This window comes from Dendrobates tinctorius, unplaced genomic scaffold (assembly GCF_039654945.1).
Source record: "Dendrobates tinctorius isolate UK_male_01 unplaced genomic scaffold, ASM3965494v1 ptg000019l, whole genome shotgun sequence".
Taxonomy (NCBI): domain Eukaryota; kingdom Metazoa; phylum Chordata; class Amphibia; order Anura; family Dendrobatidae; genus Dendrobates; species Dendrobates tinctorius.
Window position 1 is genome coordinate 15917461 of NW_027361687.1, and position 72089 is coordinate 15989549.

The following is a 72089-nucleotide window of genomic DNA, read 5'->3' on the forward strand; positions in this document are numbered from 1 at the left end:
TCAAATGATTATGACATCAACAAAATGATTATGACATCATCTAATGATTATGACATCAAATGATTATGACATCATCAAATGATTATGACATCAACAAAATGATTATGACATCAACAAAATGATTATGACATCATCTAATGATTATGACATCAAATGATTATGACATCAACAAAATGATTATGACATCATCTAATGATTATGACATCATCAAATGATTATGACATCAACAAAATGAGTATGACATCATCCAATGATTATGACATCAAATGATTATGACATCATCAAATGATTATGACATCAACAAAATGATTATTACATCAACAAAATGATTATGACATCATCAAATGATTATGACATCAACAAAATGATTATGTAATCATCCAATGATTATGACATCAAATGATTATGACATCATCAAATGATTATGACATCAACAAAATGATTATGACATCATCTAATGATTATGACATCATCAAATGATTATGACATCAACAAAATGATTATGACATCATCCAATGATTATGACATCAAATGATTATGACATCATCTAATGATTATGACATCAACAAAAAGATTATGCCATCATCAAATGACTATGACATCAACAAAATGATTATGACATCATCTAATGATTATGACATCAAATGATTATGTCATCAACAAAATGATTATGACATCATCTAATGATTATGACATCAAATGATTATGTCATCATCCAATCATTATGACATCAACAAAATGATTATTACATCAACAAAATGATTAAGACATCATCAAATGATTATGACATCAACAAAATGATTATGTCATCATCCAATGATTATGACATCAAATGATTATGACATCATCAAATGATTATGACATCATCCAATGATTATGACATCAAATGATTATGACAACATCAAATGATTATGACATCAACAAAATGATTATGACATCATCCAATGATTATGACATCAAATGATTATGACATCATCTAATGATTATGACATCAACAAAATGATTATGACATCATCAAATGACTATGACATCAACAAAATGATTATGACATCATCTAATGATTATGACATCAAATGATTATGTCATCAACAAAATGATTATGACATCATCTAATGATTATGACTTCAAATGATTATGTCATCATCCAATCATTATGACATCAACAAAATGATTATTACATCAACAAAATGATTAAGACATCATGAAATGATTATGACATCAACAAAATGATTATGTCATCATCCAATGATTATGACATCAAATGATTATGACATCATCAAATGATTATGACATCAACAAAATGATTATGACATCATCTAATGATTATGACATCATCAAATGATTATGACATCAACAAAATGATTATGACATCATCCAATGATTATGACATCAAATGATTATGACATCATCAAATGATTATGACATCAACAAAATGATTATGACATCATCTAATGATTATGACATAATCAAATGATTATGACATCAACAAAATGATTATGACATCATCTAATGATTATGACATCATCAAATGATTATGACATCAACAAAATGATTATGACATCATCCAATGATTATGACATCAAATGATTATGACATCATCAAATCATATGACATCAACAAAATGATTATGACATTATCAAATGATTATGACATCAACAAAATGATTATGACATCATCAAATGATTCTGACATCAACAAAATGATTATGACATCATCTAATGATTATGACATCAACAAAATGATTATGACATCATCTAATGATTATGACATCATCAAATGATTATGACATCAACAAAATGATTATGACATCATCCAATGATTATGACATCAAATGATTATGACATCATCAAATGATTATGACATCAACAAAATGATTATGACATCAACAAAATGATTATGACATCATCTAATGATTATGACATCAAATGATTATGACATCAACAAAATGATTATGACATCATCTAATGATTATGACATCATCAAATGATTATGACATCAACAAAATGAGTATGACATCATCCAATGATTATGACATCAAATGATTATGACATCATCAAATGATTATGACATCAACAAAATGATTATTACATCAACAAAATGATTATGACATCATCAAATGATTATGACATCAACAAAATGATTATGTAATCATCCAATGATTATGACATCAAATGATTATGACATCATCAAATGATTATGACATCAACAAAATGATTATGACATCATCTAATGATTATGACATCATCAAATGATTATGACATCAACAAAATGATTATGACATCATCCAATGATTATGACATCAAATGATTATGACATCATCTAATGATTATGACATCAACAAAAAGATTATGCCATCATCAAATGACTATGACATCAACAAAATGATTATGACATCATCTAATGATTATGACATCAAATGATTATGTCATCAACAAAATGATTATGACATCATCTAATGATTATGACATCAAATGATTATGTCATCATCCAATCATTATGACATCAACAAAATGATTATTACATCAACAAAATGATTAAGACATCATCAAATGATTATGACATCAACAAAATGATTATGTCATCATCCAATGATTATGACATCAAATGATTATGACATCATCAAATGATTATGACATCATCCAATGATTATGACATCAAATGATTATGACAACATCAAATGATTATGACATCAACAAAATGATTATGACATCATCCAATGATTATGACATCAAATGATTATGACATCATCTAATGATTATGACATCAACAAAATGATTATGACATCATCAAATGACTATGACATCAACAAAATGATTATGACATCATCTAATGATTATGACATCAAATGATTATGTCATCAACAAAATGATTATGACATCATCTAATGATTATGACTTCAAATGATTATGTCATCATCCAATCATTATGACATCAACAAAATGATTATTACATCAACAAAATGATTAAGACATCATGAAATGATTATGACATCAACAAAATGATTATGTCATCATCCAATGATTATGACATCAAATGATTATGACATCATCAAATGATTATGACATCAACAAAATGATTATGACATCATCTAATGATTATGACATCATCAAATGATTATGACATCAACAAAATGATTATGACATCATCCAATGATTATGACATCAAATGATTATGACATCATCAAATGATTATGACATCAACAAAATGATTATGACATCATCTAATGATTATGACATAATCAAATGATTATGACATCAACAAAATGATTATGACATCATCTAATGATTATGACATCATCAAATGATTATGACATCAACAAAATGATTATGACATCATCCAATGATTATGACATCAAATGATTATGACATCATCAAATCATATGACATCAACAAAATGATTATGACATTATCAAATGATTATGACATCAACAAAATGATTATGACATCATCAAATGATTCTGACATCAACAAAATGATTATGACATCATCTAATGATTATGACATCAACAAAATGATTATGACATCATCTAATGATTATGACATCATCAAATGATTATGACATCAACAAAATGATTATGACATCATCCAATGATTATGACATCAAATGATTATGACATCATCAAATGATTATGACATCAACAAAATGATTATGACATCATCCAATGATTATGACATCAAATGATTATGACATCATCAAATGATTATGACATCAACAAAATGATTATGACATCATCAAATGATTATGACATCAAATGATTATGACATCATCAAATCATTATGACATCAACAAAATGATTATGACATCAACAACATGATTATGACATCACCAAATGATTATGACATCAAATGATTATGACATCAACAAAATGATTATGACATCATCTAATGATTATGACATCAAACGATTATGACATCATCAAATGATTATGACATCAACAAAATGATTATGACATCAAAAAAATGATTATGACATCATCTAATGATTATGACATCAAATGATTATGACATCAACAAAATGATTATGACATCATCTAATGATTATGACATCATCAAATGATTATGACATCAACAAAATGATTATGACATCATCCAATGATTATGACATCAAATGATTATGACATCAACAAAATGATTATGACATCAACAAAATGATTATGACATCATCTAATGATTATGACATCATCAAATGATTATGACATCAACAAAATGATTATGACATCATCCAATGATTATGACATCAAATGATTATGACATCATCAAATGATTATGACATCATCCAATGATTATGACATCAAATGATTATGACATCATCAAATGATTAAGACATCAACAAAATGATTATGACATCAACAAAATGATTATGACATCATCAAATGATTGTAACATCAACAAAATGATTATGACATCATCTAATGATTATGACATCATCAAATGATTATGACATCAACAAAATGATTATGACATTATCCAATGATTATGAAATCAAATGATTATGACATCATCAAATGATTATGACATCAACAAAATGATTATGACATCATCAAATGATTATGACATCATTAAATGATTATGACATCATCAAATGATTATGACATCATCTAATGATTGTGACATCATCAAATGATTATGACATCAACAAAATGATTATGACATCATCCATTGATTATGACATCAAATGACTATGACATCATCAAATGATTATGACATCAAAAAAATGATTATTACATCAACAAAATGATTATGACATCATCAAATGATAATGACATCAACAAAATGATTATGTCATCATCCAATGATTATGACATCAAATGATTATGACATCATCAAATGATTATGACATCATCTAATGATTATGACATCATCAAATGATTATGACATCAACAAAATGATTATGACATCATCCAATGATTATGACATCAAATGATTATGACATCAACAAAATGATTATGACATCAACAAAATGATTATGACATCATCTAATGATTATGACATCATCAAATGATTATGACATCAACAAAATGATTATGACATCATCCAATGATTATGACATCAAATGATTATGACATCATCAAATGATTATGACATCATCCAATGATTATGACATCAAATGATTATGACATCATCAAATGATTAAGACATCAACAAAATGATTATGACATCAACAAAATGATTATGACATCATCAAATGATTGTAACATCAACAAAATGATTATGACATCATCTAATGATTATGACATCATCAAATGATTATGACATCAACAAAATGATTATGACATCATCAAATGATTATGACATCATTAAATGATTATGACATCATCAAATGATTATGACATCATCTAATGATTGTGACATCAAATGATTATGACATCATCAAATGATTATGACATCATCTAATGATTATGACATCATCAAATGATTATGACATCAACAAAATGATTATGACATCATCCAATGATTATGACATCAAATGATTATGACATCATCAAATGATTATGACATCAACAAAATGATTATGACATCATCAAATGACTATGACATCAACAAAATGATTATGACATCAACTATTGATTAAGACATCAAATGATTATGACATCAACAAAACGATTATGACATCATCTAATGATTATGACATCAAACGATTATGACATCTTCAAATGATTATGACATCAACAAAATGATTATGACATCATCAAATGATTATGACATCAACAAAATGATTATGACATCATCTAATGATTATGACATCATCCAATGATTATGACATCAAATGATTATGACATCATCAAATGATTATGACATCAACAAAATGATTATGACATCATCAAATGATTATGACATCAACAAAATGATTATGACATCATCCAATGATTATGACATCAAATGATTATGACATCATCAAATCATATGACATCAACAAAATGATTATGACATCAACAAAATGATTATGACATCATCAAATGATTATGACATCAACAAAATGATTATGACATCATCAAATGATTCTGACATCAACAAAATGATTATGACATCATCTAATGATTATGACATCAACAAAATGATTATGACATCATCTAATGATTATGACATCATCAAATGATTATGACATCAACAAAATGATTATGACATCATCCAATGATTATGACATCAAATGATTATGACATCATCAAATGATTATGACATCAACAAAATGATTATGACATCATCCAATGATTATGACATCAAATGATTATGACATCATCAAATGATTATGACATCAACAAAATGATTATGACATCATCAAATGATTATGACATCAAATGATTATGACATCAACAAAATGATTATGACATCATCTAATGATTATGACATCAAACGATTATGACATCATCAAATGATTATGACATCAACAAAATGATTATGACATCAAAAAAATGATTATGACATCATCTAATGATTATGACATCAAATGATTATGACATCAACAAAATGATTATGACATCATCTAATGATTATGACATCATCAAATGATTATGACATCAACAAAATGATTATGACATCATCCAATGATTATGACATCAAATGATTATGACATCAACAAAATGATTATGACATCAACAAAATGATTATGATATCATCTAATGATTATGACATCATCAAATGATTATGACATCAACAAAATGATTATGACATCATCCAATGATTATGACATCAAATGATTATGACATCATCAAATGATTATGACATCAACAAAATGATTATGACATCATCCAATGATTATGACATCAAATGATTATGACATCATCAAATGATTATGACATCAACAAAATGATTATGACATCAACAAAATGATTATGACATCATCAAATGATTGTAACATCAACAAAATGATTATGACATCATCTAATGATTATGACATCATCAAATGATTATGACATCAACAAAATGATTATGACAATATCCAATGATTATGAAATCAAATGATTATGACATCATCAAATGATTATGACATCAACAAAATGATTATGACATCATCAAATGATTATGACATCATCAAATGATTATGACATCAAAAAATGATTATGACATCATCTAATGATTGTGACATCATCAAATGATTATGACATCAACAAAATGATTATGACATCATCCATTGATTATGACATCAAATGACTATGACATCATCAAATGATTATGACATCAACAAAATGATTATTACATCAACAAAATGATTATGACATCATCAAATGATAATGACATCAACAAAATGATTATGTCATCATCCAATGATTATGACATCAAATGATTATGACATCATCAAATGATTATGACATCAACAAAATGATTATGACATCATCTAATGATTATGACATCATCAAATGATTATGATATCAACAAAATGATTATGACATTATCCAATGATTATGACATCAAATGATTATGACATCATCAAATGATTATGACATCAACAAAATGATTATGACATCATCAAATGATTCTGACATCAACAAAATGATTATGACATCATCTAATGATTATGACATCAGCAAATGATTATGACATCAACAAAATGATTATGACATCATCTAATGATTATGACATCATTAAATGATTATGACATCAACAAAATGATTATGACATCATCCAATGATTATGACATCAAATGATTATGACATCATCAAATGATTATGACATCAACAAAATGATTATGACATCATCAAATGATTATGACATCAACAAAATGATTATGACATCATCCAATGATTATGACATCAAATGATTATGACATCATCAAATGATTATGACATCAACAAAATGATTATGACATCATCAAATGATTGTAACATCAACAAAATGATTATGACATCATCTAATGATTATGACATCATCAAATGATTATGACATCAACAAAATGATTATGACAATATCCAATGATTATGAAATCAAATGATTATGACATCATCAAATGATTATGACATCAACAAAATGATTATGACGTCATCAAATGATTATGACATCATCAAATGATTATGACATCAAAAAAATGATTATGACATCATCTAATGATTGTGACATCATCAAATGATTATGACATCAACAAAATGATTATGACATCATCCATTGATTATGATATCAAATGACTATGACATCATCAAATGATTATGACATCAACAAAATGATTATTACATCAACAAAATGATTATGACATCATCAAATGATAATGACATCAACAAAATGATTATGTCATCATCCAATGATTATGACATCAAATGATTATGACATCATCAAATGATTATGACATCAACAAAATGATTATGACATCATCTAATGATTATGACATCATCAAATGATTATGATATCAACAAAATGATTATGACATTATCCAATGATTATGACATCAAATGATTATGACATCATCAAATGATTATGACATCAACAAAATGATTATGACATCATCAAATGATTCTGACATCAACAAAATGATTATGACATCATCTAATGATTATGACATCAGCAAATGATTATGACATCAACAAAATGATTATGACATCATCTAATGATTATGACATCATTAAATGATTATGACATCAACAAAATGATTATGACATCATCCAATGATTATGACATCAAATGATTATGACATCATCAAATGATTATGACATCAACAAAATGATTATGACATCATCAAATGATTATGACATCAACAAAATGATTATGACATCATCCAATGATTATGACATCAAATGATTATGACATCATCAAATGATTATGACATCAACAAAATGATTATGACATCATCCAATGATTATGACATCAAATGATTATGACGTCATCAAATCATTATGACATCAACAAAATGATTATGACATCATCTAATGATTATGACATCATCAAATCATTATGACATCAACAAAATGATTATTACATCAACAAAATGATTATGACATAATCAAATGATTATGACATCAAATGATTATGACATCATCAAATGATTATGACATCAACAAAATGACTATGACATCAACAAAATGATTATGACATAATCTAATGATTATGACATCAAATGATTATGACATCATCAAAATGATTATGACATCATCTAAAGATTATGACATCATCAAATGATTATGATATCAACAAAATGATTATGACATTATCCAATGATTATGACATCAAATGATTATGACATCATCAAATGATTATGACATCAACAAAATGATTATGACATCATCAAATGATTCTGACATCAACAAAATGATTATGACATCATCTAATGATTATGACATCAGCAAATGATTATGACATCAACAAAATGATTATGACATCATCTAATGATTATGACATCATTAAATGATTATGACATCAACAAAATGATTATGACATCATCCAATGATTATGACATCAAATGATTATGACATCATCAAATGATTATGACATCAACAAAATGATTATGACATCATCAAATGATTATGACATCAACAAAATGATTATGACATCATCCAATGATTATGACATCAAATGATTATGACATCATCAAATGATTATGACATCAACAAAATGATTATGACATCATCCAATGATTATGACATCAAATGATTATGACGTCATCAAATCATTATGACATCAACAAAATGATTATGACATCATCTAATGATTATGACATCATCAAATCATTATGACATCAACAAAATGATTATTACATCAACAAAATGATTATGACATAATCAAATGATTATGACATCAAATGATTATGACATCATCAAATGATTATGACATCAACAAAATGACTATGACATCAACAAAATGATTATGACATAATCTAATGATTACGACATCAAATGATTATGACATCATCAAAATGATTATGACATCATCTAATGATTATGACATCATCAAATCATTATGACATCAACAAAATGATTATTACATCAACAAAATGATTATGACATCATCAAATGATTATGACATCAACAAAATGATTATGTCATCATCCAATGATTATGACATCAAATGATTATGACATCATCAAATGATTATGACATCAAGAAAATGATTATGACATCATCTAATGATTATGACATCATCAAATGATTATGACATCAACAAAATGATTATGACATCATCCAATGATTATGACACCAAATGATTATGACATTATCAAATGATTATGACATCAACAAAATGATTATGACATCATCAAATGACTATGACATCAACAAAATGATTATGACATCATCTAATGATTATGACATCAAATGATTATGACATCAACAAAATGATTATGACATCATCTAATGATTATGACAACAAACGATTATGACATCTTCAAATGATTATGACATCAACAAAATGATTATGACATCATCAAATGATTATGACATCAACAAAATGATTATGACATCATCTAATGATTATGACATCATCAAATGATTATGACATCAACAAAATGATTATGACATCATCAAATGATTATGGCATCAAGAAAATGATTATGACATTATCTAATGATTATGACATCAAACGATTATGACATCATCCAATGATTATGGCATCATCAAATCATTATGACATCATCAAATCATTATGACATCAACAAAATGATTATGACATCAACAAAATGATTATGACATCATCAAATGATTATGACATCAACAAAATGATTATGACATCATCTAATGATTATGACATCATCAAATGATTATGACATCAACAAAATGATTATGACATTATCCAATGATTATGACATAAAATGATTATGACATCATCAAATGATTATGACATCAACAAAATGATTATGACATCATCTAATGATTATGACATCATCAAATGATTATGACATCAACAAAATGATTATGACATCAACAAAATGATTATGACATCAACAAAATGATTATGACATCATCTAATGATTATGACATCAACAAAATGATTATGACATCATCTAATGATTATGACATCATCAAATGATTATGACATCAACAAAATGATTATGACATCATCAAATGATTATGGCATCAAGAAAATGATTATGACATTATCTAATGATTATGACATCAAACGATTATGACATCATCCAATGATTATGGCATCATCAAATCATTATGACATCATCAAATCATTATGACATCAACAAAATGATTATGACATCAACAAAATGATTATGACATCATCTAATGATTATGACATCAACAAAATGATTATGACATCAACAAAATGATTATGACATCAACAAAATGATTATGACATCATCTAATGATTATGACATCATCAAATGATTATGACATCAACAAAATGATTATGACATCATCCAATGATTATGACATCAAATGATTATGACATCATCAAATGATTATGACATCAACAAAATGATTATGACATCATCCAATGATTATGACATCAAATGATTATGACATCATCAAATGATTATGACATCAACAAAATGATTATGACATCAACAAAATGATTATGACATCATCAAATGATTATGACATCAACAAAATGATTATGACATCATCTAATGATGATGACATCATCAAATGATTATGATATCAACAAAATGATTATGACATTATCCAATGATTATGACATCAAATGATTATGACATCATCAAATGATTATGACATCAACAAAATGATTATGACATCATCAAATGATTCTGACATCAACAAAATGATTATGACATCATCTAATGATTATGACATCAGCAAATGATTATGACATCAACAAAATGATTATGACATCATCTAATGATTATGACATCATCAAATGATTATGACATCAACAAAATGATTATGACATCATCCAATGATTATGACATCAAATGATTATGACATCATCAAATGATTATGACATCAACAAAATGATTATGACATCATCCAATGATTATGACATCAAATGATTATGACATCATCAAATCATTATGACATCAAATGATTATGACATCATCAAATGATTATGACATCAACAAAATGACTATGACATCAACAAAATGATTATGACATAATCTAATGATTATGACATCAAATGATTATGACATCAACAAAATGATTATGACATCATCCAATGATTATGACATCAAATGATTATGACATCATCAAATGATTATGACATCAACAAAATGATTATGACATCATCTAATGATTATGACATCATCAAATGATTATGACATCAACAAAATGATTATGACATCATCCAATGATTATGACATCCAATGATTATGACATCATCAAATGATTATGACATCAACAAAATGATTATGACATCATCCAATGATTATGACATCAAATGATTATGACATCATCAAATCATTATGACATCAAATGATTATGACATCATCAAATGATTATGACATCAACAAAATGACTATGACATCAACAAAATGATTATGACATAATCTAATGATTATGACATCAAATGATTATGACATCAACAAAATGATTATGACATCATCCAATGATTATGACATCAAATGATTATGACATCATCAAATGATTATGACATGAACAAAATGATTATGACATCATCTAATGATTATGACATCATCAAATGATTATGACATCAACAAAATGATTATGACATCATCCAATGATTATGACATCAAATGATTATGACATCATCAAATGATTATGACATCAACAAAATGATTATGACATCATCCAATGATTATGACATCAAATGATTATGACATCATCAAATGATTATGACATCAACAAAATGATTATGACATCATCAAATGATTATGACATCAACAAAATGATTATGACATCATCCAATGATTATGACATCAAATGATTATGACATCATCAAATGATTATGACATCAACAAAATGATTATGACATCATCCAATGATTATGACATCAAATGATTATGACATCATCAAATCATTATGACATCAACAAAATGATTATGACATCATCTAATGATTATGACATCATCAAATCATTATGACATCAACAAAATGATTATTACATCAACAAAATGATTATGACATAATCAAATGATTATGATATCAAATGATTATGACATCATCAAATGATTATGACATCAACAAAATGACTATGACATCAACAAAATGATTATGACATAATCTAATGATTATGACATCAAATGATTATGACATCATCAAAATGATTATGACATCATCTAATGATTATGACATCATCAAATCATTATGACATCAACAAAATGATTATTACATCAACAAAATGATTATGACATCATCAAATGATTATGACATCAACAAAATGATTATGTCATCATCCAATGATTATGACATCAAATGATTATGACATCATCAAATGATTATGACATCAACAAAATGATTATGACATCATCTAATGATTATGACATCATCAAATGATTATGACATCAACAAAATGATTATGACATCATCCAATGATTATGACATCCAATGATTATGACATCATCAAATGATTATGACATCAACAAAATGATTATGACATCATCCAATGATTATGACATCAAATGATTATGACATCATCAAATCATTATGACATCAAATGATTATGACATCATCAAATGATTATGACATCAACAAAATGACTATGACATCAACAAAATGATTATGACATAATCTAATGATTATGACATCAAATGATTATGACATCAACAAAATGATTATGACATCATCCAATGATTATGACATCAAATGATTATGACATCATCAAATGATTATGACATGAACAAAATGATTATGACATCATCTAATGATTATGACATCATCAAATGATTATGACATCAACAAAATGATTATGACATCATCCAATGATTATGACATCAAATGATTATGACATCATCAAATGATTATGACATCAACAAAATGATTATGACATCATCCAATGATTATGACATCAAATGATTATGACATCATCAAATGATTATGACATCAACAAAATGATTATGACATCATCAAATGATTATGACATCAACAAAATGATTATGACATCATCCAATGATTATGACATCAAATGATTATGACATCATCAAATGATTATGACATCAACAAAATGATTATGACATCATCCAATGATTATGACATCAAATGATTATGACATCATCAAATCATTATGACATCAACAAAATGATTATGACATCATCTAATGATTATGACATCATCAAATCATTATGACATCAACAAAATGATTATTACATCAACAAAATGATTATGACATAATCAAATGATTATGATATCAAATGATTATGACATCATCAAATGATTATGACATCAACAAAATGACTATGACATCAACAAAATGATTATGACATAATCTAATGATTATGACATCAAATGATTATGACATCATCAAAATGATTATGACATCATCTAATGATTATGACATCATCAAATCATTATGACATCAACAAAATGATTATTACATCAACAAAATGATTATGACATCATCAAATGATTATGACATCAACAAAATGATTATGTCATCATCCAATGATTATGACATCAAATGATTATGACATCATCAAATGATTATGACATCATCTAATGATTATGACATCATCAAATGATTATGACATCATCAAAATGATTATGACATCATCCAATGATTATGACATCAAATGATTATGACATTATCAAATGATTATGACATCAACAAAATGATTATGACATCATCAAATGACTATGACATCAACAAAATGATTATGACATCATCTAATGATTATGACATCAAATGATTATGACATCAACAAAATGATTATGACATCATCTACTGATTATGACAACAAACGATTATGACATCTTCAAATGATTATGACATCAACAAAATGATTATGACATCATCAAATGATTATGACATCAACAAAATGATTATGACATCATCTAATGATTATGACATCATCAAATGATTATGACATCAACAAAATGATTATGACATCATCAAATGATTATGGCATCAACAAAATGATTATGACATCATCTAATGATTATGACTTCAAACGATTATGACATCATCCAATGATTATGACATCATCAAATCATTATGACATCAACAAAATGATTATTACATCAACAAAATGATTATGACATCATCAAATGATTATGACATCAACAAAATGATTATGTCATCATCCAATGATTATGACATCAAATGATTATGACATCATCAAATGATTATGACATCAAGAAAATGATTATGACATCATCTAATGATTATGACTTCATCAAATGATTATGACATCAACAAAATGATTATGACATCATCCAATGATTATGACATCAAATGATTATGACATCATCAAATGATTATGACATCAACAAAATGATTATGACATCATCCAATGATTATGACATCAAATGATTATGACATCATCAAATGATTATGACATCAACAAAATGATTATGACATCATCAAATGATTATGACATCAAATGATTATGACATCATCAAATCATTATGACATCAACAAAATGATTATGATATCATCTAATGATTATGACATCAGCAAATGATTATGACATCAACAAAATGATTATGACATCATCTAATGATTATGACATCATCAAATGATTATGACATCAACAAAATGATTATGACATCATCCAATGATTATGACATCAAATGATTATGACATCATCAAATGATTATGACATCAAGAAAATGATTATGACATCATCTAATGATTATGACATCATCAAATGATTATGACATCAACAAAATGATTATGACATCATCCAATGATTATGACATCAAATGATTATGACATTATCAAATGATTATGACATCAACAAAATGATTATGACATCATCAAATGACTATGACATCAACAAAATGATTATGACATCATCTAATGATTATGACATCAAATGATTATGACTAGAGTTGAGCGATACCAGCCGATACTTGAAAATATCGGATCGGAATGGATCGGCCGATCTTAAAAAAAAGTATCGGTATCGCCGATTCCGATACCGGGAACCAATGCAAGTCAATGGGGCCAAAATATCGGTATTAAAAAAAACCCTTTCTTTCCTTGTAGGTTAATTCTACATGAAGAAAAACAACTAAGAATAATGTAGAATGTATTGTGGGAGGTGGAGGAGACATTAAAGCCATAGAGGTTTAGCCCAATCAAATGGAATAGCAGGAATTAAACTTTTTTTTTTAAAGATGTTAGGAGTTACAAAGATATTGACTATGTTAGCCTCATTTATATTTTGCCAGACATGTATGTCTTCTTCTTCTACTTCCTTTTTTTACATTCTTCTTCTTCTTCTTCTACTTCCTTTTTTTACATTCTTCTTCTTCTTCTTCTACTTCCTTTTTTTACATTCTTCTTCTTATTCCTTTTTTTACATTCTTCTTCTTCTTCTACTTCCTTTTTTTACATTCTTCTTCTTCTTCTTCTTCTTCTTCTTCTTCTTCCTTTTCTTACATTCTTCATATTCTTCTTATTCAACAATTATTATTCTACATATTCAGCTTCTTCATCTTCTTCCTATTCTTCTTCATCATATTCTTGTTTGTGTCAGGCATTCCTGTAGTTGTTATCTAGAAAAGTTAGAAGTTTACACCTTCCGTTCTGCCTGTCACAAAAGATTTACAACAGGATTTGTCCGCGTTCAGTTTGGCCTGCAGAAGCAGGCCTTTTCCAGGGGCACCACGAGGAGGAACGGACTCACCCCCATACACTGCTTAGTCTTCTTCTGCTTATAAATAAGATAATATCATTTGCTCAGAGTATTAGTCTTATGCTTAATGTTCTTCTGCTTTGTTTTTTTTATGCTTCTTTGTCTTCTCTCTCTTGTTGTTCTGCATCTTGGTGGTTGTCTTCCTGTTCTTTGTCCTCTTGAACCAGCTGACGGTACTGGCACCCGGAGGGGCAGCAGAAGGAACAAGAGCCAATGGCACTACCGAGGACCAGCTGACGGTGCTGGAACCCGGTTACTAAGCAGGAGGTACCTGTGCTACAAAGCACTACCAAGGACCAGCAGACGTTGCCGGAACTCGGATACCGAGATGGAGGCACCTAGGCCAAACGCTCTGACGAGAACCAGCTGACGGTGCTGGAACCCGGAGGGGTAGCATAAGCTGCAAGAGCAAATGGAAATAGCGAGGACCAGCTGACAGTGCTGGCACCCGGAGGGGCAGCAGAAGGAATAAGAGCCAATGGCACAACCGAGGACCAGCTGACGGTGCTGGAACCCGGTTACTAAGCAGGAGGTACCTGTGCTACAAAGCACTACCAAGGACCAGCAGACGTTGCCGGAACTCGGATACCGAGATGGAGGCACCTAGGCCAAAGGCTCTGACGAGAACCAGCTGACGGTGCTGGAACCCGGAGGGGTAGCATAAGCTGCAAGAGCAAATGGAAATAGCGAGGACCAGCTGACAGTGCTGGCACCCGGAGGGGCAGCAGAAGGAATAAGAGCCAATGGCACAACCGAGGACCAGCTGACGGTGCTGGAACCCGGTTACTAAGCAGGAGGTACCTGTGCTACAAAGCACTACCAAGGACCAGCAGACGTTGCTGGAACTCGGATACCGAGATGGAGGCACCTAGGCCAAAGGCTCTGATGAGAACCAGCTGACGGTGCTGGAACCCGGAGGGGTATCAGAAGTTACCCCTGAAAAGCAAAGTTGGCATGCCGCAAGCTGGCCGCAGTTACCGAATCACACAGTCCTACAGGGGGTGCTTGTCCTACTGGCACTATGGAACAAACCTTTCTTACCAGAACCCGCAGTCCACATAGGAAGCACCTAAACTGCTGGCACCCTAGCCTCGGCTAACCCAACCGCAACACGACATGGCAACTTGGGGTGGCAAACTGACATTGACACTTCCCGGAAACAGCAGGCAGGGCTGGAACCAAGCTGGGCAGGAGGGAGTAGCCGTGCCAAAGTCAGTTATGAGCAGCAACTGGCGATGTTGGAGCCCAGGACAAGCACTTAGCAGGCTGAGGCCTGATGTGCTGTCAATTGGGAGGCAGCAGGACAGATTGCCATCAAAACAGCAGGGGAACAGCTGACGTTACTGAACCCCACAAACACAGGAGCTAGTGTTTTACTCTGTGAAGACGGCACTTCCGAGCAACAACTGGCTGTGTTGAAGCCCAGGGACAAGCACGGAGCAGGCTTAGGCTGCATTGAAGAAATATTAAGATCGGTTGTAGACTACTAATTTGAACCAAGCTCCACTTAGGCCTGTGGATTCACTGATTTTCGTATTTCCCCTGTCCTCCAACCCCGCCAGTTACAGCTCCGAAGTGGCGTCTGCACAATCCACACTTGTTCCTGTGTTACAGGTGTTCAGTCCGGTCAGTTAATCCCCTGATGTGTGTCCGGCAATGTCGCCTGCTCTGTCCACATTCCGATAATGGGAATGTGGACAGAGCAGGCGACATTGCCGGACACACATCAGGGGATTAACTGATCGGACTGAACACCTGTAACACAGGAACAAGTGTGGATTGTGCAGACGCCACTTCGGAGCTGTAACTGGCAGGGTTGGAGGACAGGGGAAATACGAGAGACAGTGGAGCCACAGGCCTAATTGGAGCACGGTTAAAAATCAGTAGTGGTACGACTGTGTAGGCAGCAGGAGACTTTGCCATCCACACAGCAGGGGATCAGCTGACATTACTGAACCCCACTGAGACACGGGAGCAAGTATCTCTTTCCGTGTGGACGGCACTTCCGAACTACAACTGGCTGTGTTGAAGCCCAGGAAATAGGAGGGTGTAGGCAGAGGCCTACTGTATTTTGAATGAGTTTACAGCAGGAGAGACTGCCATCCACACAGCAGGGGATCAGCTGACGTTACTGAACCCCACTGAGACACGGGAGCAAGTATCTCTTTCCGTGTGGACAGCACTTCCGAACTACAACTGGCTGTGTTGAAGCCCAGGAAATAGGAGGGTGTAGGCAGAGGCCTACTGAATTTTGAATGAGGTGACAGCAGGAGAGACTGCCATCCACACAGCAGGGGATCAGCTGACGTTACTGAACCCCACTGAGACACGGGAGCAAGTATCTCTTTCCGTGTGGACGGCACTTCCGAACTACAACTGGCTGTGTTGAAGCCCAGGAAATAGGAGGGTGTAGGCAGAGGCCTACTGAATTTTGAATGAGGTGACAGCAGGAGAGACTGCCATCCACACAGCAGGGGATCAGCTGACGTTACTGAACCCCACTGAGACACGGGAGCAAGTGTCTCTTTCCGTGTGGACGGCACTTCCGAACTACAACTGGCTGTGTTGAAGCCCAGGAAATAGGAGGGTGTAGGCAGAGGCCTACTGTATTTTGAATGAGTTTACAGCAGGAGAGACTGCCATCCACACAGCAGGGGATCAGCTGACGTTACTGAACCCCACTGAGACACGGGAGCAAGTATCTCTTTCCGTGTGGACGGCACTTCCGAACTACAACTGGCTGTGTTGAAGCCCAGGAAATAGGAGGGTGTAGGCAGAGGCCTACTGTATTTTGAATGAGTTTACAGCAGGAGAGACTGCCATCCACACAGCAGGGGATCAGCTGACGTTACTGAACCCCACTGAGACACGGGAGCAAGTGTCTCTTTCCGTGTGGACGGCACTTCCGAACTACAACTGGCTGTGTTGAAGCCCAGGAAATAGGAGGGTGTAGGCAGAGGCCTACTGTCTTTGTAATGTGGAGACAGCAGGAGAGACTGCCATCTCCACAGCAGGGGAACAGCTGGCAGTGCTGAACCCCACTAACACTTGAACGAACGTGTTTGGTTCTGTGGAGACGACACTTCTGAACACCAACTGACGCTGTTGGAGCCCAGGATTAGGCGAGGAGCAGGCTGGGGCCTACTGGATTTTGGCAGGTGAAGGCAGCAGGAGACTTGCCATCTCCACAGCAGGGGAACAGCTGGCAGTGCTGAACCCCACTAACACTTGAACGAACGTGTTTGGTTCTGTGGAGACGACACTTCTGAACACCAACTGACGCTGTTGGAGCCCAGGATTAGGCGAGGAGCAGGCTGGGGCCTACTGGATTTTGGCAGGTGAATGCAGCAGGAGACTTGCCATCTCCACAGCAGGGGAACAGCTGGCAGTGCTGAACCCCACTAACACTTGAACGAATGTGTTTGGTTCTGTGGAGACGACACTTCTGAACACCAACTGACGCTGTTGGAGCCCAGGATTAGGCGAGGAGCAGGCTGGGGCCTACTGGATTTTGGCAGGTGAAGGCAGCAGGAGACTTGCCATCTCCACAGCAGGGGAACAGCTGGCAGTGCTGAACCCCACTAACACTTGAACGAACGTGTTTGGTTCTGTGGAGACGACACTTCTGAACACCAACTGACGCTGTTGGAGCCCAGGATTAGGCGAGGAGCAGGCTGGGGCCTACTGGATTTTGGCAGGTGAATGCAGCAGGAGACTTGCCATCTCCACAGCAGGGGAACAGCTGGCAGTGCTGAACCCCACTAACACTTGAACGAATGTGTTTGGTTCTGTGGAGACGACACTTCTGAACACCAACTGACGCTGTTGGAGCCCAGGATTAGGCGAGGAGCAGGCTGGGGCCTACTGGATTTTGGCAGGTGAAGGCAGCAGGAGACTTGCCATCTCCACAGCAGGGGAACAGCTGGCAGTGCTGAACCCCACTAACACTTGAACGAATGTGTTTGTTTCTGTGGAGACGACACTTCTGAACACCAACTGACGCTGTTGGAGCCCAGGATTAGGCGAGGAGCAGGCTGGGGCCTACTGGATTTTGGCAGGTGAATGCAGCAGGAGACTTGCCATCTCCACAGCAGGGGAACAGCTGGCAGTGCTGAACCCCACTAACACTTGAACGAACGTGTTTGGCTCTGTGGAGACGACACTTCTGAACACCAACTGACGCTGTTGGAGCCCAGGATTAGGCGAGGAGCAGGCTGGGGCCTACTGGATTTTGGCAGGTGAAGGCAGCAGGAGACTTGCCATCTCCACAGCAGGGGAACAGCTGGCAGTGCTGAACCCCACTAACACTTGAACGAATGTGTTTGTTTCTGTGGAGACGACACTTCTGAACACCAACTGACGCTGTTGGAGCCCAGGATTAGGCGAGGAGCAGGCTGGGGCCTACTGGATTTTGGCAGGTGAATGCAGCAGGAGACTTGCCATCTCCACAGCAGGGGAACAGCTGGCAGTGCTGAACCCCACTAACACTTGAACGAACGTGTTTGGCTCTGTGGAGACGACACTTCTGAACACCAACTGACGCTGTTGGAGCCCAGGATTAGGCGAGGAGCAGGCTGGGGCCTACTGGATTTTGGCAGGTGAAGGCAGCAGGAGACTTGCCATCTCCACAGCAGGGGAACAGCTGGCAGTGCTGAACCCCACTAACACTTTAACGAATGTGTTTGGTTCTGTGGAGACGACACTTCTGAACACCAACTGACGCTGTTGGAGCCCAGGATTAGGCGAGGAGCAGGCTGGGGCCTACTGGATTTTGGCAGGTGAAGGCAGCAGGAGACTTGCCATCTCCACAGCAGGGGAACAGCTGGCAGTGCTGAACCCCACTAACACTTGAACGAATGTGTTTGTTTCTGTGGAGACGACACTTCTGAACACCAACTGACGCTGTTGGAGCCCAGGATTAGGCGAGGAGCAGGCTGGGGCCTACTGGATTTTGGCAGGTGAATGCAGCAGGAGACTTGCCATCTCCACAGCAGGGGAACAGCTGGCAGTGCTGAACCCCACTAACACTTGAACGAATGTGTTTGGCTCTGTGGAGACGACACTTCTGAACACCAACTGACGCTGTTGGTGCCCAGGATTACGCATGCCGCATGCAGAGGCCAATGGGCAGCGGTTTTTATGGAGGTTGTGGACTACTACTGATTCTAACCATGCTCCACTTAGGCCTCTGGCTCCACTGTCTCTACTATTTACCCTGGCCTCCAACCCCGCCAGCTACATCTCTGAAGTGGCGTCAGCACAATCTACACTTGTTCCTGTGTTACTGGTGCTCAGTCCCATCAGTTGATCCCCTGATGTTTGTCCGGCAAGTTCGCCAGCTCTGTCCTCATTCCCACTACTGGTTATGGGAATGTGGACAGAGCAGGAGACCTTGCCGGACACACATCAGGGGATAAACTGATGGGACTGAGCCACAGGAACACAGGAACAAGTGTAGATTGTGCTGACGCCACTTCAGAGATGTAGATGGCGGGGTTGGAGGTCAGGGGAAATAGTAGAGACAGTGGAGCCAGAGACCTAAGTTGGGCACGGTTAAAAATCAGTAGTGGTTTGAATGTTGATGGAGCTGGTGACTCTGCCATCCACACAGCAGGGGATCAGCTGGCATTACTGAACCCCAGTAACACAGGAGCTAGTGTGTTTCTCTGTGCAGACGACACATCTGAGCGACAACTGGCTGTGTTGAAGCACAGGGATTATAGTTCAGGTGGTAGAAAAATGAACACACCAGCAGACCTGGATACAGTTGCCAACCACTAATTTAGTCTGTAAGAGGAATGGCAAAGTCTTTGGAGATCCAGGCCTTGTTCATTTTCAGAAAAGTCAGCCGGTCAACATTATCGGAAGATAGTCGCGTGCGACGGTCTGTTAGTACACCACCTGCGGCACTAAAGACACGTTCCGATAATACACTGGCAGCAGGGCAAGCCAGCACCTCCAATGCATACTGGCTAAGCTCTGGCCATGTATCCAGCTTAGAGACCCAAAACTTGAAGGGGGAAGAGCCATCTGGGAGTACAGCGACAGGGCAAGACATGTAGTCTGACACCATCTGACGGAAGCGTTGCCTCCTGCTGACTCGAGGCGTCGCTGATGGTGTAGACAATTGTGGTGGACACACAAAACTTTGCCACATTTGGGCCATAGTGGTCTTGCCTTGTGCTGCGGCACTGCCTCTGCTCCCTCTTTGTGCAGAGTTTCCTCCACTGCCTCGACGCACAGAGCTGCTTTGTAAAGCACTTGCAACAATGCTGTCGGGTGGAATGGAAAACATTATGGACTGCACCAGTGACTCTTCGTACTCCCGCATTTTACGCTCCCGGTTCAACGTTGGTATGAGCCTTTGTACGCTGTCCCGGTAGCGAGGATCTAGGAGGGTGTACACCCAATAATCAGCCGAGACGAGAATGTGGGCGATGCGGCGGTCGTTTCTCAGGCACTGCAGCATGAAATCAACCATGTGCTGCAGACTCCCAACTGCCAAAGAACCGCTGTCCCCTGTTTGAGGCGTGACCTCGACCTGCTCTGCATCACCCCACCCTCGCTGTACATACTGAGTAGAGGTTTGTGTACCTCCCTCCTCTGGAGAGATGTCTTCCTCCTCCATCGACTCCTCCTCATCCTCCTCACAAAGTGTCCCCTGCCTAGGCCTTTGTGAGGAAACACGTAGCGCAGACAGTCCAGAAGCAGATGGCATTTGGGACTCCTCATCCTCCACCTCTTCTGAAACCTCATCCCTTAGTGCTTGCAGTGTTTGTTGAAGCAGGCAGATAAGGGGGACAGTCATGCTGACTAGTGCATCATCTGCACTCGCCATCCGCGTGGATTCATCGAAGGCACGCAAAACGAGGCAGATGTCCTTCATAGAGGCCCACTCAATGGTGCTGAAGTGTGAACGGCGCACAGTGCGACTTGTTTGCGCCTGATGCAGCTGGTACTCCATGACTGCTGCCTGCTGCTCACACAACCGCTCCAACATATGTAACGTTGAATTCCACCGGGTGGGTAGGTCACATATGATGCGATGTTCTGGAAGGCCAAATCGTCGCTGCAGAGCAGCGAGGCGCGATCTTGCCGTGCTGGAACGTCGCAAGTGAGCGCACTCTATGCGGACCTTGTGCAACAGTGCATCAAGATCCGGATAGTCCCTCAGAAAGCTCTGCACGACCAAGTTAAGAACATGTGCCAGACATGGGATGTGTGTGAGGTTGCCTAGGCCAAGAGCTGCCACCAGATTTCGGCCATTGTCACACACTACCAAGCCCGGCTGGAGATTCGCTGGCCCAAACCACACATCGCTCTCCAGCTTGATAGCATTCCAGAGCTCCTGCGCTGTGTGGCTTCGATTCCCCAAAGAAATTAATTTGAGTACAGCCTGTTGACGTTTGGCCACGGCTGTGCTCATATCGGTCGTAACAGGCTCCTGCTCTGCTGTTTCTGAGGAACTTGAGTAGGAGGAGGAGTCTATGTGTACAGACTGGAGTCCTGCAATCCGTGGCGTTGGAAGAACACGTACAGCGCCACTCTCCAGATCCGTACCCGGCTCCACAACATTGACCCAGTGGGCAGTGAGGGAAAGGTATCGTCCCTGTCCATGGTTACTGGTCCACGCATCGGTGGTCAGGTGGACCTTGCTACTAACGGCGTTTAGTAGCGCATGTTTTATTTTGCCCTCAACATGTTTCTGCAGGGCAGGGACGGCTCGCCTGCTGAAATAAAAGCGGCTGGGCACGTTGTATTGGGGGACTGCCAATGCCATTAAGTCCCGGAAGGTGTCAGTGTCCACCAGCCTGAATGACAGCATTTCAACTGCCAGAAGTTTGGCAATGCCAGCATTCAGAGACTGTGCTCGGGGATGGTTTGCCGAGTAAGGGCGCCTTTTATCCCATGCCTGTGCTACCGATGGCTGTGATGGATGGGAACGTGCTGTTATGGGTGGAATCTGACAGGGTCTCCGGACAACAGTGGCAGAGGTTCTTCCTTGGCGATCCTGTGAGGAAGCCGAACCAGCAGTGTGTGAGCTGGAGGAAGAGGGCCCAACACGAACTGAAGAGGTGGTAGGTGGTGCTGTACGTTGGCCTACGTCTTGAGGGTGTCTATGCAACTCCAACTCGTGCTTGGTGCGCACATGTTTCCACATATTTGTGGTATTGAGGTTGCTGACATTTCTCCCTCTTTTGACTCTCTGATGACACAGCTTGCATTTGACAAAGCAAATGTCATCTGCAACTGTGTCAAAAAAGGACCACGCACTGCAACTCTTGTGAGCGCCCGGTTTGCCTTTGGAAGGAGGAATGCTCCTAACGGGTGCCGAAGTGGAGGGTACAGGCAACCAAGTCTTCCCCCTCCCTCTGCCTCCTGTTTTGGCCGGTAGGGGAATCTCTTCCTCCGAGCTGCTCCCACCACCTTCCTGTTGCTCACGCCATGATGGGTCAAGGACCTCATCATCTTCCCTCCCCTCTTCAAACAGCTGCTTCTCCGGGGTTGTCTCGCCAGCACCGTACGCACCAGAAAGTGGCAACTGAGTCTCGTCATCATCTGATGCGTACTGAGGTGTGCTGACCATAGGCACTGGCCCACTCGCCTCTTCAGATTCAGAGGGACAAAGAAGTTGCGCATCACTGCATACTCCCTCTTCTTCACATTCAGGAATGCTGCTTGGCTGGCCCCCTCTTTCCAAGCCAACAGATTCCGAGAACAGAAGTAGAGATTGTGATGGCTCCTGTCCATGTCTCTCTGACTGCCTGGGCACTTTGGCAGGTGGTGAAGAGACAGATGGTTGCTCTTCGGTGCTCTGACCCTGAGAGGATGCGGAAGTAATTGAAGTCGATGCGTTAGCTGCCATCCATCCGACAACGGCTTCAATTTGTTCCTCCCGCAGCAGTGGGGTACGTTGAGGTCCTACAAAGCTGCGCATAAAGGACTGTTGCCTGCTAAAACTGGGGGATGCTGATCCACTGGTGCCCGCAGCAGGCCCAGAATCCCCACGTCCTCTACCTGTAGAATCCCCACGTCCTCTCCCTGCAGAATCCCCACGTCCTCTCCCTGCTGAAACTCCACGCCCACGCCCACGCCCCCGCGCCTTACTCCCTGCCTTCTTCATCTTGCAAGACTGCTTAAGATAGGCAAAAAAGGACAAAGGGGGGCCTTAGTGTGCTTATTCCTGAACAGCTGGTTACAGGTACAAGAAACACTAATTTTATGAAGTGTGTGTGTGTGGACTAGACTTTAATAGGAGCTGATGTGGCCTACACAAGTTCAAAATGTAGTGTTTGGTGAACTTTTTATGTGGTTTCTTTGTTTGAAACAAACTCAAAGTATGAGAACAAAGAATTGAAACTGATAGTATCACCAACTTTTTGGAGCTATTACAATGCAGGCAGGTAACCTACAATGCAAAAGATGAGGCTCCAAAAAAATTGGGTAATACTAATCTGGCTGCGCCGGCAGGGCACAAGCCAGAAAAAAAGGCTCCTCTATCTACTCCTATATAGTGTTTGCAACCAACCAATGTTGATGGATACGGATGGATGCACACTAATAGGAGAAGAAAAAATGAGCTGCACTCAGAGACAAATATGTGTGAGGCAGTGACGCACGTTGAGCGTCCTACAACCAGACGTAGCTGCAGGACACTCTACTCAGCGTGAGCTGCACTCACACACAGTCAGAGACCTCTCAGACAGCCGTCAACAGTGCAGCTAAGTGGGCACTGGCACTGACAGGCTGCAGAAAGGCTCCGCTGTGTACTCCTATATAGTGTTTGCAACCACCGTAGATGGAGATGGATGGATGCACACTAATAGAAGAAAAAATGAGCTGCACTCAAATAAAAATATGTGTGAGGCAGTGACGCACGCTGAGCGTCCTACAGCCAGACGTAGCTGCAGGACACACTACTCAGCGTGAGCTGCACTCACACACAGTCAGAGACCTCTCAGACAGCCGTGAACAGTGCAGCAAAGTGGACACTAGCACTGAAAGGCTGCAGAAAGGCTCCGCTGTCTACTACTAGTGTTTGCAACCAACGTATATGGATACGGATGGAAGCACACTAGATTGAAATTATTTAAAAAATGCAGCTCAAAAAATAAAAGATGTATGAGGCAGCAGTGATCACACTGGGTGGCCTACAGCCTGACGTGGCTGCAGGACCCACTCCACAGCGTGAGCTGCACTCACACAGCCCTTGCAGACAGCTGTGAAAACAGCGCTGCTAGGGAAAAGCAAGCTACAGTGGTGGTTTATGTAGCCTGGATAAAGCACAATATTGTTTTTAGAATCGCTATTTCTAACTGTCCCTCACAGTCTTCTACAGCAGCCTGTCCCTAACTGAATTCACAGCAGAGTGACCAGAAATGGCGGCTGCGGTGGCTTTTATAGTGCATCATGACATCATTTCGGCAGCCAATCACAGCCATGCCAATAGTTAACATGCCTACATGCCTAACAGGATGTGCCCACACTTCGGAGGATTCCCATTGGCTTAATCAAAGCAAGCAGGCTCATAGCATGATGGGAACTTCCTATTCCGATTCCGATCCCGGAATCCGATATGAAAAAAGTATCGGAATTAAGTATCGGAATTCCGATACCGCTGATATCGGCCGATACCCGATACTTGCGGTATCGGAATGCTCAACACTAATTATGACATCAACAAAATGATTATGACATCATCTAATGATTATGACAACAAACGATTATGACATCTTCAAATGATTATGACATCAACAAAATGATTATGACATCATCAAATGATTATGACATCAACAAAATGATTATGACATCATCTAATGATTATGACATCATCAAATGATTATGACATCAACAAAATGATTATGACATCATCAAATGATTATGGCATCAAGAAAATGATTATGACATTATCTAATGATTATGACATCAAACGATTATGACATCATCCAATGATTATGGCATCATCAAATCATTATGACATCATCAAATCATTATGACATCAACAAAATGATTATGACATCAACAAAATGATTATGACATCATCAAATGATTATGACATCAACAAAATGATTATGACATCATCTAATGATTATGACATCATCAAATGATTATGACATCAACAAAATGATTATGACATTATCCAATGATTATGACATAAAATGATTATGACATCATCAAATGATTATGACATCAACAAAATGATTATGACATCATCTAATGATTATGACATCATCAAATGATTATGACATCAACAAAATGATTATGACATCAACAAAATGATTATGACATCAACAAAATGATTATGACATCATCTAATGATTATGACATCATCAAATGATTATGACATCAACAAAATGATTATGACATCATCCAATGATTATGACATCAAATGATTATGACATCATCAAATGATTATGACATCAACAAAATGATTATGACATCATCCAATGATTATGACATCAAATGATTATGACATCATCAAATGATTATGACATCAACAAAATGATTATGACATCAACAAAATGATTATGACATCATCAAATGATTATGACATCAACAAAATGATTATGACATCATCTAATGATGATGACATCATCAAATGATTATGATATCAACAAAATGATTATGACATTATCCAATGATTATGACATCAAATGATTATGACATCATCAAATGATTATGACATCAACAAAATGATTATGACATCATCCAATGATTATGACATCAAATGATTATGACATCATCAAATGATTATGACATCAACAAAATGATTATGACATCATCTAATGATTATGACATCATCAAATGATTATGACATCAACAAAATGATTATGACATCATCCAATGATTATGACATCCAATGATTATGACATCATCAAATGATTATGACATCAACAAAATGATTATGACATCATCCAATGATTATGACATCAAATGATTATGACATCATCAAATCATTATGACATCAAATGATTATGACATCATCAAATGATTATGACATCAACAAAATGACTATGACATCAACAAAATGATTATGACATAATCTAATGATTATGACATCAAATGATTATGACATCAACAAAATGATTATGCCATCATCCAATGATTATGACATCAAATGATTATGACATCATCAAATGATTATGACATCAACAAAATGATTATGACATCATCTAATGATTATGACATCATCAAATGATTATGACATCAACAAAATGATTATGACATCATCCAATGATTATGACATCAAATGATTATGACATCATCAAATGATTATGACATCAACAAAATGATTATGACATCATCCAATGATTATGACATCAAATGATTATGACATCATCAAATGATTATGACATCAACAAAATGATTATGACATCATCAAATGATTATGACATCAACAAAATGATTATGACATCATCCAATGATTATGACATCAAATGATTATGACATCATCAAATGATTATGACATCAACAAAATGATTATGACATCATCCAATGATTATGACATCAAATGATTATGACATCATCAAATCATTATGACATCAACAAAATGATTATGACATCATCTAATGATTATGACATCATCAAATCATTATGACATCAACAAAATGATTATTACATCAACAAAATGATTATGACATAATCAAATGATTATGATATCAAATGATTATGACATCATCAAATGATTATGACATCATCAAATGATTATGACATCAACAAAATGATTATGACATAATCTAATGATTATGACATCAAATGATTATGACATCATCAAAATGATTATGACATCATCTAATGATTATGACATCATCAAATCATTATGACATCAACAAAATGATTATTACATCAACAAAATGATTATGACATCATCAAATGATTATGACATCAACAAAATGATTATGTCATCATCCAATGATTATGACATCAAATGATTATGACATCATCAAATGATTATGACATCAAGAAAATGATTATGACATCATCTAATGATTATGACATCATCAAATGATTATGACATCATCAAAATGATTATGACATCATCCAATGATTATGACATCAAATGATTATGACATTATCAAATGATTATGACATCAACAAAATGATTATGACATCATCAAATGACTATGACATCAACAAAATGATTATGACATCATCTAATGATTATGACATCAAATGATTATGACATCAACAAAATGATTATGACATCATCTACTGATTATGACAACAAACGATTATGACATCTTCAAATGATTATGACATCAACAAAATGATTATGACATCATCAAATGATTATGACATCAACAAAATGATTATGACATCATCTAATGATTATGACATCATCAAATGATTATGACATCAACAAAATGATTATGACATCATCAAATGATTATGGCATCAACAAAATGATTATGACATCATCTAATGATTATGACTTCAAACGATTATGACATCATCCAATGATTATGGCATCATCAAATCATTATGACATCATCAAATCATTATGACATCAACAAAATGATTATGACATCAACAAAATGATTATGACATCATCAAATGATTATGACATCAACAAAATGATTATGACATCATCTAATGATTATGACATCATCAAATGATTATGACATCAACAAAATGATTATGACATTATCCAATGATTATGACATAAAATGATTATGACATCATCAAATGATTATGACATCAACAAAATGATTATGACATCATCTAATGATTATGACATCATCAAATGATTATGACATCAACAAAATGATTATGACATCATCCAATGATTATGACATCAAATGATTATGACATCATCAAATGATTATGACATCAACAAAATGATTATGACATCATCCAATGATTATGACATCAAATGATTATGACATCATCAAATGATTATGACATCAACAAAATGATTATGACATCAACAAAATGATTATGACATCATCAAATGATTATGACATCAACAAAATGATTATGACATCATCTAATGATGATGACATCATCAAATGATTATGATATCAACAAAATGATTATGACATTATCCAATGATTATGACATCAAATGATTATGACATAATCAAATGATTATGACATCAACAAAATGATTATTACATCATCAAATGATTCTGACATCAACAAAATGATTATGACATCATCTAATGATTAAGACATCAGCAAATGATTATGACATCAACAAAATGATTATGACATCATTTAATGATTATGACATCATCAAATGATTATGACATCAACAAAATGATTATGACATCATCCAATGATTATGACATCAAATGATTATGACATCATCAAATGATTATGACATCAACAAAATGATTATGACATCATCTAATGATTATGACATCGTCAAATGATTATGACATCAACAAAATGATTATGACATCATCCAATGATTATGACATCAAATGATTATGACATCATCAAATGATTATGACATCAACAAAATGATTATGACATCATCCAATGATTATGACATCATCAAACCATTATGACATCAAATGATTATGACATCATCAAATGATTATGACATCAACAAAATGACTATGACATCAACAAAATGATTATGACATAATCTAATGATTATGACATCAAATGATTATGACATCAACAAAATGATTATGACATCATCTAATGATTATGACATCATCAAATGATTATGACATCAACAAAATGATTATGACATCAACAAAATGATTATGACATCAACAAAATGATTATGACATCATCTAATGATTATGACATCACCAAATGATTATGACATCAACAAAATGATTATGACATCATCCAATGATTATGACATCAAATGATTATGACATCATCAAATGATTATGACATCAACAAAATGATTATGACATCATCCAATGATTATGACATCAAATGATTATGACATCATCAAATGATTATGACATCAACAAAATGATTATGACATCAACAAAATGATTATGACATCATCAAATGATTATGACATCAACAAAATGATTATGACATCATCTAATGATGATGACATCATCAAATGATTATGATATCAACAAAATGATTATGACATTATCCAATGATTATGACATCAAATGATTATGACATCATCAAATGATTATGACATCAACAAAATGATTATGACATCATCAAATGATTCTGACATCAACAAAATGATTATGACATCATCTAATGATTATGACATCAGCAAATGATTATGACATCAACAAAATGATTATGACATCATCTAATGATTATGACATCATCAAATGATTATGACATCAACAAAATGATTATGACATCATCCAATGATTATGACATCAAATGATTATGACATCATCAAATGATTATGACATCAACAAAATGATTATGACATCATCCAATGATTATGACATCAAATGATTATGACATCATCAAATGATTATGACATCAACAAAATGATTATGACATCATCAAATGATTATGACATCAACAAAATGATTATGACATCATCCAATGATTATGACATCAAATGATTATGACATCATCAAATGATTATGACATCAACAAAATGATTATGACATCATCCAATGATTATGACATCAAATGATTATGACATCATCAAATCATTATGACATCAACAAAATGATTATGACATCATCTAATGATTATGACATCATCAAATCATTATGACATCAACAAAATGATTATTACATCAACAAAATGATTATGACATAATCAAATGATTATGATATCAAATGATTATGACATCATCAAATGATTATGACATCAACAAAATGACTATGACATCAACAAAATGATTATGACATAATCTAATGATTATGACATCAAATGATTATGACATCATCAAAATGATTATGACATCATCTAATGATTATGACATCATCAAATCATTATGACATCAACAAAATGATTATTACATCAACAAAATGATTATGACATCATCAAATGATTATGACATCAACAAAATGATTATGTCATCATCCAATGATTATGACATCAAATGATTATGACATCATCAAATGATTATGACATCAAGAAAATGATTATGACATCATCTAATGATTATGACATCATCAAATGATTATGACATCATCAAAATGATTATGACATCATCCAATGATTATGACATCAAATGATTATGACATTATCAAATGATTATGACATCAACAAAATGATTATGACATCATCAAATGACAATGACATCAACAAAATGATTATGACATCATCTAATGATTATGACATCAAATGATTATGACATCAACAAAATGATTATGACATCATCTACTGATTATGACAACAAACGATTATGACATCTTCAAATGATTATGACATCAACAAAATGATTATGACGTCATCTAATGATTATGACATCATCAAATGATTATGACATCAACAAAATGATTATGACATCATCAAATGATTATGGCATCAACAAAATGATTATGACATCATCTAATGATTATGACTTCAAACGATTATGACATCATCCAATGATTATGGCATCATCAAATCATTATGACATCATCAAATCATTATGACATCAACAAAATGATTATGACATCAACAAAATGATTATGACATCATCAAATGATTATGACATCAACAAAATGATTATGACATCATCCAATGATTATGACATCAAATGATTATGACATCATCAAATGATTATGACATCAACAAAATGATTATGACATCATCCAATGATTATGACATCAAATGATTATGACATCATCAAATGATTATGACATCAACAAAATGATTATGACATCATCAAATGATTATGACATCAACAAAATGATTATGACATCATCCAATGATTATGACTTCAAATGATTATGACATCATCAAATGATTATGACATCAACAAAATGATTATGACATCATCCAATGATTATGACATCAAATGATTATGACATCATCAAATCATTATGACATCAACAAAATGATTATGACATCATCTAATGATTATGACATCATCAAATCATTATGACATCAACAAAATGATTATTACATCAACAAAATGATTATGACATAATCAAATGATTATGATATCAAATGATTATGACATCATCAAATGATTATGACATCAACAAAATGACTATGACATCAACAAAATGATTATGACATAATCTAATGATTATGACATCAAATGATTATGACATCATCAAAATGATTATGACATCATCTAATGATTATGACATCATCAAATCATTATGACATCAACAAAATGATTATTACATCAACAAAATGATTATGACATCATCAAATGATTATGACATCAACAAAATGATTATGTCATCATCCAATGATTATGACATCAAATGATTATGACATCATCAAATGATTATGACATCAAGAAAATGATTATGACATCATCTAATGATTATGACATCATCAAATGATTATGACATCATCAAAATGATTATGACATCATCCAATGATTATGACATCAAATGATTATGACATTATCAAATGATTATGACATCAACAAAATGATTATGACATCATCAAATGACAATGACATCAACAAAATGATTATGACATCATCTAATGATTATGACATCAAATGATTATGACATCAACAAAATGATTATGACATCATCTACTGATTATGACAACAAACGATTATGACATCTTCAAATGATTATGACATCAACAAAATGATTATGACGTCATCTAATGATTATGACATCATCAAATGATTATGACATCAACAAAATGATTATGACATCATCAAATGATTATGGCATCAACAAAATGATTATGACATCATCTAATGATTATGACTTCAAACGATTATGACATCATCCAATGATTATGGCATCATCAAATCATTATGACATCATCAAATCATTATGACATCAACAAAATGATTATGACATCAACAAAATGATTATGACATCATCAAATGATTATGACATCAACAAAATGATTATGACATCATCTAATGATTATGACATCATCAAATGATTATGACATCAACAAAATGATTATGACATTATCCAATGATTATGACATAAAATGATTATGACATCATCAAATGATTATGACATCATCAAATGATTATGACATCAACAAAATGATTATGACATCATCCAATGATTATGACATCAAATGATTATGACATCATCAAATGATTATGACATCAACAAAATGATTATGACATCATCCAATGATTATGACATCAAATGATTATGACATCATCAAATGATTATGACATCAACAAAATGATTATGACATCAACAAAATGATTATGACATCATCAAATGATTATGACATCAACAAAATGATTATGACATCATCTAATGATGATGACATCATCAAATGATTATGATATCAACAAAATGATTATGACATTATCCAATGATTATGACATCAAATGATTATGACATCATCAAATGATTATGACATCAACAAAATGATTATTACATCATCAAATGATTCTGACATCAACAAAATGATTATGACATCATCTAATGATTAAGACATCAGCAAATGATTATGACATCAACAAAATGATTATGACATCATTTAATGATTATGACATCATCAAATGATTATGACATCAACAAAATGATTATGACATCATCCAATGATTATGACATCAAATGATTATGACATCATCAAATGATTATGACATCAACAAAATGATTATGACATCATCTAATGATTATGACATCGTCAAATGATTATGACATCAACAAAATGATTATGACATCATCCAATGATTATGACATCAAATGATTATGACATCATCAAATGATTATGACATCAACAAAATGATTATGACATCATCCAATGATTATGACATCATCAAACCATTATGACATCAAATGATTATGACATCATCAAATGATTATGACATCAACAAAATGACTATGACATCAACAAAATGATTATGACATAATCTAATGATTATGACATCAAATGATTATGACATCAACAAAATGATTATGACATCATCTAATGATTATGACATCATCAAATGATTATGACATCAACAAAATGATTATGACATCAACAAAATGATTATGACATCAACAAAATGATTATGACATCATCTAATGATTATGACATCATCAAATGATTATGACATCAACAAAATGATTATGACATCATCCAATGATTATGACATCAAATGATTATGACATCATCAAATGATTATGACATCAACAAAATGATTATGACATCATCCAATGATTATGACATCAAATGATTATGACATCATCAAATGATTATGACATCAACAAAATGATTATGACATCAACAAAATGATTATGACATCATCAAATGATTATGACATCAACAAAATGATTATGACATCATCTAATGATGATGACATCATCAAATGATTATGATATCAACAAAATGATTATGACATTATCCAATGATTATGACATCAAATGATTATGACATCATCAAATGATTATGACATCAACAAAATGATTATGACATCATCAAATGATTCTGACATCAACAAAATGATTATGACATCATCTAATGATTATGACATCAGCAAATGATTATGACATCAACAAAATGATTATGACATCATCTAATGATTATGACATCATCAAATGATTATGACATCAACAAAATGATTATGACATCATCCAATGATTATGACATCAAATGATTATGACATCATCAAATGATTATGACATCAACAAAATGATTATGACATCAACAAAATGATTATGACATCATCAAATGATTATGACATCAACAAAATGATTATGACATCATCTAATGATGATGACATCATCAAATGATTATGATATCAACAAAATGATTATGACATTATCCAATGATTATGACATCAAATGATTATGACATCATCAAATGATTATGACATCAACAAAATGATTATTACATCATCAAATGATTCTGACATCAACAAAATGATTATGACATCATCTAATGATTAAGACATCAGCAAATGATTATGACATCAACAAAATGATTATGACATCATTTAATGATTATGACATCATCAAATGATTATGACATCAACAAAATGATTATGACATCATCCAATGATTATGACATCAAATGATTATGACATCATCAAATGATTATGACATCAACAAAATGATTATGACATCATCTAATGATTATGACATCGTCAAATGATTATGACATCAACAAAATGATTATGACATCATCCAATGATTATGACATCAAATGATTATGACATCATCAAATGATTATGACATCAACAAAATGATTATGACATCATCCAATGATTATGACATCATCAAACCATTATGACATCAAATGATTATGACATCATCAAATGATTATGACATCAACAAAATGACTATGACATCAACAAAATGATTATGACATAATCTAATGATTATGACATCAAATGATTATGACATCAACAAAATGATTATGACATCATCTAATGATTATGACATCATCAAATGATTATGACATCAACAAAATGATTATGACATCAACAAAATGATTATGACATCAACAAAATGATTATGACATCATCTAATGATTATGACATCATCAAATGATTATGACATCAACAAAATGATTATGACATCATCCAATGATTATGACATCAAATGATTATGACATCATCAAATGATTATGACATCAACAAAATGATTATGACATCATCCAATGATTATGACATCAAATGATTATGACATCATCAAATGATTATGACATCAACAAAATGATTATGACATCAACAAAATGATTATGACATCATCAAATGATTATGACATCAACAAAATGATTATGACATCATCTAATGATGATGACATCATCAAATGATTATGATATCAACAAAATGATTATGACATTATCCAATGATTATGACATCAAATGATTATGACATCATCAAATGATTATGACATCAACAAAATGATTATGACATCATCAAATGATTCTGACATCAACAAAATGATTATGACATCATCTAATGATTATGACATCAGCAAATGATTATGACATCAACAAAATGATTATGACATCATCTAATGATTATGACATCATCAAATGATTATGACATCAACAAAATGATTATGACATCATCCAATGATTATGAGATCAAATGATTATGACATCATCAAATGATTATGACATCAACAAAATGATTATGACATCATCCAATGATTATGACATCAAATGATTATGACATCATCAAATCATTATGACATCAAATGATTATGACATCATCAAATGATTATGACATCAACAAAATGACTATGACATCAACAAAATGATTATGACATAATCTAATGATTATGACATCAAATGATTATGACATCAACAAAATGATTATGACATCATCCAATGATTATGACATCAAATGATTATGACATCATCAAATGATTATGACATCAACAAAATGATTATGACGTCATCTAATGATTATGACATCATCAAATGATTATGACATCAACAAAATGATTATGACATCATCAAATGATTATGGCATCAACAAAATGATTATGACATCATCTAATGATTATGACTTCAAACGATTATGACATCATCCAATGATTATGGCATCATCAAATCATTATGACATCATCAAATCATTATGACATCAACAAAATGATTATGACATCAACAAAATGATTATGACATCATCAAATGATTATGACATCAACAAAATGATTATGACATCATCTAATGATTATGACATCATCAAATGATTATGACATCAACAAAATGATTATGACATTATCCAATGATTATGACATAAAATGATTATGACATCATCAAATGATTATGACATCATCAAATGATTATGACATCAACAAAATGATTATGACATCATCCAATGATTATGACATCAAATGATTATGACATCATCAAATGATTATGACATCAACAAAATGATTATGACATCATCCAATGATTATGACATCAAATGATTATGACATCATCAAATGATTATGACATCAACAAAATGATTATGACATCAACAAAATGATTATGACATCATCAAATGATTATGACATCAACAAAATGATTATGACATCATCTAATGATGATGACATCATCAAATGATTATGATATCAACAAAATGATTATGACATTATCCAATGATTATGACATCAAATGATTATGACATCATCAAATGATTATGACATCAACAAAATGATTATTACATCATCAAATGATTCTGACATCAACAAAATGATTATGACATCATCTAATGATTAAGACATCAGCAAATGATTATGACATCAACAAAATGATTATGACATCATTTAATGATTATGACATCATCAAATGATTATGACATCAACAAAATGATTATGACATCATCCAATGATTATGACATCAAATGATTATGACATCATCAAATGATTATGACATCAACAAAATGATTATGACATCATCTAATGATTATGACATCGTCAAATGATTATGACATCAACAAAATGATTATGACATCATCCAATGATTATGACATCAAATGATTATGACATCATCAAATGATTATGACATCAACAAAATGATTATGACATCATCCAATGATTATGACATCATCAAACCATTATGACATCAAATGATTATGACATCATCAAATGATTATGACATCAACAAAATGACTATGACATCAACAAAATGATTATGACATAATCTAATGATTATGACATCAAATGATTATGACATCAACAAAATGATTATGACATCATCTAATGATTATGACATCATCAAATGATTATGACATCAACAAAATGATTATGACATCAACAAAATGATTATGACATCAACAAAATGATTATGACATCATCTAATGATTATGACATCATCAAATGATTATGACATCAACAAAATGATTATGACATCATCCAATGATTATGACATCAAATGATTATGACATCATCAAATGATTATGACATCAACAAAATGATTATGACATCATCCAATGATTATGACATCAAATGATTATGACATCATCAAATGATTATGACATCAACAAAATGATTATGACATCAACAAAATGATTATGACATCATCAAATGATTATGACATCAACAAAATGATTATGACATCATCTAATGATGATGACATCATCAAATGATTATGATATCAACAAAATGATTATGACATTATCCAATGATTATGACATCAAATGATTATGACATCATCAAATGATTATGACATCAACAAAATGATTATGACATCATCAAATGATTCTGACATCAACAAAATGATTATGACATCATCTAATGATTATGACATCAGCAAATGATTATGACATCAACAAAATGATTATGACATCATCTAATGATTATGACATCATCAAATGATTATGACATCAACAAAATGATTATGACATCATCCAATGATTATGAGATCAAATGATTATGACATCATCAAATGATTATGACATCAACAAAATGATTATGACATCATCCAATGATTATGACATCAAATGATTATGACATCATCAAATCATTATGACATCAAATGATTATGACATCATCAAATGATTATGACATCAACAAAATGACTATGACATCAACAAAATGATTATGACATAATCTAATGATTATGACATCAAATGATTATGACATCAACAAAATGATTATGACATCATCCAATGATTATGACATCAAATGATTATGACATCATCAAATGATTATGACATCAACAAAATGATTATGACATCATCTAATGATTATGACATCATCAAATGATTATGACATCAACAAAATGATTATGACATCATCCAATGATTATGACATCCAATGATTATGACATCATCAAATGATTATGACATCAACAAAATGATTATGACATCATCCAATGATTATGACATCAAATGATTATGACATCATCAAATCATTATGACATCAAATGATTATGACATCATCAAATGATTATGACATCAACAAAATGACTATGACATCAACAAAATGATTATGACATAATCTAATGATTATGACATCAAATGATTATGACATCAACAAAATGAATATGACATCATCCAATGATTATGACATCAAATGATTATGACATCATCAAATGATTATGACATCAACAAAATGATTATGACATCATCTAATGATTATGACATCATCAAATGATTATGACATCAACAAAATGATTATGACATCATCCAATGATTATGACATCAAATGATTATGACATCATCAAATGATTATGACATCAACAAAATGATTATGACATCATCCAATGATTATGACATCAAATGATTATGACATCATCAAATGATTATGACATCAACAAAATGATTATGACATCATCAAATGATTATGACATCAACAAAATGATTATGACATCATCCAATGATTATGACATCAAATGATTATGACATCATCAAATGATTATGACATCAACAAAATGATTATGACATCATCCAATGATTATGACATCAAATGATTATGACATCATCAAATCATTATGACATCAACAAAATGATTATGACATCATCTAATGATTATGACATCATCAAATCATTATGACATCAACAAAATGATTATTACATCAACAAAATGATTATGACATAATCAAATGATTATGATATCAAATGATTATGACATCATCAAATGATTATGACATCAACAAAATGACTATGACATCAACAAAATGATTATGACATAATCTAATGATTATGACATCAAATGATTATGACATCATCAAAATGATTATGACATCATCTAATGATTATGACATCATCAAATCATTATGACATCAACAAAATGATTATTACATCAACAAAATGATTATGACATCATCAAATGATTATGACATCAACAAAATGATTATGTCATCATCCAATGATTATGACATCAAATGATTATGACATCATCAAATGATTATGACATCATCTAATGATTATGACATCATCAAATGATTATGACATCATCAAAATGATTATGACATCATCCAATGATTATGACATCAAATGATTATGACATTATCAAATGATTATGACATCAACAAAATGATTATGACATCATCAAATGACTATGACATCAACAAAATGATTATGACATCATCTAATGATTATGACATCAAATGATTATGACATCAACAAAATGATTATGACATCATCTACTGATTATGACAACAAACGATTATGACATCTTCAAATGATTATGACATCAACAAAATGATTATGACATCATCAAATGATTATGACATCAACAAAATGATTATGACATCATATAATGATTATGACATCATCAAATGATTATGACATCAACAAAATGATTATGACATCATCAAATGATTATGGCATCAACAAAATGATTATGACATCATCTAATGATTATGACTTCAAACGATTATGACATCATCCAATGATTATGACATCATCAAATCATTATGACATCAACAAAATGATTATTACATCAACAAAATGATTATGACATCATCAAATGATTATGACATCAACAAAATGATTATGTCATCATCCAATGATTATGACATCAAATGATTATGACATCATCAAATGATTATGACATCAAGAAAATGATTATGACATCATCTAATGATTATGACTTCATCAAATGATTATGACATCAACAAAATGATTATGACATCATCCAATGATTATGACATCAAATGATTATGACATCATCAAATGATTATGACATCAACAAAATGATTATGACATCATCCAATGATTATGACATCAAATGATTATGACATCATCAAATGATTATGACATCAACAAAATGATTATGACATCATCAAATGATTATGACATCAAATGATTATGACATCATCAAATCATTATGACATCAACAAAATGATTATGATATCATCTAATGATTATGACATCAGCAAATGATTATGACATCAACAAAATGATTATGACATCATCTAATGATTATGACATCATCAAATGATTATGACATCAACAAAATGATTATGACATCATCCAATAATTATGACATCAAATGATTATGACATCATCAAATGATTATGACATCAAGAAAATGATTATGACATCATCTAATGATTATGACATCATCAAATGATTATGACATCAACAAAATGATTATGACATCATCCAATGATTATGACATCAAATGATTATGACATTATCAAATGATTATGACATCAACAAAATGATTATGACATCATCAAATGACTATGACATCAACAAAATGATTATGACATCATCTAATGATTATGACATCAAATGATTATGACATCAACAAAATGATTATGACATCATCTAATGATTATGACAACAAACGATTATGACATCTTCAAATGATTATGACATCAACAAAATGATTATGACATCATCAAATGATTATGACATCAACAAAATGATTATGACATCATCTAATGATTATGACATCATCAAATGATTATGACATCAACAAAATGATTATGACATCATCAAATGATTATGGCATCAAGAAAATGATTATGACATTATCTAATGATTATGACATCAAACGATTATGACATCATCCAATGATTATGGCATCATCAAATCATTATGACATCATCAAATCATTATGACATCAACAAAATGATTATGACATCAACAAAATGATTATGACATCATCAAATGATTATGACATCAACAAAATGATTATGACATCATCTAATGATTATGACATCATCAAATGATTATGACATCAACAAAATGATTATGACATTATCCAATGATTATGACATCATCAAATGATTATGACATCAACAAAATGATTATGACATCAACAAAATGATTATGACATCATCTAATGATTATGACATCATCAAATGATTATGACATCAACAAAATGATTATGACATCATCCAATGATTATGACATCAAATGATTATGACATCATCAAATGATTATGACATCAACAAAATGATTATGACATCATCCAATGATTATGACATCAAATGATTATGACATCATCAAATGATTATGACATCAACAAAATGATTATGACATCAACAAAATGATTATGACATCATCAAATGATTATGACATCAACAAAATGATTATGACATCATCTAATGATGATGACATCATCAAATGATTATGATATCAACAAAATGATTATGACATTATCCAATGATTATGACATCAAATGATTATGACATCATCAAATGATTATGACATCAACAAAATGATTATGACATCATCAAATGATTCTGACATCAACAAAATGATTATGACATCATCTAATGATTATGACATCAGCAAATGATTATGACATCAACAAAATGATTATGACATCATCTAATGATTATGACATCATCAAATGATTATGACATCAACAAAATGATTATGACATCATCCAATGATTATGACATCAAATGATTATGACATCATCAAATGATTATGACATCAACAAAATGATTATGACATCATCCAATGATTATGACATCAAATGATTATGACATCATCAAATCATTATGACATCAAATGATTATGACATCATCAAATGATTATGACATCAACAAAATGACTATGACATCAACAAAATGATTATGACATAATCTAATGATTATGACATCAAATGATTATGACATCAACAAAATGATTATGACATCATCCAATGATTATGACATCAAATGATTATGACATCATCAAATGATTATGACATCAACAAAATGATTATGACATCATCTAATGATTATGACATCATCAAATGATTATGACATCAACAAAATGATTATGACATCATCCAATGATTATGACATCCAATGATTATGACATCATCAAATGATTATGACATCAACAAAATGATTATGACATCATCCAATGATTATGACATCAAATGATTATGACATCATCAAATCATTATGACATCAAATGATTATGACATCATCAAATGATTATGACATCAACAAAATGACTATGACATCAACAAAATGATTATGACATAATCTAATGATTATGACATCAAATGATTATGACATCAACAAAATGATTATGACATCATCCAATGATTATGACATCAAATGTTTATGACATCATCAAATGATTATGACATCAACAAAATGATTATGACATCATCTAATGATTATGACATCATCAAATGATTATGACATCAACAAAATGATTATGACATCATCCAATGATTATGACATCAAATGATTATGACATCATCAAATGATTATGACATCAACAAAATGATTATGACATCATCCAATGATTATGACATCAAATGATTATGACATCATCAAATGATTATGACATCAACAAAATGACTATGACATCATCAAATGATTATGACATAATCTAATGATTATGACATCAAATGATTATGACATCATCAAAATGATTATGACATCATCTAATGATTATGACATCATCAAATCATTATGACATCATCAAATGATTATGACATCAACAAAATGATTATGACATCAACAAAATGATTATGACATCATCTAATGATTATGACATCATCCAATGATTATGACATCAAATGATTATGACATCATCAAATGATTATGACATCAAGAAAATGATTATGACATCATCTAATGATTATGACATCATCAAATGATTATGACATCATCAAAATGATTATGACATCATCCAATGATTATGACATCAAATGATTATGACATTATCAAATGATTATGACATCAACAAAATGATTATGACATCATCAAATGACTATGACATCAACAAAATGATTATGACATCATCTAATGATTATGACATCAAATGATTATGACATCAACAAAATGATTATGACATCATCTACTGATTATGACAACAAACGATTATGACATCTTCAAATGATTATGACATCAACAAAATGATTATGACATCATCAAATGATTATGACATCAACAAAATGATTATGACATCATCTAATGATTATGACATCATCAAATGATTATGACATCAACAAAATGATTATGACATCATCAAATGATTATGGCATCAACAAAATGATTATGACATCATCTAATGATTATGACTTCAAACGATTATGACATCATCCAATGATTATGGCATCATCAAATCATTATGACATCATCAAATCATTATGACATCAACAAAATGATTATGACATCAACAAAATGATTATGACATCATCAAATGATTATGACATCAACAAAATGATTATGACATCATCTAATGATTATGACATCATCAAATGATTATGACATCAACAAAATGATTATGACATTATCCAATGATTATGACATAAAATGATTATGACATCATCAAATGATTATGACATCAACAAAATGATTATGACATCATCTAATGATTATGACATCATCAAATGATTATGACATCAACAAAATGATTATGACATCAACAAAATGATTATGACATCAACAAAATGATTATGACATCATCTAATGATTATGACATAATCAAATGATTATGACATCAACAAAATGATTATGACATCATCCAATGATTATGACATCAAATGATTATGACATCATCAAATGATTATGACATCAACAAAATGATTATGACATCATCCAATGATTATGACATCAAATGATTGTGACATCAACAAAATGATTATGACATCAACATGATTATGACATCACCAAATGATTATGACATCAAATGATTATGACATCATCAAATGATTATGACATCATCAAATGATTATGACATCAACAAAATGATTATGACATCAACAAAATGATTATGACATCATCAAATGATTATGACATCAACAAAATGATTATGACATCATCTAATGATGATGACATCATCAAATGATTATGATATCAACAAAATGATTATGACATTATCCAATGATTATGACATCAAATGATTATGACATCATCAAATGATTATGACATCAACAAAATGATTATGACATCATCCAATGATTATGACATCAAATGATTATGACATCATCAAATCATTATGACATCAACAAAATGATTATGACATCATCTATTGATTATGACATCATCAAATCATTATGACATCAACAAAATGATTATTACATCAACAAAATGATTATGACATAATCAAATGATTATGATATCAAATGATTATGACATCATCAAATGATTATGACATCAACAAAATGACTATGACATCAACAAAATGATTATGACATAATCTAATGATTATGACATCAAATGATTATGACATCATCAAAATGATTATGACATCATCTAATGATTATGACATCATCAAATCATTATGACATCAACAAAATGATTATTACATCAACAAAATGATTATGACATCATCAAATGATTATGACATCAACAAAATGATTATGTCATCATCCAATGATTATGACATCAAATGATTATGACATCATCAAATGATTATGACATCATCTAATGATTATGACATCATCAAATGATTATGACATCATCAAAATGATTATGACATCATCCAATGATTATGACATCAAATGATTATGACATTATCAAATGATTATGACATCAACAAAATGATTATGACATCATCAAATGACTATGACATCAACAAAATGATTATGACATCATCTAATGATTATGACATCAAATGATTATGACATCAACAAAATGATTATGACATCATCTACTGATTATGACAACAAACGATTATGACATCTTCAAATGATTATGACATCAACAAAATGATTATGACATCATCAAATGATTATGACATCAACAAAATGATTATGACATCATATAATGATTATGACATCATCAAATGATTATGACATCAACAAAATGATTATGACATCATCAAATGATTATGGCATCAACAAAATGATTATGACATCATCTAATGATTATGACTTCAAACGATTATGACATCATCCAATGATTATGACATCATCAAATCATTATGACATCAACAAAATGATTATTACATCAACAAAATGATTATGACATCATCAAATGATTATGACATCAACAAAATGATTATGTCATCATCCAATGATTATGACATCAAATGATTATGACATCATCAAATGATTATGACATCAAGAAAATGATTATGACATCATCTAATGATTATGACTTCATCAAATGATTATGACATCAACAAAATGATTATGACATCATCCAATGATTATGACATCAAATGATTATGACATCATCAAATGATTATGACATCAACAAAATGATTATGACATCATCCAATGATTATGACATCAAATGAATATGACATCATCAAATGATTATGACATCAACAAAATGATTATGACATCATCAAATGATTATGACATCAAATGATTATGACATCATCAAATCATTATGACATCAACAAAATGATTATGATATCATCTAATGATTATGACATCAGCAAATGATTATGACATCAACAAAATGATTATGACATCATCTAATGATTATGACATCATCAAATGATTATGACATCAACAAAATGATTATGACATCATCCAATAATTATGACATCAAATGATTATGACATCATCAAATGATTATGACATCAAGAAAATGATTATGACATCATCTAATGATTATGACATCATCAAATGATTATGACATCAACAAAATGATTATGACATCATCCAATGATTATGACATCAAATGATTATGACATTATCAAATGATTATGACATCAACAAAATGATTATGACATCATCAAATGACTATGACATCAACAAAATGATTATGACATCATCAAATGATTATGACATCAAATGATTATGACATCAACAAAATGATTATGACATCATCTAATGATTATGACAACAAACGATTATGACATCTTCAAATGATTATGACATCAACAAAATGATTATGACATCATCAAATGATTATGACATCAACAAAATGATTATGACATCATCTAATGATTATGACATCATCAAATGATTATGACATCAACAAAATGATTATGACATCATCAAATGATTATGGCATCAAGAAAATGATTATGACATTATCTAATGATTATGACATCAAACGATTATGACATCATCCAATGATTATGGCATCATCAAATCATTATGACATCATCAAATCATTATGACATCAACAAAATGATTATGACATCAACAAAATGATTATGACATCATCAAATGATTATGACATCAACAAAATGATTATGACATCATCTAATGATTATGACATCATCAAATGATTATGACATCAACAAAATGATTATGACATTATCCAATGATTATGACATCATCAAATGATTATGACATCAACAAAATGATTATGACATCAACAAAATGATTATGACATCATCTAATGATTATGACATCATCAAATGATTATGACATCAACAAAATGATTATGACATCATCCAATGATTATGACATCAAATGATTATGACATCATCAAATGATTATGACATCAACAAAATGATTATGACATCATCCAATGATTATGACATCAAATGATTATGACATCATCAAATGATTATGACATCAACAAAATGATTATGACATCAACAAAATGATTATGACATCATCAAATGATTATGACATCAACAAAATGATTATGACATCATCTAATGATGATGACATCATCAAATGATTATGATATCAACAAAATGATTATGACATTATCCAATGATTATGACATCAAATGATTATGACATCATCAAATGATTATGACATCAACAAAATGATTATGACATCATCAAATGATTCTGACATCAACAAAATGATTATGACATCATCTAATGATTATGACATCAGCAAATGATTATGACATCAACAAAATGATTATGACATCATCTAATGATTATGACATCATCAAATGATTATGACATCAACAAAATGATTATGACATCATCCAGTGATTATGACATCAAATGATTATGACATCATCAAATGATTATGACATCAACAAAATGATTATGACATCATCCAATGATTATGACATCAAATGATTATGACATCATCAAATCATTATGACATCAAATGATTATGACATCATCAAATGATTATGACATCAACAAAATGACTATGACATCAACAAAATGATTATGACATAATCTAATGATTATGACATCAAATGATTATGACATCAACAAAATGATTATGACATCATCCAATGATTATGACATCAAATGATTATGACATCATCAAATGATTATGACATCAACAAAATGATTATGACATCATCTAATGATTATGACATCATCAAATGATTATGACATCAACAAAATGATTATGGCATCATCCAATGATTATGACATCCAATGATTATGACATCATCAAATGATTATGACATCAACAAAATGATTATGACATCATCCAATGATTATGACATCAAATGATTATGACATCATCAAATCATTATGACATCAAATGATTATGACATCATCAAATGATTATGACATCAACAAAATGACTATGACATCAACAAAATGATTATGACATAATCTAATGATTATGACATCAAATGATTATGACATCAACAAAATGATTATGACATCATCCAATGATTATGACATCAAATGATTATGACATCATCAAATGATTATGACATCAACAAAATGATTATGACATCATCTAATGATTATGACATCATCAAATGATTATGACATCAACAAAATGATTATGACATCATCCAATGATTATGACATCAAATGATTATGACATCATCAAATGATTATGACATCAACAAAATGATTATGACATCATCCAATGATTATGACATCAAATGATTATGACATCATCAAATGATTATGACATCAACAAAATGACTATGACATCATCAAATGATTATGACATAATCTAATGATTATGACATCAAATGATTATGACATCATCAAAATGATTATGACATCATCTAATGATTATGACATCATCAAATCATTATGACATCATCAAATGATTATGACATCAACAAAATGATTATGACATCAACAAAATGATTATGACATCATCTAATGATTATGACATCATCCAATGATTATGACATCAAATGATTATGACATCATCTAATGATTATGACATCATCAAATGATTATGACATCATCAAAATGATTATGACATCATCCAATGATTATGACATCAAATGATTATGACATTATCAAATGATTATGACATCAACAAAATGATTATGACATCATCAAATGACTATGACATCAACAAAATGATTATGACATCATCTAATGATTATGACATCAAATGATTATGACATCAACAAAATGATTATGACATCATCTACTGATTATGACAACAAACGATTATGACATCTTCAAATGATTATGACATCAACAAAATGATTATGACATCATCAAATGATTATGACATCAACAAAATGATTATGACATCATCTAATGATTATGACATCATCAAATGATTATGACATCAACAAAATGATTATGACATCATCAAATGATTATGGCATCAACAAAATGATTATGACATCATCTAATGATTATGACTTCAAACGATTATGACATCATCCAATGATTATGGCATCATCAAATCATTATGACATCATCAAATCATTATGACATCAACAAAATGATTATGACATCAACAAAATGATTATGACATCATCAAATGATTATGACATCAACAAAATGATTATGACATCATCTAATGATTATGACATCATCAAATGATAATGACATCAACAAAATGATTATGACATTATCCAATGATTATGACATAAAATGATTATGACATCATCAAATGATTATGACATCAACAAAATGATTATGACATCATCTAATGATTATGACATCATCAAATGATTATGACATCAACAAAATGATTATGACATCAACAAAATGATTATGACATCAACAAAATGATTATGACATCATCTAATGATTATGACATAATCAAATGATTATGACATCAACAAAATGATTATGACATCATCCAATGATTATGACATCAAATGATTATGACATCATCAAATGATTATGACATCAACAAAATGATTATGACATCATCCAATGATTATGACATCAAATGATTATGACATCAACAAAATGATTATGACATCAACATGATTATGACATCACCAAATGATTATGACATCAAATGATTATGACATCATCAAATGATTATGACATCATCAAATGATTATGACATCAACAAAATGATTATGACATCAACAAAATGATTATGACATCATCAAATGATTATGACATCAACAAAATGATTATGACATCATCTAATGATGATGACATCATCAAATGATTATGATATCAACAAAATGATTATGACATTATCCAATGATTATGACATCAAATGATTATGACATCATCAAATGATTATGACATCAACAAAATGATTATTACATCATCAAATGATTCTGACATCAACAAAATGATTATGACATCATCTAATGATTAAGACATCAGCAAATGATTATGACATCAACAAAATGATTATGACATCATTTAATGATTATGACATCATCAAATGATTATGACATCAACAAAATGATTATGACATCATCCAATGATTATGACATCAAATGATTATGACATCATCAAATGATTATGACATCAACAAAATGATTATGACATCATCTAATGATTATGACATCGTCAAATGATTATGACATCAACAAAATGATTATGACATCATCCAATGATTATGACATCAAATGATTATGACATCATCAAATGATTATGACATCAACAAAATGATTATGACATCATCCAATGATTATGACATCATCAAACCATTATGACATCAAATGATTATGACATCATCAAATGATTATGACATCAACAAAATGACTATGACATCAACAAAATGATTATGACATAATCTAATGATTATGACATCAAATGATTATGACATCAACAAAATGATTATGACATCATCCAATGATTATGACATCAAATGATTATGACATCATCAAATGATTATGACATCAACAAAATGATTATGACATCATCTAATGATTATGACATCATCAAATGATTATGACATCAACAAAATGATTATGACATTATCCAATGATTATGACATCATCAAATGATTATGACATCAACAAAATGATTATGACATCAACAAAATGATTATGACATCATCTAATGATTATGACATCATCAAATGATTATGACATCAACAAAATGATTATGACATCATCCAATGATTATGACATCAAATGATTATGACATCATCAAATGATTATGACATCAACAAAATGATTATGACATCATCCAATGATTATGACATCAAATGATTATGACATCATCAAATGATTATGACATCAACAAAATGATTATGACATCAACAAAATGATTATGACATCATCAAATGATTATGACATCAACAAAATGATTATGACATCATCTAATGATGATGACATCATCAAATGATTATGATATCAACAAAATGATTATGACATTATCCAATGATTATGACATCAAATGATTATGACATCATCAAATGATTATGACATCAACAAAATGATTATGACATCATCAAATGATTCTGACATCAACAAAATGATTATGACATCATCTAATGATTATGACATCAGCAAATGATTATGACATCAACAAAATGATTATGACATCATCTAATGATTATGACATCATCAAATGATTATGACATCAACAAAATGATTATGACATCATCCAATGATTATGACATCAAATGATTATGACATCATCAAATGATTATGACATCAACAAAATGATTATGACATCATCCAATGATTATGACATCAAATGATTATGACATCATCAAATCATTATGACATCAAATGATTATGACATCATCAAATGATTATGACATCAACAAAATGACTATGACATCAACAAAATGATTATGACATAATCTAATGATTATGACATCAAATGATTATGACATCAACAAAATGATTATGACATCATCCAATGATTATGACATCAAATGATTATGACATCATCAAATGATTATGACATCAACAAAATGATTATGACATCATCTAATGATTATGACATCATCAAATGATTATGACATCAACAAAATGATTATGACATCATCCAATGATTATGACATCCAATGATTATGACATCATCAAATGATTATGACATCAACAAAATGATTATGACATCATCCAATGATTATGACATCAAATGATTATGACATCATCAAATCATTATGACATCAAATGATTATGACATCATCAAATGATTATGACATCAACAAAATGACTATGACATCAACAAAATGATTATGACATAATCTAATGATTATGACATCAAATGATTATGACATCAACAAAATGATTATGACATCATCCAATGATTATGACATCAAATGATTATGACATCATCAAATGATTATGACATCAACAAAATGATTATGACATCATCTAATGATTATGACATCATCAAATGATTATGACATCAACAAAATGATTATGACATCATCCAATGATTATGACATCAAATGATTATGACATCATCAAATGATTATGACATCAACAAAATGATTATGACATCATCCAATGATTATGACATCAAATGATTATGACATCATCAAATGATTATGACATCAACAAAATGACTATGACATCATCAAATGATTATGACATAATCTAATGATTATGACATCAAATGATTATGACATCATCAAAATGATTATGACATCATCTAATGATTATGACATCATCAAATCATTATGACATCATCAAATGATTATGACATCAACAAAATGATTATGACATCAACAAAATGATTATGACATCATCTAATGATTATGACATCATCCAATGATTATGACATCAAATGATTATGACATCATCAAATGATTATGACATCAAGAAAATGATTATGACATCATCTAATGATTATGACATCATCAAATGATTATGACATCATCAAAATGATTATGACATCATCCAATGATTATGACATCAAATGATTATGACATTATCAAATGATTATGACATCAACAAAATGATTATGACATCATCAAATGACTATGACATCAACAAAATGATTATGACATCATCTAATGATTATGACATCAAATGATTATGACATCAACAAAATGATTATGACATCATCTACTGATTATGACAACAAACGATTATGACATCTTCAAATGATTATGACATCAACAAAATGATTATGACATCATCAAATGATTATGACATCAACAAAATGATTATGACATCATCTAATGATTATGACATCATCAAATGATTATGACATCAACAAAATGATTATGACATCATCAAATGATTATGGCTTCAACAAAATGATTATGACATCATCTAATGATTATGACTTCAAACGATTATGACATCATCCAATGATTATGGCATCATCAAATCATTATGACATCATCAAATCATTATGACATCAACAAAATGATTATGACATCAACAAAATGATTATGACATCATCAAATGATTATGACATCAACAAAATGATTATGACATCATCTAATGATTATGACATCATCAAATGATTATGACATCAACAAAATGATTATGACATTATCCAATGATTATGACATAAAATGATTATGACATCATCAAATGATTATGACATCAACAAAATGATTATGACATCATCTAATGATTATGACATCATCAAATGATTATGACATCAACAAAATGATTATGACATCAACAAAATGATTATGACATCAACAAAATGATTATGACATCATCTAATGATTATGACATAATCAAATGATTATGACATCAACAAAATGATTATGACATCATCCAATGATTATGACATCAAATGATTATGACATCATCAAATGATTATGACATCAACAAAATGATTATGACATCATCCAATGATTATGACATCAAATGATTATGACATCAACAAAATGATTATGACATCAACATGATTATGACATCACCAAATGATTATGACATCAAATGATTATGACATCATCAAATGATTATGACATCATCAAATGATTATGACATCAACAAAATGATTATGACATCAACAAAATGATTATGACATCATCAAATGATTATGACATCAACAAAATGATTATGACATCATCTAATGATGATGACATCATCAAATGATTATGATATCAACAAAATGATTATGACATTATCCAATGATTATGACATCAAATGATTATGACATCATCAAATGATTATGACATCAACAAAATGATTATTACATCATCAAATGATTCTGACATCAACAAAATGATTATGACATCATCTAATGATTAAGACATCAGCAAATGATTATGACATCAACAAAATGATTATGACATCATTTAATGATTATGACATCATCAAATGATTATGACATCAACAAAATGATTATGACATCATCCAATGATTATGACATCAAATGATTATGACATCATCAAATGATTATGACATCAACAAAATGATTATGACATCATCTAATGATTATGACATCGTCAAATGATTATGACATCAACAAAATGATTATGACATCATCCAATGATTATGACATCAAATGATTATGACATCATCAAATGATTATGACATCAACAAAATGATTATGACATCATCCAATGATTATGACATCATCAAACCATTATGACATCAAATGATTATGACATCATCAAATGATTATGACATCAACAAAATGACTATGACATCAACAAAATGATTATGACATAATCTAATGATTATGACATCAAATGATTATGACATCAACAAAATGATTATGACATCATCCAATGATTATGACATCAAATGATTATGACATCATCAAATGATTATGACATCAACAAAATGATTATGACATCATCTAATGATTATGACATCATCAAATGATTATGACATCAACAAAATGATTATGACATCATCCAATGATTATGACATCAAATGATTATGACATCATCAAATGATTATGACATCAACAAAATGATTATTACATCAACAAAATGATTATGACATAATCAAATGATTATGACATCAAATGATTATGACATCATCAAATGATTATGACATCAACAAAATGACTATGACATCAACAAAATGATTATGACATGATCTAATGATTATGACATCAAATGATTATGACATCATCAAAATGATTATGACATCATCTAATGATTATGACATCATCAAATCATTATGACATCAACAAAATGATTATTACATCAACAAAATGATTATGACATCATCAAATGATTATGACATCAACAAAATGATTATGTCATCATCCAATGATTATGACATCAAATGATTATGACATCATCAAATGATTATGACATCAAGAAAATGATTATGACATCATCTAATGATTATGACTTCATCAAATGATTATGACATCAACAAAATGATTATGACATCATCCAATGATTATGACATCAAATGATTATGACATCATCAAATGATTATGACATCAACAAAATGATTATGACATCATCCAATGATTATGACATCAAATGATTATGACATCATCAAATGATTATGACATCAACAAAATGATTATGACATCATCAAATGATTATGACATCAAATGATTATGACATCATCAAATCATTATGACATCAACAAAATGATTATGATATCATCTAATGATTATGACATCAGCAAATGATTATGACATCAACAAAATGATTATGACATCATCTAATGATTATGACATCATCAAATGATTATGACATCAACAAAATGATTATGACATCATCCAATGATTATGACATCAAATGATTATGACATCATCAAATGATTATGACATCAAGAAAATGATTATGACATCATCTAATGATTATGACATCATCAAATGATTATGACATCAACAAAATGATTATGACATCATCCAATGATTATGACATCAAATGATTATGACATTATCAAATGATTATGACATCAACAAAATGATTATGACATCATCAAATGACTATGACATCAACAAAATGATTATGACATCATCTAATGATTATGACATCAAATGATTATGACATCAACAAAATGATTATGACATCATCTAATGATTATGACAACAAACGATTATGACATCTTCAAATGATTATGACATCAACAAAATGATTATGACATCATCAAATGATTATGACATCAACAAAATGATTATGACATCATCTAATGATTATGACATCATCAAATGATTATGACATCAACAAAATGATTATGACATCATCAAATGATTATGGCATCAAGAAAATGATTATGACATTATCTAATGATTATGACATCAAACGATTATGACATCATCCAATGATTATGGCATCATCAAATCATTATGACATCATCAAATCATTATGACATAAACAAAATGATTATGACATCAACAAAATGATTATGACATCATCAAATGATTATGACATCAACAAAATGATTATGACATCATCTAATGATTATGACATCATCAAATGATTATGACATCAACAAAATGATTATGACATTATCCAATGATTATGACATAAAATGATTATGACATCATCAAATGATTATGACATCAACAAAATGATTATGACATCATCTAATGATTATGACATCATCAAATGATTATGACATCAACAAAATGATTATGACATCAACAAAATGATTATGACATCAACAAAATGATTATGACATCATCTAATGATTATGACATCATCAAATGTTTATGACATCAACAAAATGATTATGACATCATCCAATGATTATGACATCAAATGATTATGACATCATCAAATGATTATGACATCAACAAAATGATTATGACATCATCCACTGATTATGACATCAAATGATTATGACATCATCAAATGATTATGACATCAACAAAATGATTATGACATCAACAAAATGATTATGACATCATCAAATGATTATGACATCAACAAAATGATTATGACATCATCTAATGATGATGACATCATCAAATGATTATGATATCAACAAAATGATTATGACATTATCCAATGATTATGACATCAAATGATTATGACATCATCAAATTATTATGACATCAACAAAATGATTATGACATCATCAAATGATTCTGACATCAACAAAATGATTATGACATCATCTAATGATTATGACATCAGCAAATGATTATGACATCAACAAAATGATTATGACATCATCTAATGATTATGACATCATCAAATGATTATGACATCAACAAAATGATTATGACATCATCAAATGATTATGACATCAAATGATTATGACATCATCAAATGATTATGACATCAACAAAATGATTATGACATCATCTAATGATTATGACATCATCAAATGATTATGACATCAACAAAATGATTATGACATCATCCAATGATTATGACATCAAATGATTATGACATCATCAAATGATTATGACATCAACAAAATGATTATGACATCATCCAATGATTATGACATCAAATGATTATGACATCATCAAATCATTATGACATCAAATGATTATGACATCATCAAATGATTATGACATCAACAAAATGACTATGACATCAACAAAATGATTATGACATAATCTAATGATTATGACATCAAATGATTATGACATCAACAAAATTATTATGACATCATCCAATGATTATGACATCAAATGATTATGACATCATCAAATGATTATGACATCAACAAAATGATTATGACATCATCTAATGATTATGACATCATCAAATGATTATGACATCAACAAAATGATTATGACATCATCCAATGATTATGACATCAAATGATTATGACATCATCAAATGATTATGACATCAACAAAATGATTATGACATCATCAAATGATTATGACATCAACAAAATGATTATGACATCATCCAATGATTATGACATCAAATGATTATGACATCATCAAATGATTATGACATCAACAAAATGATTATGACATCATCCAATGATTATGACATCAAATGATTATGACATCATCAAATCATTATGACATCAACAAAATGATTATGACATCATCTAATGATTATGACATCATCAAATCATTATGACATCAACAAAATGATTATTACATCAACAAAATGATTATGACATAATCAAATGATTATGATATCAAATGATTATGACATCATCAAATGATTATGACATCAACAAAATGATTATGACATAATCTAATGATTATGACATCAAATGATTATGACATCATCAAAATGATTATGACATCATCTAATGATTATGACATCATCAAATCATTATGACATCAACAAAATGATTATTACATCAACAAAATGATTATGACATCATCAAATGATTATGACATCAACAAAATGATTATGTCATCATCCAATGATTATGACATCAAATGATTATGACATCATCAAATGATTATGACATCAAGAAAATGATTATGACATCATCTAATGATTATGACATCATCAAATGATTATGACATCATCCAATGATTATGACATCAAATGATTATGACATTATCAAATGATTATGACATCAACAAAATGATTATGACATCATCAAATGACTATGACATCAACAAAATGATTATGACATCATCTAATGATTATGACATCAAATGATTATGACATCAACAAAATGATTATGACATCATCTAATGATTATGACAACAAACGATTATGACATCTTCAAATGATTATGACATCAACAAAATGATTATGACATCATCAAATGATTATGACATCAACAAAATGATTATGACATCATCTAATGATTATGACATCATCAAATAATTATGACATCAAAAAAATGATTATGACATCATCAAATGATTATGGCATCAACAAAATGATTATGACATCATCTAATGATTATGACATCAAACGATTATGACATCATCCAATGATTATGGCATCATCAAATCATTATGACATCATCAAATCATTATGACATCAACAAAATGATTATGACATCAACAAAATGATTATGACATCATCAAATGATTATGACATCAACAAAATGATTATGACATCATCTAATGATTATGACATCATCAAATGATTATGACATCAACAAAATAATTATTACATTATCCAATGATTATGACATAAAATGATTATGACATCATCAAATGATTATGACATCAACAAAATGATTATGACATCATCTAATGATTATGACATCATCAAATGATTATGACATCAACAAAATGATTATGACATCAACAAAATGATTATGACATCAACAAAATGATTATGACATCATCTAATGATTATGACATCATCAAATGATTATGACATCAACAAAATGATTATGACATCATCCAATGATTATGACATCAAATGATTATGACATCATCAAATGATTATGACATCAACAAAATGATTATGACATCATCCAATGATTATGACATCAAATGATTATGACATCATCAAATGATTATGACATCAACAAAATGATTATGACATCAACAAAATGATTATGACATCATCAAATGATTATGACATCAACAAAATGATTATGACATCATCTAATGATGATGACATCATCAAATGATTATGATATCAACAAAATGATTATGACATTATCCAATGATTATGACATCAAATGATCATGACATCATCAAATGATTATGACATCAACAAAATGATTATGACATCATCAAATGATTCTGACATCAACAAAATGATTATGACATCATCTAATGATTATGACATCAGCAAATGATTATGACATCAACAAAATGATTATGACATCATCTAATGATTATGACATCATCAAATGATTATGACATCAACAAAATGATTATGACATCATCCAATGATTATGACATCAAATGATTATGACATCATCAAATGATTATGACATCAACAAAATGATTATGACATCATCTAATGATTATGACATCGTCAAATGATTATGACATCAACAAAATGATTATGACATCATCCAATGATTATGACATCAAATGATTATGACATCATCAAATGATTATGACATCAACAAAATGATTATGACATCATCCAATGATTATGACATCATCAAACCATTATGACATCAAATGATTATGACATCAAGAAAATGATTATGACATCATCTAATGATTATGACATCAACAAAATGATTATGACATCATCAAATGATTATGGCATCAAGAAAATGATTATGACATTATCTAATGATTATGACATCAAACGATTATGACATCATCCAATGATTATGGCATCATCAAATCATTATGACATCATCAAATCATTATGACATCAACAAAATGATTATGACATCATCAAATGATTATGACATCAACAAAATGATTATGACATCATCTAATGATTATGACATCATCAAATGATTATGACATCAACAAAATGATTATGACATTATCCAATGATTATGACATAAAATGATTATGACATCATCAAATGATTATGACATCAACAAAATGATTATGACATCATCTAATGATTATGACATCATCAAATGATTATGACATCAACAAAATGATTATGACATCATCCAATGATTATGACATCAAATGATTATGACATCATCAAATGATTATGACATCAACAAAATGATTATGACATCAGCCAATGATTATGACATCAAATGATTATGACATCATCAAATGATTATGACATCAACAAAATGATTATGACATCAACAAAATGATTATGACATCATCAAATGATTATGACATCAACAAAATGATTATGACATCATCTAATGATGATGACATCATCAAATGATTATGATATCAACAAAATGATTATGACATTATCCAATGATTATGACATCAAATGATTATGACATCATCAAATGATTATGACATCAACAAAATGATTATGACATCATCAAATGATTCTGACATCAACAAAATGATTATGACATCATCTAATGATTATGACATCAGCAAATGATTATGACATCAACAAAATGATTATGACATCATCTAATGATTATGACATCATCAAATGATTATGACATCAACAAAATGATTATGACATCATCCAATGATTATGACATCAAATGATTATGACATCATCAAATGATTATGACATCAAGAAAATGATTATGACATCATCTAATGATTATGACATCATCAAATGATTATGACATCAACAAAATGATTATGACATCATCCAATGATTATGACATCAAATGATTATGACATTATCAAATGATTATGACATCAACAAAATGATTATGACATCATCAAATGACTATGACATCAACAAAATGATTATGACATCATCTAATGATTATGACATCAAATGATTATGACATCAACAAAATGATTATGACATCATCTAATGATTATGACAACAAACGATTATGACATCTTCAAATGATTATGACATCAACAAAATGATTATGACATCATCAAATGATTATGACATCAACAAAATGATTATGACATCATCTAATGATTATGACATCATCAAATGATTATGACATCAACAAAATGATTATGACATCATCAAATGATTATGGCATCAAGAAAATGATTATGACATTATCTAATGATTATGACATCAAACGATTATGACATCATCCAATGATTATGGCATCATCAAATCATTATGACATCATCAAATCATTATGACATAAACAAAATGATTATGACATCAACAAAATGATTATGACATCATCAAATGATTATGACATCAACAAAATGATTATGACATCATCTAATGATTATGACATCATCAAATGATTATGACATCAACAAAATGATTATGACATTATCCAATGATTATGACATAAAATGATTATGACATCATCAAATGATTATGACATCAACAAAATGATTATGACATCATCTAATGATTATGACATCATCAAATGATTATGACATCAACAAAATGATTATGACATCAACAAAATGATTATGACATCAACAAAATGATTATGACATCATCTAATGATTATGACATCATCAAATGTTTATGACATCAACAAAATGATTATGACATCATCCAATGATTATGACATCAAATGATTATGACATCATCAAATGATTATGACATCAACAAAATGATTATGACATCATCCACTGATTATGACATCAAATGATTATGACATCATCAAATGATTATGACATCAACAAAATGATTATGACATCAACAAAATGATTATGACATCATCAAATGATTATGACATCAACAAAATGATTATGACATCATCTAATGATGATGACATCATCAAATGATTATGATATCAACAAAATGATTATGACATTATCCAATGATTATGACATCAAATGATTATGACATCATCAAATTATTATGACATCAACAAAATGATTATGACATCATCAAATGATTCTGACATCAACAAAATGATTATGACATCATCTAATGATTATGACATCAGCAAATGATTATGACATCAACAAAATGATTATGACATCATCTAATGATTATGACATCATCAAATGATTATGACATCAACAAAATGATTATGACATCATCAAATGATTATGACATCAAATGATTATGACATCATCAAATGATTATGACATCAACAAAATGATTATGACATCATCTAATGATTATGACATCATCAAATGATTATGACATCAACAAAATGATTATGACATCATCCAATGATTATGACATCAAATGATTATGACATCATCAAATGATTATGACATCAACAAAATGATTATGACATCATCCAATGATTATGACATCAAATGATTATGACATCATCAAATCATTATGACATCAAATGATTATGACATCATCAAATGATTATGACATCAACAAAATGACTATGACATCAACAAAATGATTATGACATAATCTAATGATTATGACATCAAATGATTATGACATCAACAAAATTATTATGACATCATCCAATGATTATGACATCAAATGATTATGACATCATCAAATGATTATGACATCAACAAAATGATTATGACATCATCTAATGATTATGACATCATCAAATGATTATGACATCAACAAAATGATTATGACATCATCCAATGATTATGACATCAAATGATTATGACATCATCAAATGATTATGACATCAACAAAATGATTATGACATCATCCAATGATTATGACATCAAATGATTATGACATCATCAAATGATTATGACATCAACAAAATGATTATGACATCATCAAATGATTATGACATCAACAAAATGATTATGACATCATCCAATGATTATGACATCAAATGATTATGACATCATCAAATGATTATGACATCAACAAAATGATTATGACATCATCCAATGATTATGACATCAAATGATTATGACATCATCAAATCATTATGACATCAACAAAATGATTATGACATCATCTAATGATTATGACATCATCAAATCATTATGACATCAACAAAATGATTATTACATCAACAAAATGATTATGACATAATCAAATGATTATGATATCAAATGATTATGACATCATCAAATGATTATGACATCAACAAAATGATTATGACATAATCTAATGATTATGACATCAAATGATTATGACATCATCAAAATGATTATGACATCATCTAATGATTATGACATCATCAAATCATTATGACATCAACAAAATGATTATTACATCAACAAAATGATTATGACATCATCAAATGATTATGACATCAACAAAATGATTATGTCATCATCCAATGATTATGACATCAAATGATTATGACATCATCAAATGATTATGACATCAAGAAAATGATTATGACATCATCTAATGATTATGACATCATCAAATGATTATGACATCATCCAATGATTATGACATCAAATGATTATGACATTATCAAATGATTATGACATCAACAAAATGATTATGACATCATCAAATGACTATGACATCAACAAAATGATTATGACATCATCTAATGATTATGACATCAAATGATTATGACATCAACAAAATGATTATGACATCATCTAATGATTATGACAACAAACGATTATGACATCTTCAAATGATTATGACATCAACAAAATGATTATGACATCATCAAATGATTATGACATCAACAAAATGATTATGACATCATCTAATGATTATGACATCATCAAATAATTATGACATCAAAAAAATGATTATGACATCATCAAATGATTATGGCATCAACAAAATGATTATGACATCATCTAATGATTATGACATCAAACGATTATGACATCATCCAATGATTATGGCATCATCAAATCATTATGACATCATCAAATCATTATGACATCAACAAAATGATTATGACATCAACAAAATGATTATGACATCATCAAATGATTATGACATCAACAAAATGATTATGACATCATCTAATGATTATGACATCATCAAATGATTATGACATCAACAAAATGATTATTACATTATCCAATGATTATGACATAAAATGATTATGACATCATCAAATGATTATGACATCAACAAAATGATTATGACATCATCTAATGATTATGACATCATCAAATGATTATGACATCAACAAAATGATTATGACATCAACAAAATGATTATGACATCAACAAAATGATTATGACATCATCTAATGATTATGACATCATCAAATGATTATGACATCAACAAAATGATTATGACATCATCCAATGATTATGACATCAAATGATTATGACATCATCAAATGATTATGACATCAACAAAATGATTATGACATCATCCAATGATTATGACATCAAATGATTATGACATCATCAAATGATTATGACATCAACAAAATGATTATGACATCAACAAAATGATTATGACATCATCAAATGATTATGACATCAACAAAATGATTATGACATCATCTAATGATGATGACATCATCAAATGATTATGATATCAACAAAATGATTATGACATTATCCAATGATTATGACATCAAATGATCATGACATCATCAAATGATTATGACATCAACAAAATGATTATGACATCATCAAATGATTCTGACATCAACAAAATGATTATGACATCATCTAATGATTATGACATCAGCAAATGATTATGACATCAACAAAATGATTATGACATCATCTAATGATTATGACATCATCAAATGATTATGACATCAACAAAATGATTATGACATCATCCAATGATTATGACATCAAATGATTATGACATCATCAAATGATTATGACATCAACAAAATGATTATGACATCATCTAATGATTATGACATCGTCAAATGATTATGACATCAACAAAATGATTATGACATCATCCAATGATTATGACATCAAATGATTATGACATCATCAAATGATTATGACATCAACAAAATGATTATGACATCATCCAATGATTATGACATCATCAAACCATTATGACATCAAATGATTATGACATCAAGAAAATGATTATGACATCATCTAATGATTATGACATCAACAAAATGATTATGACATCATCAAATGATTATGGCATCAAGAAAATGATTATGACATTATCTAATGATTATGACATCAAACGATTATGACATCATCCAATGATTATGGCATCATCAAATCATTATGACATCATCAAATCATTATGACATCAACAAAATGATTATGACATCATCAAATGATTATGACATCAACAAAATGATTATGACATCATCTAATGATTATGACATCATCAAATGATTATGACATCAACAAAATGATTATGACATTATCCAATGATTATGACATAAAATGATTATGACATCATCAAATGATTATGACATCAACAAAATGATTATGACATCATCTAATGATTATGACATCATCAAATGATTATGACATCAACAAAATGATTATGACATCATCCAATGATTATGACATCAAATGATTATGACATCATCAAATGATTATGACATCAACAAAATGATTATGACATCAGCCAATGATTATGACATCAAATGATTATGACATCATCAAATGATTATGACATCAACAAAATGATTATGACATCAACAAAATGATTATGACATCATCAAATGATTATGACATCAACAAAATGATTATGACATCATCTAATGATGATGACATCATCAAATGATTATGATATCAACAAAATGATTATGACATTATCCAATGATTATGACATCAAATGATTATGACATCATCAAATGATTATGACATCAACAAAATGATTATGACATCATCAAATGATTCTGACATCAACAAAATGATTATGACATCATCTAATGATTATGACATCAGCAAATGATTATGACATCAACAAAATGATTATGACATCATCTAATGATTATGACATCATCAAATGATTATGACATCAACAAAATGATTATGACATCATCAAATGATTATGACATCAAATGATTATGACATCATCAAATGATTATGACATCAACAAAATGATTATGACATCATCTAATGATTATGACATCATCAAATGATTATGACATCAACAAAATGATTATGACATCATCCAATGATTATGACATCAAATGATTATGACATCAACAAATGATTATGACATCAACAAAATGATTATGACATCATCCAATGATTATGACATCAAATGATTATGACATCATCAAATCATTATGACATCAAATGATTATGACATCATCAAATGATTATGACATCAACAAAATGACTATGACATCAACAAAATGATTATGACATAATCTAATGATTATGACATCAAATGATTATGACATCAACAAAATGATTATGACATCATCCAATGATTATGACATCAAATGATTATGACATCATCAAATGATTATGACATCAACAAAATGATTATGACATCATCTAATGATTATGACATCATCAAATGATTATGACATCAACAAAATGATTATGACATCATCCAATGATTATGACATCAAATGATTATGACATCATCAAATGATTATGACATCAACAAAATGATTATGACATCATCCAATGATTATGACATCAAATGATTATGACATCATCAAATGATTATGACATCAACAAAATGATTATGACATCATCAAATGATTATGACATCAACAAAATGATTATGACATCATCCAATGATTATGACATCAAATGATTATGACATCATCAAATGATTATGACATCAACAAAATGATTATGACATCATCCAATGATTATGACATCAAATGATTATGACATCATCAAATCATTATGACATCAACAAAATGATTATGACATCATCTAATGATTATGACATCATCAAATCATTATGACATCAACAAAATGATTATTACATCAACAAAATGATTATGACATCATCAAATGATTATGATATCAAATGATTATGACATCATCAAATGATTATGACATCAACAAAATGACTATGACATCAACAAAATGATTATGACATAATCTAATGATTATGACATCAAATGATTATGACATCATCAAAATGATTATGACATCATCTAATGATTATGACATCATCAAATCATTATGACATCAACAAAATGATTATTACATCAACAAAATGATTATGACATCATCAAATGATTATGACATCAACAAAATGATTATGTCATCATCCAATGATTATGACATCAAATGATTATGACATCATCAAATGATTATGACATCAAGAAAATGATTATGACATCATCTAATGATTATGACATCATCAAATGATTATGACATCATCCAATGATTATGACATCAAATGATTATGACATTATCAAATGATTATGACATCAACAAAATGATTATGACATCATCAAATGACTATGACATCAACAAAATGATTATGACATCATCTAATGATTATGACATCAAATGATTATGACATCAACAAAATGATTATGACATCATCTAATGATTATGACAACAAACGATTATGACATCTTCAAATGATTATGACATCAACAAAATGATTATGACATCATCAAATGATTATGACATCAACAAAATGATTATGACATCATCTAATGATTATGACATCATCAAATAATTATGACATCAACAAAATGATTATGACATCATCAAATGATTATGGCATCAACAAAATGATTATGACATCACCTAATGATTATGACATCAAACGATTATGACATCATCCAATGATTATGGCATCATCAAATCATTATGACATCATCAAATCATTATGACATCAACAAAATGATTATGACATCAACAAAATGAATATGACATCATCAAATGATTATGACATCAACAAAATGATTATGACATCATCTAATGATTATGACATCATCAAATGATTATGACATCAACAAAATGATTATGACATTATCCAATGATTATGACATAAAATGATTATGACATCATCAAATGATTATGACATCAACAAAATGATTATGACATCATCTAATGATTATGACATCATCAAATGATTATGACATCAACAAAATGATTATGACATCAACAAAATGATTATGACATCAACAAAATGATTATGACATCATCTAATGATTATGACATCATCAAATGATTATGACATCAACAAAATGATTATGACATCATCCAATGATTATGACATCAAATGATTATGACATCATCAAATGATTATGACATCAACAAAATGATTATGACATCATCCAATGATTATGACATCAAATGATTATGACATCATCAAATGATTATGACATCAACAAAATGATTATGACATCAACAAAATGATTATGACATCATCAAATGATTATGATATCAACAAAATGATTATGACATTATCCAATGATTATGACATCAAATGATCATGACATCATCAAATGATTATGACATCAACAAAATGATTATGACATCATCAAATGATTCTGACATCAACAAAATGATTATGACATCATCTAATGATTATGACATCAGCAAATGATTATGACATCAACAAAATGATTATGACATCATCTAATGATTATGACATCATCAAATGATTATGACATCAACAAAATGATTATGACATCATCCAATGATTATGACATCAAATGATTATGACATCATCAAATGATTATGACATCAACAAAATGATTATGACATCATCTAATGATTATGACATCGTCAAATGATTATGACATCAACAAAATGATTATGACATCATCCAATGATTATGACATCAAATGATTATGACATCATCAAATGATTATGACATCAACAAAATGATTATGACATCATCCAATGATTATGACATCATCAAACCATTATGACATCAAATGATTATGACATCATCAAATGATTATGACATCAACAAAATGACTATGACATCAACAAAATGATTATGACATAATCTAATGATTATGACATCAAATGATTATGACATCAACAAAATGATTATGACATCATCCAATGATTATGACATCAAATGATTATGACATCATCAAATCATTATGACATCAACAAAATGATTATGACATCATCTAATGATTATGACATCATCAAATGATTATGACATCAACAAAATGATTATGACATCATCCAATGATTATGACATCAAATGATTATGACATCATCAAATGATTATGACATCAACAAAATGATTATTACATCAACAAAATGATTATGACATAATCAAATGATTATGACATCAAATGATTATGACATCATCAAATGATTATGACATCAACAAAATGACTATGACATCAACAAAATGATTATGACATAATCTAATGATTATGACATCAAATGATTATGACATCATCAAAATGATTATGACATCATCTAATGATTATGACATCATCAAATCATTATGACATCAACAAAATGATTATTACATCAACAAAATGATTATGACATCATCAAATGATTATGACATCAACAAAATGATTATGTCATCATCCAATGATTATGACATCAAATGATTATGACATCATCAAATGATTATGACATCAAGAAAATGATTATGACATCATCTAATGATTATGACTTCATCAAATGATTATGACATCAACAAAATGATTATGACATCATCCAATGATTATGACATCAAATGATTATGACATCATCAAATGATTATGACATCAACAAAATGATTATGACATCATCCAATGATTATGACATCAAATGATTATGACATCATCAAATGATTATGACATCAACAAAATGATTATGACATCATCAAATGATTATGACATCAAATGATTATGACATCATCAAATCATTATGACATCAACAAAATGATTATGACATCAACAACATGATTATGACATCACCAAATGATTATGACATCAAATGATTATGACATCAACAAAATGATTATGACATCATCTAATGATTATGACATCATCAAATGATTATGACATCAACAAAATGATTATGACATCATCCAATGATTATGACATCAAATGATTATGACATCATCAAATGATTATGACATCAACAAAATGATTATGACATCATCCAATGATTATGACATCAAATGATTATGACATCATCAAATGATTATGACATCAACAAAATGATTATTACATCAACAAAATGATTATGACATAATCAAATGATTATGACATCAAATGATTATGACATCATCAAATGATTATGACATCAACAAAATGACTATGACATCAACAAAATGATTATGACATAATCTAATGATTATGACATCAAATGATTATGACATCATCAAAATGATTATGACATCATCTAATGATTATGACATCATCAAATCATTATGACATCAACAAAATGATTATTACATCAACAAAATGATTATGACATCATCAAATGATTATGACATCAACAAAATGATTATGTCATCATCCAATGATTATGACATCAAATGATTATGACATCATCAAATGATTATGACATCAAGAAAATGATTATGACATCATCTAATGATTATGACTTCATCAAATGATTATGACATCAACAAAATGATTATGACATCATCCAAT